Source organism: Catharus ustulatus, chromosome 4 (genome assembly GCF_009819885.2).
Source record: "Catharus ustulatus isolate bCatUst1 chromosome 4, bCatUst1.pri.v2, whole genome shotgun sequence".
NCBI lineage: Eukaryota > Metazoa > Chordata > Aves > Passeriformes > Turdidae > Catharus > Catharus ustulatus.
In genome coordinates, this window is record NC_046224.1 from 69,746,962 (window position 1) to 69,807,511 (window position 60,550).

The following is a 60,550-nucleotide window of genomic DNA, read 5'->3' on the forward strand; positions in this document are numbered from 1 at the left end:
ATCAGCATTAGACCCTGACCCCATGTAAGGATCGGTCCGAAGATTGCCTGGTTCTGCCTCACAATAATCGTCACAGACTGAGAACTCGAGCCTTTGAGACCCCTGGACCCCACCTCTCACTCTGGGCAGGAGTTCTGCTCTGGCCAAGGTGGATGCTTGCCAAGGGACTGTGTAGAGGTGTGTGTGCTGTACTGTCTGGTACAATGGAATCGGGCAGGTACGGGGCTAGAACAGCCGAACTTTCTGCACCTGATTCTTGAATCCATGGTCCTCTGAACACAACAGTCCATAAATCTCCCCACCTTTTGGCCAGCAGCCCCTCGCCTTGAAATGGACTATAAAATTATTACTCTACGAAGAGATCATTGAGACTTCTTTCTCCTCACGGATGGAAGAAATCGCTGGATGATCCGAGGACATCACATCTGTTGGTAGCTATTGTTCTCTATTCTGTCTCTCTGTCTTTCTGTCCCTCTGTCTCTCTCTCTCCCTCCCTCTCTTCATCGCCTTTTTATCTCTCTCCCTCTCCCCGTTACCCCAAAACTGAATTGCTGGCCCTCAATAAATTGCTTTGCTGCTTGTTGCTGAACAAAACCTTAGTCTCTTGCTGCTGTCCTTTGCACCCCGCGGTTGAATGAACCATCACGACCCCCACTCAGGTTGTGCGGACCGTGACATTAATTGGCGTAGTCAGACAGGATTTCTGACAGACAGAAGGGCTGCTGGCTGTGTGCAGTCTGTAACAGGGGAAGGACGTCTTGCTCCAGCCACACCTAGCTGGCCACCTCGAAAGGGGTGAGCCAAACTAGAAAGCAAGGGGGGCATTTCAGATTTCCCACAGACTGCACACACCTAGGTGAACAAAGCATCCCTACACTCGTTTGAGGGCTCTGTCTGCAGAAATTCACAAAAGACCTCTTGGTGCAAACGGCATGACTGTGTCATTCTCCCTCTCTGTTCTTGTTTGAATGTAATATTACCCCTCTTGCTAAATGTTAGTGGGGGAGTACTACGCAGGTTGTGTATGGATGTTTGTGTTTGTGTTGTCCATTGACCTTCCTTGAAGTCAGGAAGGTGCTGCACTAAACATTACACTCAGGGTGTTTGGTGGTGCCAGTTTTTCAGATTTTGACCGTCCTTGAAGTCAGGAAGGGTGCTGTGCAGGCTATTCGACTCAGAGTGAGCATTTAGCTGTGTAAGACTTGTTTGTGTTGTCTTTTGACTGTTCCTGAAGTCAGGAAGGGTGCTGCACTAACTGTTCCACTCATGGTGAAGGTTTAAGTTGTGCAAATTTTTCCTGTTGTTATATGTGTTGTATTGACTTTGCTTGAAGAAAGTGTGCTTCCTGAGTAGCTTGTATGAGTGTGTAATTTCTGCTTCTTTTCTTTTTCTCTGGGAAATAAGGGGCTTAACACAGTGAAGGCTGTGTGTGTGATTTAAGTTACTAGTTTCTCTATAATAGTTCTACTTCTCGAACTCATAAAATGAGTGAAAATCATAGTACAGAAGATAAAGCTGCATTTTATGCTTTGCTAGCTAAATACAATTCCAAACCTTCTAAAGGCGGGGAAGAATGGGCACACGACAACTGGTTCAATTTCGAAAATGTGATGGATAGAATAAACTCTTTACAACATGATACAAAACTTAAACTGGGCAGGAATAAAACCATCCTTTGCTCAGTTTTGGGGGCTTGTCTTACAGCTGCTGTTGAAACCCGCCTTAAGCAAAAAAGTCAGGAACAAACAGCTATTGACTCCTTACAAAATCTAGTGGAAATATTACAAAAACAATTAAATGAGGAGAGGAGCGAGAATCACATACTGAAGGATGAGATCCGTTCTCTAAAATCTGCTCTAAATAGGGAACACATCTGCACTATGAAACACAATGATTCACCTCAAGAAACAGAGGAGAAGGAAATCGTCCATATCAATCAAATCTATCCTCAAAAGGAACTAACTTTTATGAAAAACTGTGGGGAATATTGCTGTCCTAGACTGAGACCTGTAATTAAAACACCCTACAATAATCTCAGCCATGACGACACTGACCCACCTATGCCCTCCAAATTAACCCTGTACACTGCCACTGAACTAGCTAAATTAAAAAAGGAGTACAGGCGACTCCCTCATGAGTCTGAGACTGAATACGTATTCCGAGTGTCTCTCTCAGGGGGAGATTATATTCAGCTATCAGAACAAGAAACCTGTGGGTACTGGGGTCATGGAGTTTTCTTGACAACAGGAGATAAACGCTACCCATGGTCTTTAACTCAGCGTGCAGCCTATTGGGCAGGGGGACTTAGCCCCTTAGAAAGAGGAGACCCTATAGCCTTAACTGGCACCTCTGACCAACTTCTAGAAAATATCCAAAAAGCTGCCTGCTTGCAAATGATTCATGAAAGAAAATTAATGATTGGTTCTGAATCTCCTATGCAATTACCGGTAACATCTGGATTCATGACCCCCTTAATCCGTGGTCTCCCCGAATCACTTAAACCCACAGCAATTCTTCTTCAAAAAATCATTGCAGCCATCTCCCGTGTTGAAAGACTTGAAATGTTTTTGAGTAATACAAGCGAACCACTCAGTTCTGTCGACTCTTCCCCATACAATATTTCTCCACAGCAGCTTCCTGGTTCACAATTGAATTCTCCTAATAGTGAACGTAGAGTGTGGACATGGAGTGAAGTTGCAGATGAACTACGGAATTATAGTAGAAAATATGGACCTGTAAAATTTCCTGAAGAGAAATTAGAAAAAATAAAGGGAGTCAGACTCTTTTCTCCTTCACACACTACATCAGAAAAAGTGAAACAACTCTCTTCCAGACAATATTGGTGAGGTGTGGAGATAAAGAAAGGGGTTCCCAAAGAAATCATGGATGGTTTAACTCTAGATAAACTTACGAAAATAGTTTCAAATTGGCCTTGCCCTAAGACTACTGTATCTGATCCAACTGTCCAGCCCAGTGCTCTCCCAGTTCTACAAAATTTTGCGGTGGAGCCTAAAAATTCTTTTCCACAGGTTCCAGGCGCTGAGCTAAAGCATTGTTCCCACAGATTGTGGGCAGGGAACCAAAGCATTCTTCACTTCAACCTGTGGGACTAGAGCCAAAACAACTCCCCAACCAGGGAAACTAAAATCTCCGTCTCTCTTAGGCGAGCAGAGGGGCGGGGGTAATTGGTTGTTTCTAAGATCGCTCACCCAAAATCCTGAAAATGCAGATTTATTAATAACATCAAGAGTCGATCCTACGTGGGCACTTATTACTTTTGTAGTTGACACTGGAGCCCAAATTTCAGCATTAACAAATACCAATTCTTCTTTTGACCCTCCTATATGGTCAGTACAAAACCCCAAACCTGACAACGTGGCTGTTTATCAATTTATTAATGGTTTTCCTGTGGGAGGAGGCAAAATAGAAGTAGTGGGGGATACTGAACAAAAAATAATCTCCCATTTGGAAAGCCTTAATTTGTGAATTTCCCCAGAGAAAACTCAAAAACCTTCTCAGAAACTGAAGGCATTGAAGGCAACCACCACTGGGACCCTCTCCCCTGACAGGGTGGCCCAGAGCTCCTCAGTTAGGAAGTGGTATGACCTGATAGAGCATTGCTGTAACACCTTCTCAGGGACAGAAGGAGCTGTAAAAAATCTGACAATTCCAGAAACTGAGAGCTTGGCTAGCAGCCCAAACACACCTGCCTCAGTAATCACAATACCCTCTCCTTTTTCCCCCAAACAAACACCAAATTCGTGGTTTAAGAAAATAATGATAAGAGATGGGGAGCTAATAGTAGTTTGGAGTGTGCTGATTGCTGTTTGGGGTGTTTTCCAACCTCTCTTGTTTGCATCTACACTGACTCTTGTGCTGTGTTTAAAGGGGGTACAGAGTGGCCTCCAGAGAACAGAATTCCAGTCCACGTTACATTCTGAATAGTTCCATCATTTTAACCCCCTGCCTCTTTGTGGGATTTAACCCCCTCCTCTTTCACAGAACATGAAGATTAATTGCTGAATCCCTCATCGAACCTGTATACAGTTATGGCACAGGATCTCACAGCCACATTTTATATTGTGAAATCCAAAATCAGAGTTGTTAGTTAAACTTAAATGTTGTACAATTTTTCCCATAAACTCATGTGCAGTAAAAATAATACAAAATACTGGGGATACCTTGATGTTAATGTTGTAACACCTAACACCCAACCACCGGTTATGCTGAGCCTGAAATTTTTTTGATATTGGACCATATGTAATTAAAATTGTTTAATTTGGCATAGTTTTTCAAACAAGACAAATTGTGAATAATTCTTTCAAGAAATGAATAATAAGAGACATAACTGGTGTTGTGGGGACAGGATTGGGAATTTTGAATAGTGTTGATTCAGAAATACTGATGGATGAATTTGCTCTAACATTTCTTTAACTCTTAGTTGTGTCCAGGCTCAATTGTGGATGCAATCAGTTGCTGCCTCTATTATAAGAGAAGGCAAGGAAAGCCCTTTTCCTACTGAAATTTGGAGAATAATCTGGGATAGTGCCACTAACTTTGAAAGAGAATTCCAATCCTGGTGGAACCTGCTAAATTTTACCTATGACCCCAGCACAAACACAGCCACAGCCTTTGTACTGATGATACACAATACTTCAGTGCATTCAATATTCCCTGTCATTGCTTTAGGGCTGAATCACCACGGAGCTGTTCTCTATCCTTTGAGCATAGAGAATGGGCCCGTCAAATTGGTGTGAAGTGGCAAACTGTTAATTTGGAAACTTGTATTGTCTGGGAACAATGAGAGTTTATCTGTGAAAGTAATGCAATCAGAGCTCAAGATATTTGCTCAGACACAGAACAGAATGATTGTAACTTTGAAAATCATCCAAATGAAATCCCTTGAAACAGTACTGGTATATGTATTTAGGCAATAGGTGTGCATGCTTAAAAACTGCTTGTAATAGGTTTTTGTTCTTTGTTTTTCTTGTTTTAGTAGTGAGTACAGAAAATTATTCAAATCTTTGTGTCTGTAATTTTACTAAAATTGCAAGGTGTGGTTTTGCATTTATAGAACCTGTTATTGATTAAAATTGCTTATTTTTTGGTTTTGTTGCATTTTTGAATATTAATTAAAATTGATTATTGTTGATTTTCTTATATTTTTAATATTATTTTAAAATTGCTTTGTTTCGTTGTATTATATTCTGAATATTGATTAAAATTGATTATTTTAGTTGCATTGTATTTTTTAATGAAATTGATTATTTTCTTTGTAATCTGAAATTAATTGTTTCAATGTAATGAAAAACAATTGAATAATTGAAAATTGATTATTTGTTTGGTTTTGTTTTCACTTTTTTCTTTCCCTTACCTTTTTCCTACTTTTCTATTCTGTCCATTTTTCTGTCTCTGTTTTTCCAGGATATGCTGCCAACTCGGACAAGTCCTGAAGACTTCGGACCAACACCCCGAAGGAGCGCTGCTGACAGTGATCGTGAGTCACGGGGTGGTGTAAGGGTCGGTCTGAAGATTGCCTGATCTGCCTCACAATCATTGTCAGAGACTGAGACCCTGAGACCCTTGAGACCCCTGGAGCCACCTCTCACTCTGGACAGGAGCTGCTGGGCCTGGCCAAGGTGGATGCTTGCCAAGGGACTGTGTTGGGTGTGTGCTGTGCTGTCAGGCTGCACTGCATTGGGGCAGGGACGGGCTGAAGGAACCGAAACTTCTGCACCTGAGCGATGGGCCTCACTCACAATGGTCCGTAAACCTCCCCACCTTTTGGCCACTGGCCCCTCACCTTGAAACAGACTGTAAAATTACTGTGTTCTGAAGAGACCTTTGAGACTTCTTTATCCCCACGGATGGAAGACATCGCCAGATGATCTGAGGACGTCCCATCTGTTGGTAGCTATTCCCCCATTTTCTTTCTGTCTCCCTGCCTCTCTGTCTTTCTGTCTCTCTGTTTCTGTCTTCCTCTCTCTCTCTCCCTCTCTTCACCACCTTTTTCTCTCTCTCCTTCTCACCATTTCCCCAAAACTGAATTGTTGGCGCTCAATAAATTGCTTTGCTCCTTGTTGCTGAACAAAACCTTAGTCTCTTGCTGCTGTCCTTTGCACCCCGTGGTTGAACGAACCATCACGACCCCTGCTAAGGTTACGCAGACCATGACACCCCACCACAGTGAAGAGGAAATGTTTCACCCTTCCCTGGCAGCAGGGATGCCAGAGGTAATCCAAGAATCACAAGCTCTAAAGGATAAGTTTATTGTAAAATGCAGATCACAAGATCAGAGAAGCGTGAACAAGACCAGCACAGAGGCAGAGGAAACAAAGCACTTCCAATCAAACTTCTGCCCTTGCTAGGGATTTCCTTGCAAGCCAGAGCTGCTCCTAAGTCCTGAGACTTCCTGTGGCTTTCTGGGTTTGGTGGGGTTTGTGTAGTTCCACAGAGGCCCCAGGGTGGCTTCCCCTTCCCACCCCTCTGGTGCACAGCTGCTGCCTCTGCTGCCTGCTGAAGGCTCCCAGTGAGGGCCAGTGGCTCCCAGGGAAGAGGCTTTTCCCTGGCCCTGCCTTCAGGAGAGCCCACTTGAGCCCAGGGGGCACATTCCAGCAGCTGGAATATGAAAACAGAAGGGCAGAAATCTATAACACAACACAGAATGCTCTCCCAGCCTCTCCAGTAAAGTGATTGCAAGCAAAGAGCCCCTCCAGCTCAGCTTCCTTCTGGAATAACTCTGCACATCCTGGGCTCTGACACTGACATTGTTCTGCTACAGCTCCATGTTTTTCCTCTGTTCTTTGCAGATTGAAAGTCAGGGAAAGAAGTGCAAATCCATTTCCAAAGCATCTTGATGAGAGCAGTCAGTGAGGAGGAAGGCTGCTGTGAGGAACATCAAAAGGTGCTTTCAAGTCAGACAGAGACAGCTTTTCCTGTAGGATTCCATTTTCCCTTCCAATGGCCACAACATGCTGGGTAGAGATTGTTTGACAGAGCAAATGTTTTCCCAGTGGTAAACCAGGCCAGCAGTGTCACTTCCTCAAGGACTTCACAGAGCTTTCTCCATCCTGCAGCTGATGGAGAGAGCCATGAAAGGCACCAGTAAAGGAGGAATGATTCTGCCTCCAAGGACACACTAAGAAGGAAAATTCTTGGAGTCACAAAAAGCCCAGGGTCCCAAGAGCCACTGAAGCACATGGGGAGAGCATTGGTGACATTCCCTGTCTCCTGATCACAGCTCACTTTTCCTGGTGCTCCCTATTTCTGCTGTTGGCTTGAATTTTCCTGAGCAGGAGAAGCTCTCAGGAAACATTTCCTCCTGTGCTCAATCTCCAAGGAAAAGAGGGCAGAGCACGGTGTGGCCATTCCCTGGGGGTCACTCTCACACTTCTCACCAGCTCCTTCACAGCTCACTGTGCCTTTCATTGTTCTGTTTTCTGTCCAGCTCAGCTTCTCTTGGCACTCTGCTCTTCAGGCCTTCGTGGTCTCTGCTGCTCTCCATCCTGTGCCCTTTCCCAGCAGATCCCAAATCTGACACTCCTTCCCTTCCCCACACAGGACTGGGGCTGATTTTATGCCCAGAGCTGTGCTGCTGTAGGATCCTTTCCCTTCTGCTGATTCCCATTTCCCCCACAGGCTCTGGGATCCCATGTGCTCATGGAACAGTCTGGGACAGCAGAAGGTTTATCCACACCCACCCCTGACTTTGTCCTGTCCATCCTGGCAAGGACTGGCCTTGCCCTTCCCCACCAGATCCCAACCACAAATCTGTGCTGCCCTTCCCTTGTGGCTGCAGGCAAGGCCAGGCTGTGACCAGCTGGGGAAGGGTCTCCTTGGGCACAGGCAGGGCTGGGAACACTGGGCTGTGCATGGATGGGACTTGCAGAGCCAGGATCTGGTTGGGATCAGCCCTGGCCCCAGCCTGGACTCCTCTCCCCTGGCACTGCCTGCCTGCAGGTGCCACCTGTGGCATGAGACAGTCCCAGACTGCTCCTGTGTGCCAGAGCCAGCTCTTCCAGAGGGGATCCAGCCAGGCTCACACAGCATCAGGGAAAGGCTGGGCTGAGCTTGGCCATGAGTCTGGAGGGGGCTGCAGGAGTCCCTGGGAGCAGAGATTGGGCAGGTGAAGAGAAATGAGACACATCCCATCCACGTTTCCTACGGCAAGCTGGGATAACATATCAGCCTGGAGTTCTTGTTTTTAGTTCTCCTTCTGATGCCTTTTTCAAATTGTTACAGTTTTTTCACACATGTTTTTTGTTGTTTCGGTTCCATGACAAGGTGAAGTTGATACATTACCATATCCAATGACCGTGCAGTGATACCCGCTTATAACAGGTCCGTGTATACTGAATCTGGTCGGGAAAAAAAAGTCAAATATGATTCCATTCCTGACATGCAGTGAAAGGCAGAGTGGCACCTGCTCAGCTCAGGTACTCTCACTGGCATCAGGAACTGCCTTGCTGCAATCTCCCTCCTATTCCTCACTATTGTTCCCCACATCTCCACAAAAGTTTCTGGGCAATGCTTTCCCATGCAGAAACATTTCCCTGCTTTGCTCCCCTGCAGCCAATGGTGCTGCCATCACCCTCTCTCTTGTCCCTGCCTCCTGTCTCCTTCCTTTCCCCAGGGAACTGCATCCACTCCCATCCTTCCTTACCCAGCACAACTACAGCTGTGTCCTCTCCTGCCATCCTGACAGGACAGCCCTGTGCTCCCTGGCACTGAAAGGCTCCCTGGCCTTGGCACAGCCATGTGCTCAAGCACCTGCATCTCCAGGAATCAGCTTCCCCCAAAGCACAGGCCCTGATCTCCCTTGGGCTCTCTGCTCTTTGCTCTGCCTTTGGCATTTTCCCTTCCCAGACACTGCATGGCAGGGACTTGCTGGAATGAGCTCACATGGCTGGGTCATGCTCCACCTTGTTGATCCACTTCCACTTCAGCTCCTTTGGAGAGTATCTGAGACCAAGTAAGTAGTACTCATATCGTGATTGTGTGAGAAGGTAACTCTGGAAAGGAAGCCAACAATGGGAATATAATGAAACAATGAAAATGACATTTTCTTCAGCAGAGGCACAGAAGTCTCAATGCTAAACAGCCAGCACAGAGAGTGCAGTGTGCACCCAGCTACAGCCACTCTGCCCAAGGCTCCAGAGGATGCATTTCTCCATTTTAGCAGCTCCTTATGAGTATAAAAAATGTAAAAATACACCTGTGCTGCATTTATAGCTGTATGGTTTTTTTCAAGAGCTGTGACTCGATACCGGGGTACACTTTTCCCTTCTGATGAGGGTGGCAAAGCCTTCTCAGGGTTTGTCACAGCCATGGCTCTCCCAAGGGAGTGTCTGTCCAACCTCCATGGCCTGTGAGTAAATCCCTGTAGAACCCCAGCCAGCTGGGCAGGGAGTTTGCTCCTTCCCATGGCATCAGGCCTGGCCACAGAAGCTCCCAGGGCCAGCACTCCAAGGCCCAGGAGGCCTCTCCCTGGGCAGGGCTTGGCTCCCACTGCCAGCACTGGGGTGTCCAAGGCTGGCAGCACGGCCCAGAGCCCAAGGACATGTGGCAGGAGCTGGCACAAGTGTCACTGCTCAGCCCTTGGCCAGGCAGCTCCAGCCCCTGAGCAGCTGCCCCAGCACTTGGATCTCACCAGCTCTTCCCTGCTCTCAATGATCACCAGGTCTGAGCCCATGGCAGCACATTCTGCACGGGAGGAAGTCCAGTCCATCTTTCTCTTCTCTGGAGAAAAGAAGTAGCATTTTCTCCCATGTTTTTTCCATGCTGGGGGACAGCCTGCAGAAGGGAAGAAGAGGTGTGGAAAATCCATGTTCACACTGACCAAAGGATGCCATGACAAAAGAGAGGTCAGAGAGGCAATTGCAGGCACACAAATGCCTGTGTGCTCCTGCTCAGAATTGGCACCAGAGCACCAGGGATCCCCCACAGGCTCTGCAGCTGATCCCAGCCCAAAATCACCAGGCAGGAGCCAGACAGGGAGCAGCACAGCAATCATGATCCAGCCTTTGCCATCCTTGCTCAGGCCAGACAGAGAAATGCTCAGGGCACAAAAGCAGCTCTCCCATTGCCAGAGTCTGCTTTGCCTGATGCACAATTGGGCAGCAGAGGTGCTGCTGAAAGCACCAACATTTGTGTGCATTGCCAGGCAGGGCAGCAGCAGGAGCAGAGAGGGGGAGCAGGAAAGGGGGATGGCATTCAGGGAGAAAGGGCCTGCAGGAGACACTTGGGTTGGGCATCCAGCAGCTCCTAAAAACCACATGGAATTGCACTGAGATCAAAGGCTGGCAATGGAGGGGCCTTGGCAAAGCAGCACAGGCACATTGTCCATCCTGCTCCCTGCAGGGCTGGCTACCAGAGGCATTGTTCCTCCTGTCCCTGCCCTGCCTCACACTGCTCTGCTCTGGCAGCACAGAGGCATCACTTCTGCCCTGTGCAGCAGGAACGCAGAGCTGAGCCAGCCCTGCTTCCAAAGGAGGTGCAAATGCAAACCCTCCATGGGCTCCAGAGCTCTGACATGGCAGAGGGGTTGTTTGTTTTCCTTCTGAACAAAATCCTCACACAGTTCCTTTTCTGTTCCCCTTAACAGTCAATCCCACAGGCTCCTGGCAACTCCCTTTGGAATGACAGACGATTGCCTACCTGGGGCCTCTCCATGGCTGGGGTGTGACTTTGTTGAGCCCTCTTGGCTCGTGGGGGTCATTGGTGTTGTGTCCTGTTGACTGGTGGGGTACCACGGTGTTGAGACATTTTGGCTGCTGGAGGGCCGTGTTTTTGAGCCATTTTGGCTGCCTGCAGTTGGAACATCTGGAAATAAGAACACAATTTGTACTCGCAAGCAATGACCACTATAGCATGAACTGTCAGAGCTTGCTGGACCTCTCTGACCCCCCATTACCCTACACAGAATGCAACTCTGCCTCTTTGCTCATGATGCTGCTATAAAAATTATAAAATAGTCAGGTCAGGTTCCACTGAGAAAAGGTTCATTTACACAGGTTGTATCTTAATAATGATTTAGTTTCTCGAGTTCCATCTGCATGGAAGGTTCTTTGTCTATTTATATTTCTGGTCACCAAGGCCATACTGAACCCACAAAGGAACTGTAACTAAAGCCAGACCTGGATTCAAGTCTAAGAACTCCTCTTTCATGGTAAAATTAAAGCTGCATTAAATGCTAATTAAACGTGGTTACTTTGTGCTGGTTTAGAAGTTGATTTTAATTTCTCCCATCCTTTGGTGTTTGACACTTTATAAATGTCAGGGCAATGTCACGTATCAACCCTGAACTCTTTGCCTTGAACAAGAACAATGAATTGCCTCCCCCAGCCCTATTTCTTAAGTTCCAAGGGCCAAGGCTTTGCCATGTCTTCCCCATGTGCTTCTCTGAGCAGGTGGCAAACTCTGGCACTTGAGAGTGATTGGTTGTGGAAGCTTCTTAAGTGTTCTCTGCTATCAAAGGATGGAAAGAAGAAATGGCATCTGAAATTTAAAACTGATGCCTTGAAGATATTCAGAGGAATTATCAATTGGATTTTTTTTCTGGTGGTGATAAGAATATTTTTTCATGAAAATATTATTTATCTGTTTATGTCAATTTAAAATTGTTATGAATTCAGTGCAGACTGAGGAGAAGGTTTTTGTTAAAATAAATTGCAAATAAATTCCTTTAAGTTCTGATTTCAATTCTTCTTTCAAGTGAGCATTAATTCATAACTTCTGTAAGATTTTTTGTGTCACGTCATGGCATCATGAGATAACATCATCACCTTGAAATACTCTCAAGGATGGCAATCACAAGACCAACAGGCATTATTTGATCTTGACTGGTTTCCTCAAACATTGGTATCATAAATTCCTCGGTGTCTGAACATTGTCGTTTTCTCTTTTGACACACCATTTATTCTTTTGGACTTTTGAACATTCAAACCCATTGACTTTTCTGCAGATTTCCCCCTACATCCATGGGTAGCCAAAAGCTGCTGTCCTTGACCTTCCCACCAGACTTCTGCTCCTCCTGGCTTGGGATGTCATGGCCTGGCCACCAGGCAGTGGCAGAGAGACACAAATGAATGTCCAGGCTTCCATTTTCAGCAGGACTTACCTGGGACTGTCCAAGACAGAGTGAGGGCCAGCACAGCCAGAACCAGGACAACAACCAGCACAGCAATGTGTGCTCTGGAACAAGGCCTTCTACCTGCAGAGGGACAGAAAAAGAAAGGTGTGGGCAACAGCTGGACAGAAGAACCTTCCCTCTGCATTCCAAGCTGCCCTTTTCAGGCTCACAGTGGGACTCTGGAGATTTCCAGATTTCCATGCTGGAGCCAGGCTCAATGTCCTGGTGCTTCCACACTGGCTCTGGAGCCCTGTGCTCAGGGAGCTGAACAGATCCCAACCTAACAATGGATTCAGGAGAGGTGAAAAGCTGGAGAGTCATCATTCAGGAAGGGGGATTGGTCCAGCCTGTTTCAGGAAGTACAGAAGGTGCTCCAGATGCAAAGATTTCAGCAGGAATAGTTCAGGCTAAATAAGCCCTTGGCTTTGCAGGTTTGTCATTCCTGCAGCATTAAATCTTTCCTAGAGCAGGAGGTGGCAGCTGTGAGGACATTGTGCTGGCAGTAACTGGGGAAGGACACATCCTATGTGTCAGCAGCAATTCCCAGCTGAAGATGGCAGATTCCTTTGGCTTTGGTGCCCAGGGCAGATGGAATGTGGCAGGAGCAGTGCCATGCCCAGCCTGCTGTGCTGGTGGGCCCCAGACTCAGGGGGAGCCAGCAGTGCCCTGGCAGCCCAGAGGGCAAAGCCTGTCCTGGCCATCAAACACAGCCTCAGCAGCCCCTGGGAGAGGGGATCATCCTGCTGTGCTCAGGATCCCCTCGATGGGATCTCCTGGAGCCCCAGGGGCACCTCTGGGCCTCTTGGCATTGGACACCAGCTGGAAACAATCCCCATAAAGCCACTGGCTCCTGCCCCTGCATGGCAGAGAGCAGAAGGGAGATGGGCAAGGGGAAAAGTGGGAAAACTCCTGGGCTGGGATAAAGACAGTTTACTAGAAAAAGAGAAACCATGCATGCAAGCAAAGCAAAGCAAAGCAAAGCAGGGAATTCATTCCCCACTTCCCATGGGCAGGCAGGGTTCCAGGCAGGCCCAGGAGAGCAGGGCTCCAGCACAAGTGACAGTGACTTGGGAAGGCTGAATTGACTGGAAAACTGCCAGGCTGTGTCACTGAGGTGACTCTGGCACTCAGTATTTTGTCTGGATGGGAGTAAGATGCACCATCCATCACAGCTGGGTGCTATTTAAAGAGCACTGGCTTGTGACCTGGAAGGCTCCTCTGGGATCCCTGATGCCAACACATTGCATTTTCATCCTATCTGGTGAAATTAAAGGGCATTAATTAGACTGAGTTTAACAGTAGGGAAACATTTAGGACTCATGAAAATTAATTCAAATTTAATTATCAGTGATTATTCATGCTCCAAACCTGTCTCCCAGATCCAAGGGAATTGGTTGCTATTCTCTCCCAGTGAAGCTGCACTGAGAACATTTTCCTGGTCACCCAAGATTTTTGGTGACATTTGGTATCAGAAGTGTTTTCTGCAGAGTTTTTTGTGTAAGGCCATTTGTGTCATTGAGTTTCTAAACTTAATTTGCATTATTTACTCAAAATCTGGGATTGATCATGGAAGGGTCTCAAGTTTGGTCAACTATCAAAGGATGGAAAGTAACAAACATAATCATCTGAAATTTCAAAATGATTCCTTGAAAATTTTCAAAAGAAGTACCACACTGCTCTGATTTTGATTTCTTTTTTTTTTAAATTGTTTTTAATACAGATGGTGATGTTTACTTTCTCTAAAATATCATGTGTTGTTATAAAGTGAGTATGCATATAGAAATTGAGCACAAGGCTTTGATTTGAAAAAGGTGACAACAACTCCATTTAAAATGTCACTTTGAAATTTGCTGTCTTTATCAAGTTAGCTTTTATACTTAATGATTTTAGGATTGAAATATTCACCCATATCCCAATTAAAACTGCAATAGTCATTATCTGATTTTGTTTCTTTAAAACATTTCTATAATAAATTCTTCACTGTTTGAACACTGTCAGTTTTCTATTGGGTTTTGGCTTTTTAAAAATTTTTATTTTTTAATATAACACTTCAAACACTTGATTCTCTGACACATTTCCTCTTACAGCCATGGTTGGCTGAAAACTGCCATCCTTTACCTTCAAACCAAACCTCTGTTCCTCCTGGCCTTGGATGCCATGGCCTGCACCTCAGTCAGTGGGACAGAGACACAAATTAATTGTTGTTATTACATTTAGAGCACTTACATGGGAGCATCTGAAACACAGCAGTGAGGAGGAGCAGGATTATCTCAGTAACCAGGACAGCAACCCGTGTTGTGGAACAGCAGCTTTTGCCTAGAGAGAGACAGAAAAAAGGAAAGATTAGGGGAGCAGCTGCAATAAAGCCCCTTCCCTCTGCATCCCAAGGTGCCTTTTCAGGCTCCCACTGGCAATCTGGAGCCTTCCAGCTTTCCCTGCTGGAGCCAGGCTCAATATCCTGCTGCTTCCCCACTGGCCCTGGAGCCCTGTGCTCAGGGAACTGAACAGATCCCAGCCCAGCAATGGTTTGAGGAGAGGTGAAAAGCAGGAGAGTCCTCCCAGCCTGGATTGCACAAGGACACACAGAGGGTGGGTGGGTGAGAGAGGGGCTGCCTGAAGGGGAGGGGGCTCAGTAAAGGGCAGCTAAAAAGGGCTGCTCTGAGAGATCGGCATCCAGGCAGGATGGGTGGCTCTGCAGGAAACATTCAGCAGAGAAGGGCATGGTAGGGAAGATGAATTAATCCCTTGTGTCAGGATTGACTGAGTAAGAACTGGGCAGATCTGTCAGTTCAAGGCAGCTCCTTGTGAGAGCCTCAAGAACTGTAAGATGTATGGCCTAGATACAACATGGATATACTGACAAATCCCAAGGGATATCTGCGGGGAGATAATGCTAATGCTGTTTTTTCACCCCACTCTGAGAGCTCTCTTTCCATCCAGGCACTAGCAGGTAACAGATCTGATGTGAATTCACAATAAGAAAATAAAAAGAAAGTTCTAGAGGATCTCTGGGAACATCAACTCTGCTGTCCTGAGCACACATCAGCAGAGTGGTTCAGGTTTGAATTGACCTTCACATCCCCAAGTCCAACTCCCAGCTCAGGAGTTGGCCAGAGCAGGATGTGCAGGACCACAAAATAAGACACAGAATGTTCCATATTTATGTAACGCACAAAACCGTCCAGGTATCAAGCACTGAGCCCCCTTGGTTCAATCTCCACACAGAGTAAAGTTTTCTGTCAGTTTAAATGAATTCTGCTGGCTTGTGGAATTAACATCAGTGATGTTCAATTTGTGAACACTGCATTGGATTTACTGTCAAAGCAAAAAGAGCCAATTAGAACAAGAATAGAGATGGTAAAAGGATGGCATGACAAAAGAGAGGTCAGAGAGGCAATTGCAGCCACACAAATGCCTGTGTGCTCCTGCTCAGAATTGGCAACAGAGCACCAGGGATCCCCCACAGGCTCTGCAGCTGATCCCAGCCCAAAATCACCAGGCAGGAGCCAGACAGGGAGCAGCACAGCAAACATGACCCAGCCTTTGCCATCCTTGCTCAGGGCACACAGAGAAATGCTCAGGGCACAAAAGCAGCTCTCCCATTGCCAGAGTCTGCTTTGCCTGATGCACAATTGGGCAGCAGAGGTGCTGCTGAAAGCACCAACATTTGTGTGCATTGCCAGGCAGGGCAGCAGCAGGAGCAGAGAGGGGGAGCAGGAAAGGGGGATGGCATTCAGGGAGACAGGGCCTGCAGGAGACACTTGGGTTGGGCATCCAGCAGCTCCTAAAAACCACATGGAATTGCACTGAGATCAAAGGCTGGCAATGGAGGGGCCTTGGCAAAGCAGCACAGGCACATTGGATTGCCTACCTGGGGCCTCTCCATGGCTGGGGGGTGACTTTGTTGAGTCCTCTTGGCTGGTGGGGGACAGTGGTGCTGAGACATTTTGCCTGGGGGAGCTCAATGCTGTGGAGTCCTGTTGGCTGCCTGCTGTTGGACCACCCAGAAATCAGAATACAGTTTGTACTTGCAAGGAATGACCCCTGTGGCACACAGTGTCAGAGCTCTGCTGCACCTCTTGGGCTCCCCCATCACCCAACACAAAATGCCAACTCCCCTCTTTGCTCATTCCCTGCAAACAGCCCCCAGAGCTGCAGCACACACCAAGGTGTGGCCTTGGTTCCAAAGGGCCAAACTCTGGCACTGAGCCAGAACTGCTCCAGCCCTTCTCAGAGCAAAGTGGATGTGAGCACAGCACACACAGATCCACAGCAATGAGAGACAAATGACATCACTGCACATTTTGTGCTCTATTCAATGCAGCTAATTTCACCTCCTTAGGTTGTCCTATTTGTTTATTATTTGTTTTTAATTTGCCCTGTCTCTGGTATTGCCCATTTGACACACATCAGAGCACTATCAGATATGTTCCCTGTACTCTTTGCCTTGAAATACAAAAAGCAATTACCCCACCTAAGCCTGTGTTTTACACCAAACACATTAAAAGTTTTCACAATTGTTCGCTACTTCTGAGAAGCTGGGACACTCTGGGATGTGAGTGGGGTTGGTTGTGGAAACCTTTCAGACTGACTCAATTATCAAAATTTGGAATGAGACAACAAGCAATATCTGACATTTAAAACTTATCAATTGACAACTTTCAAAGAATATACCACATGGCTCTAATATTTCTTATGTTTTTCAGGGAGATATAAATATTTTTTTTCTGTGGAACGAATGTATCTTTCTAGGTAGCTCAGATACTGTCATGAGATCAGTGATATCCATTCAGACACTGAGCACAAGGTTTTTCTTTCAGAAAGGTGACAAAAATTCCTTTAAGGTGTAACTTTGCCATCTCTCTCAAATAAGCTTTTATTCAGAATTATTTTTAGAGATTTGGTATCACACCTGGGTGCCATGATACAATATCAACATCTCAAAATATTCTCAAGGATTACAATCACATTAAGGATAAGCATTATCTGATCTTGACTTGTTTCTTTAAAACATTTGCATCGTCAGTTCTGCAGTGTTTGAATATTGTCAGTTTTCAAGTGGGTTTTGGATTTTTATCTGATGGATTTTAAAACTTTCAAACCACTTCCCTTTTTTTTGTTTGTTTTTTACACATTTCCTCTTCCAGCAATGGTTGGCTAAAAACTGCTGTCCTTTGCCTTCACACCACACTTCCACTGCCCTGGCTTTGGATGTCCTGGCCTGCACCTCAGTCAGTGGCACAGACACAAATTCCTGGCCAGGGTTACATTTTTAGCAGGACTTACCCCTGAGTGTCACATACAGGGCTATGACCACTACGAGGATCATCACAGCCAGGACAGCAGCCAGTGCAGCAACTCTGGAACTCAGAGCTCTGGAGCAATGGCTTTTACCTGGAGAGGAGCAGAAACACAGATCTGGGGAGCAGCTGCAATAAAGCCCCTTCCCTCTGCATCCCAAGGTGCCTTTTCAGGCTCCCACTGGCAATCTGGAGCCTTCCAGCTTTCCCTGCTGGAGCCAGGCTCAATGTCCTGCTGCTTCCCCACTGGCCCTGGAGCCCTGTGCTCAGGGAACTGAACAGATCCCAGCCCAGCAATGGTTTGAGGAGAGGTGAAAAGCAGGAGAGTCCTCCCAGCCTGGATTGCACAAGGACACACAGAGGGTGGGTGGGTGAGAGAGGGGCTGCCTGAAGGGGAGGGGGCTCAGTAAAGGGCAGCTGAAAAGGGCTGCTCTGAGAGATTGGCATCCAGGAAGGAAACCAGCTCTTTTCTGGAAGGTAGGGATAAGTATTGGATAAGATTTGTGCACAAAATAAGAAAGCAGCTGGCAGCCATTTCCTAGAAAGGCACAAGAGGAGATACATAAAAATGTTATTGAAACTGTATAAAAACTTGAAATTATAAGGAAAGTGAACAATTCAATCAGGTGACACCTACTGTGGTTCTCTGTCAAGTTGACTGTGAATTCACTTGTTGAAAGGGGTGATAAAACCCTGTTTCCTGGGGTGTTCATAACTCCACACGTCTGAAAAGCCATGCAGAGGGTTCACAATATGAACTGAAGACAATCACTGGGTGGCAAGAAGTAATTTCTGTCTGAGTGAAAGGTGGAAAAGAAAGACAGAAAAATGAAAAAGAAATATAGGAACCCATTGTATGAAACCTGAATTTTTTGAGAAGCATTTTATGAAGACATTGCAAAACAAGTGCAAACACGCAATAATTTTAAACTCAGTAAAAAAAATAAGTCCTCGGTTAGAGTTTCGCAAAGTGTTTGACCCTAAATCAGACTAAACCTGTCCATGAACCATTTCACACCTGTGCATTACACCAGCAGTTGGTACAGCCAGAGCAGCAGGAGGAGCCCTCAGGCAATGCCTGCTGTGCTCAGGGAGCAGGAACAGCTGTGCACCAGGTGCTGCAAACTCCAGCAACAGCAGCCACTCCATCCTCAGCACTTTGCTGCAGGAATCTCGGTCTGCTGGGGGACACCAGGCCTGGGGTAGGAGCAATGGATGCTCAGCTCTGGAATAGTCTCCAAAATGGATAAAAACTGCTCCTCATATCACACCAGAGACACTGCCTCACACTGGCACCTTAGCAAGAGAAAAGTAGATGTGATAACCACTTGTCTTTGTAAATATAAACAACCTTATCTGGACACTGCACCTGCAGTTTTCCAGCACTGGCCCTCATGCTTCCCTTGTGCTCCAAGGAACTCTCTCAAGAGATGTGGGAGAGAGACTGGAGAATGCAAAGAAAGCTCAGTGCTCAGCACTGGACCTACCTTGGACATCAGGGACCGTCTGGATTCTGGGTCTGGTTGGTTCAGGCAAGTTCAAGTCAGAGTTCATGACATTTTCTGCCATTCTTGTTCCCCTCTGTTCTCTCCTCCTTCAGCTGTTCTGAGAGTGGTGCTCTGGGCTGGGTACAACTCAGAGCTCTCTCCTATTTCTAAAATTAAGCAGGAACTTCCTCACTCTTCCAGTAACGCATAAACTTCTAATGAAAAGAGAAGTCTATTTCTGCTTCATCTTTTGATGGCACAGCATTTTCTGCCAGTGACATGAGGAAATAAAAGCTCATGATCTCCCTGAAGTCACTTCTGTTGGGAAGTGCTTCTGGCAGTGGACGTGTCTTGAGTTCCCAAAGCTTCACACACCCCCACACAAGCACTGCTTTGTGTTTTGGAAAGAAAAGCTTTATTCCATGCAATGGAAAGGAGATGAACTGTACAGGGGCCCAGCACTCAGCCCAGGCAGTTGAGTGGAGCTCTCTGGGGCACCCAGAGCACATCAATAGATCTGCCCTGTCCTGTGCTCAATCTCCAAGGAATAGAGGGCAGAGCACGGTGTGGCCATTCCCTGGGGGTCACTCTCACACTTCTCACCAGCTCCTTCACAGCTCACTGTGCCTTTCATTGTTCTGTTTGCTGTCCAGCTCAGCTTCTCTTGGGATTCAGTTCTTCAGGCCTTGCTGGCTCCTTTTTTGGACATAAACCTCTGCTGGTTGGGGATTAATTCACCTGACAATACCATCCATTGCATCTGGTGGTTTGCACAGTAACTGCTGTACTTACAACAGATCCGGGCTGTGCTGTGTGTTCAAACAGCCTGAGGAGCACAGCCCTCTCCAAGTCATCATCTGGGCTCTGTGTGAGGCTGCTGAGGAATTCTGCAGTGCTTTATCCACAATGAGCATCCTTCTGGACCTGGGCAGGAAACCTCAAACACAAAACCATGGGAATGGGGGGTCACACTTTAAGCTTTCACTGCAGTCTCCAGTTGCCTTCATTGTCAAGGATTGTGAGCACTGGTGAGGTGCTGAAAATCATCTCCAGGTGTTTATGGTTACAGTTTGTAAAGAACCATGTAAACTTTATACTTCCATGAGTATAATTTGAATTGCAGTTGATTTTAGCCTTTGTCTGCTGCAGGAGTTCATGTAAGCACTGAACTGGGAGAGATGGACTGGTTAAAATTGCCAGGAAGGCACTGGGGAAGAAAATGAAAGATAATGGGATGAAGAAGAATCCCAAAGATATTTGTGACAAGGCTTAAGGCATGGTGGCTTCAGGGAGCTTAGGGAACTGAGGATCCCCAGGAGAGGGAAGAGGTGATGGCTCCAGAGAGCACAAGCTGGAGACTTTTCCAGAGGTTTGGCAAGCCATGAATCCAGAGGGGCAGAGGATGAGAGTGGGGTGTGGAATTAGGGCAGCAGGGAGGTTCAGTACCTGCTGCATATCGAGCATGTTGTACCTCCAAGGAGACAATGGAACACGGGGCTGTGCACAGCTGGCATTCTAGGAACAGCTCTTTCAGCATTTATTCACTCTGAAGGAGTGGCTTGGGCTCCTGCCATTCAGTCCTGTCTGTCACTGAGCTCAAAAATAGCACTGTGGCTTTTAACCACAGAGCATTCAGAAGGGAGGGCTCTCTTCATGCTCACCCACAAGTTCAAAAGGTAATTCTGAGAGCTGCAGGAGATTGTCCAGGCTGGCAAAAAGCCCTGAGAAATGCTGTCAACAATGCTGTGATCATCTGATCCTCCAGAACTACTGTTATTAACCCCAGGTGCTTGGAACTGAGACACTCACCAGCACCTTCACATTCCCTGATCAATTTGGCCAAGATGATGCCAGAAAACTTCTAAATTGAAAGTTGATAAACAAGATAGGAATATCTTCGATGCTAAAGGCACAAATACAATCCAGACTTTATCATTGGAAAATGAATTTAAAATATTGCCATGATGGAGGGAGAAAAATGTAAACATTTTAAGAAAAAAGCCTGGCATTTCACAAGAGGGCTCTCATGGGACTGATTTGAAGAGGCAGAGTTGGATGCTGTCTGCTGCCTCCTGGCTGCAGCTACACCAAATGATCTTTGATTACCTTTTGTCACTCACTGATCATAGAATCATGGAATGGTTTGGATTGGAATGGACTTTATGTAATTCCAACCCCTCTGCCATGGTCAGGGACACCTTCCACTATCCCAGGTTACTCAGAGCCCCATCCAGCCTTGGACACTTGCAGGGATGGGGCAGCCCCAGCTTCTGTGGGAAACCTGTGCCAGGGTCTCACCAACCCCTGAGTACAGAACTTTTTCCTAATATCTGCTCTAAATCTTTTCTGCTTCAAAACTGTTCACTCTTTTCCTGTCACTATCTGCTCATGTAAAAAGTCACTCTCCCTCTTTTTTTACAAGCTCCCTCCAGGCACTGGAAGGCCACAATGAGGGCACCCCAAAGCCTTCTCCTCTCCAGGCTGAACAATCCCAATTCCCTCAGCCTTTCCTCCCAGCAGAGCTGCTCCATCCCTCTGATCCCTTGGTGTCCCTGCTCTGGCTCCAGCAGCTCCCTGTCCTTGCTGTGCTGGCCCAGGGCTGGGTGCAGCCCTGCAGGGGGATCTCAGCAGAGCGGGGCAGAGGGGCAGAATCCCCCCTCCCCTGCTGCCCTGGGGCTCTGGGTGCAGCCCAGCACAGGGGGGCTCTGGCTTGGGGCAGGGCCAGCTCTCACCCACAGCACCCCCAAGTCCTTCTGCCAGGGCTGCTCCCTCTGCTCATCCCCAGCCTGGATTGATGCCAGGGCTTGTCCTGACCCAGGGGCAGCACCAGCACCTGGTCCTGTTAAACCCCTGAGATTCCCATGGGCCACTTCCAAGAAAGAACAGAATTTCTTTACAGATAATTTGTGACTCACCCCAGAGCAAACATCACACTCAGCACCTTGCAAAGTCACTCACCATTTGAAGCCTTTGCAGCAGCAAACCCAAACCAGCTCCGGAAAGTGCAGCCTGTGCTCAAAAGGAAACCAATCTGCCAGTGATGCTGTGAGCTCTGTAGCACTGTCAGTGCCACCTTTAAGGTGTTCTCTGTGTGTCCTGAGCCCTGCCTGCTGTTCTGACACCAAATCTGCAGTGGCAGTGCATCCTCCATGAAGTGCCCATTTGGCACTGAGGTGCTTCTCTTGCATTGGTACAATTCTCATTTAGAGTCAGATAAAATTGTTTCCATGTGCAGTACAGCAGGAATATCTTTAGTTTACATAAAATATCCCTTGTGTCTGCAATGTCTATTCATGTCAGCCTCTGCTTGGTTACTTCTAGGCAACATCTTCTGGCATTTTTAATGGTTTGGGGTGGTTTCTTTTAAGAACCTTACCTTCATTCATTGTTTTCTCCTGAAATAAAATCAAAATCCCTTGGTTGTGAATTTTGCCAAGATACTCAGAGCATTTGTTCCACCAAGTGTATCCTGAATTCCACAGGTGGCTTGAGACACACTTGGGATACAGGTCCATAGAAACAGGACAAGCCCTGAGCATCAGCTCTTGGAGCTGTCCCTGTCACAGGTTCTCCTTGCTAAAGGTCACTGATGGAGCCAGTCCTGTGTCCAGGATGTGCCCTCTGGGGCTGCTGCTGCCAGCCTGGCCTGTCCCAGGCAGTGTCACTCATTGCCCAGCTGCAGCAAGAATTAAACCAGCCTGGCATTCTCTGAGGCACTGAGCACAGAAGCAGCGAGAGCTCAGGTTGGGATTGCTTAGGGATTGCCTGGCCTCGGCATCAGCATTAGACCCTGAGCCCACCAGAGTGAGGAGGAAATGTTTCACCCTTCCCTGGCAGTAGGGATGCCAGAGGTAATCCAAGAATCACAAGCTCTAAAGGGTAAGTTTATTGTAAAATGCAGATCACAAGATCAGAGAAGCGTGAACAAGAGCAGCACAGAGGCAGAGGAAACAAAGCACTTCCAATCAAACTTCTGCCCTTGCTAGGGATTTCCTTGCAAGCCAGAGCTGCTCCTAAGTCCTGAGACTTCCTGTGGCTTTCTGGGTTTGATGGGGTTTGTGTAGTTCCACAGAGGCCCCAGGGTGGCTTCCCCTTCCCACCCCTCTGGTGCACAGCTGCTGCCTCTGCTGCCTGCTGAAGGCTCCCAGTGAGGGCCAGTGGCTCCCAGGGAAGAGGCTTTTCCCTGGCCCTGCCTTCAGGAGAGCCCACTTGAGCCCAGGGGGCACATTCCAGCAGCTGCAATATGAAAACAGAAGGGCAGAAATCTATAACACAACACAGAATGCTCTCCCAGCCTCTCCAGTAAAGTGATTGCAAGCAAAGAGCCCCTCCAGCTCAGCTTCCTTCTGGAATAACTCTGCACATCCTGGGCTCTGACACTGACATTGTTCTGCTACAGCTCCATGTTCTCCCTCTGTTCCTTGCAGATTGAAAGTCAGGCAAAGAAGTGCAAATCCATTTCCAAAGTATCTTGATGAGAGCAGTTAGTGAGGAGGAAGGCTGCTGTGAGGAACATCAAAAGGTGCTTTCAAGTCAGACAGAGACAGCTTTTCCTGTAGGATTCCATTTTCCCTTCCAATGGCCACAACATGCTGGGTAGAGATTGTTTGACAGAGCAAATGTTTTCCCAGTGGTAAACCAGGCCAGCAGTGTCACTTCCTCAAGGACTTCACAGAGCTTTCTCCATCCTGCAGCTGATGGAGAGAGCCATGAAAGGCACCAGTAAAGGAGGAATGATTCTGCCTCCAAGGACACACTAAGAAGGAAAATTCTTGGAGTCACAAAAGGCCCAGGGTCCCAAGAGCCACTGAAGCACATGGGGAGAGCATTGGTGACATTCCCTGTCTGCTGATCACAGCTCAGTTTTCCTGGTGCTCCCTATTTCTGCTGTTGGCTTGAATTTTTCTGAGCAGGAAAAGCTCTCAGGAATCATTTCCTCCTGTGCTCAATCTCCAAGGAAAAGAGGGCAGAGCACGGTGTGGCCATTCCCTGGGGGTCACTCTCACACTTCTCACCAGCTCCTTCACAGCTCACTGTGCCTTTCATTGTTCTGTTTTCTGTCCAGCTCAGCTTCTCTTGGCACTCTGCTCTTCAGGCCTTGCTGGTCTCTGCTGCTCTCCATCCTGTGCCCTTTCCAAGCAGATCCCAAATCTGACACTCCTTCCCTTCCTCACACAGGACTGGGGCTGATTTTATGCCCAGAGCTGTGCTGCTGTAGGATCCTTTCCCTTCTGCTGATTCCCATTTCCACCACAGGCTCTGGGATCCCATGTGCTCATGGAACACTCTGGGACAGCAGAAGGTTTATCCACACCCACCCCTGACTTTGTCCTGTCCATCCTGGCAAGGACTGGCCTTGCCCTTCCCCACCAGATCCCAACCACAAATCTGTGCTGCCCTTCCCTTGTGGCTGCAGGCAAGGCCAGGCTGTGACCAGCTGGGGAAGGGTCTCCTTGGGCACAGGCAGGGCTGGGAACACTGGGCTGTGCATGGATGGGACTTGCAGAGCCAGGATCTGGTTGGGATCAGCCCTGGCCCCAGCCTGGACTCCTCTCCCCTGGCACTGCCTGCCTGCAGGTGCCACCTGTGGCATGAGACAGTCCCAGACTGCTCCTGTGTGCCAGAGCCAGCTCTTCCAGAGGGGATCCAGCCAGGCTCACACAGCATCAGGGAAAGGCTGGGCTGAGCTTGGCCATGAGTCTGGAGGGGGCTGCAGGAGTCCCTGGGAGCAGAGATTGGGCAGGTGAAGAGAAATGAGACACATCCCATCCACGTTTCCTACAGCAAGCTGGGATATCATATCAGCCTGGAGCTCTTGTTTTTAGCTCTCCTTCTTATGCCTTTTTCAAATTGTTACAGTTTTCTCACACATGTTTTGTGTTGTTTGGGTTCCACTACAAGGTGCAGCTCCTATTTCACCACGTCCAATCACCGTGCAGTCATAGTCGCTGTAACGTTTCTCTATTCGGAACCTGATCAGGAGAGAAAAGTCAAACGTGATTCCATTCCTGACATGCACTGAAAGGCAAAGTGGCACCTGCTGAGCTCAGTTACTCTCACGGCCATTAGGAACTGCCTTGATGCAATCTCCCTCCCATTCCACTCTTTTGCCCCCCACATCTCCACAAAAGTTTCTGGGCAATGCTTTCCCATGCAGAAACATTCCCCTGCTTTGCTCCCCTGCAGCCAATGGTGCTGCCATCACCCTCTCTCTTGTCCCTGCCTCCTGTCTCCTTCCTTCCCCAGGGAACTGCATCCACTCCCATCCTTCCTTGCCCAGCACAACTACAGCTGTGTCCTCTCCTGCCATCCTGACAGGACAGCCCTGTGCTCCCTGGCACTGAAAGGCTCCCTGGCCTTGGCACAGCCATGTGCTCAAGCACCTGCATCTCCAGGAATCAGCTTCCCCCAAAGCACAGGCCCTGATCTCCCTTGGGCTCTCTGCTCTTTGCTCTGCCTTTGGCATTTTCCCTTCCCAGACACTGCATGGCAGGGACTTGCTGGAATGAGCTCACATGGCTGGGTCATGCTCCACGTTGTTGATCCACTTCCACTTCTGCTCCTCTGGAGAGTATCTGAGACCAAGGAAGTAGAACCCATCTTGTGATTCTGAGAGAAGGTAACTCTGGAAAGGAAGCCAACAATGGGAATACAATGAAACAATGGAAATGACATTTTCTTCTTCAGCAGAGGCACAGAAGTCTCAGTGCTAAAGTCACAGAACAGAGAGTGCAGTGTGCACCCAGCTACAGCCACTCTGCCCAAGGCTCCAGAGCATGCATTTCTCCATTTTAGCAGCCCCTTATGAGTATAAAAAATGTAAAAATACACCTGTGCTGCCATTAAAGCTGTATTTTTTTTTCAAGAGGTGTGACTCAATACCGGGGTACACTTTTCCCTTCTGGTGAGGGTGGCAAAGCCTTCTCAGGGTTTGTCACAGCCATGGCTCTCACAAAGGAGTGTCTGTTCAACCTCCTTGGCCTGTGAGTAAATCCCTGTAGAACCCCAGCCAGCTGGGCAGGGAGTTTGCTTCTTCCCATGGCATCAGGCCTGGCCACAGAAGCTCCCAGGGCCAGCACTCCAAGGCCCAGGAGGCCTCTCCCTGGGCAGGGCTTGGCTCCCACTGCCAGCACTGGGGTGTCCATGGCTGGCAGCACGGCCCAGAGCCCAAGGACATGTGGCAGGAGCTGGCACAAGTGTCACTGCTCAGCCCTTTGCCAGGCAGCTCCAGCCCCTGAGCAGCTGCCCCAGCACTTGGATCTCACCAGCTCTTCCCTGCTCTCAATGATCACCAGGTCTGAGCCCATGGCAGCGCATTCTGCACGGGAGGAATTCCAGTCCTTCTTTCTCTGCTCTGGAGAAAAGAAGTAGCATTTTCTCCCATGTTTTTTCCATGCTGGGGGACAGCCTGCAGAAGGGAAGAAGAGGTGTGGAAAATCCATGTTCACACTGACCAAAGGATGCCATGACAAAAGAGAGGTCAGAGAGGCAATTGCAGCCACACAAATGCCTGTGTGCTCCTGCTCAGAATTGGCACCAGAGCACCAGGGATCCCCCACAGGCTCTGCAGCTGATCCCAGCCCAAAATCACCAGGCAGGAGCCAGACAGGGAGCAGCACAGCAAACATGATCCAGCCTTTGCCATCCTTGCTCAGGCCAGACAGAGAAATGCTCAGGGCACAAAAGCAGCTCTCCCATTGCCAGAGTCTGCTTTGCCTGATGCACAATTGGGCAGCAGAGGTGCTGCTGAAAGCACCAACATTTGTGTGCATTGCCAGGCAGGGCAGCAGCAGGAGCAGAGAGGGGGAGCAGGAAAGGGGGATGGCATTCAGGGAGACAGGGCCTGCAGGAGACACTTGGGTTGGACATCCAGCAGCTCCTAAAACCACATGGAATTGCACTGAGATCAAAGGCTGGCAATGGAGGGGCCTTGGCAAAGCAGCACAGGCACATTGTCCATCCTGCTCCCTGCAGGGCTGGCTACCAGAGGCATTGTTCCTCCTGTCCCTGCCCTGCCTCACACTGCTCTGCTCTGGCAGCACAGAGGCATCACTTCTGCCCTGTGCAGCAGGAATGCAGAGCTGAGCCAGCCCTGCTTCCAAAGGAGGTGCAAATGCAAACCCTCCATGGGCTCCAGAGTTCTGACATGGCAGAGGGGTTGTTTGTTTTCCTTCTGAACAAATCCTCACACAGTTCCTTTGCTGTCCCCCTTAACAGTCAGTCCCACAGGCTCCTGGCAACTCCCTTTGGAATGACAGAGGATTGCCTACCTGGTGCCTCTCCACGCCTGGAGGGTGACTTTGTTGAGTCCTGTTGGTTGGTGGAACTCAGTATTGTTGAGTCTGTTTGTCTGGTAGGGTACCACGGTGTTGAGACATTTTGGCTGCTGGAGGGCCATGTTTTTGAGCCTTTTTGGCTGCCTGCAGTTGGAACATCTGGAAATAAGAACAGAATTTCTGCTTGTAAGCAATGACCACTATACCATGAACTGTCAGAGCTGTGTTGAACCTCACTCACCCCCCATCCCCTAACACAGAATGCCAACTCTGCCTCGTTGCTCATGATGCTGCTATAAAAGTTATAAAATCATCAGGTCACGTTCCACTGCGAAAAAGTTAATTTATACAAGTTGTATCTTAATAATGATTTTGTTTCTCGAGTTCCATCTGGATGTCAAGCTTCTTTGTGTATTTTCTTTTCTGGTCACCAAGGCCATACTGAACCCACAAAGGAACTGTAACTAAAGCCACACCTGGATTCAAGTCTAAGGTCTCGTCTCTCATGGTAAAGTTAAAGCTGCATTAAATGCTAATTAAACGTGGTTACTTTGTGCTGGTTTAGAAGTTGATTTTAATTTCTCCCATCCCCTGGTGTTTGACACTTTATAAATGTCAGGGTAATGTCACATGTCAACCCTGAACTCTTTGCCTTGAACAAGAACAATGAATTTCCTCCCCAGCTCTATTTTTTAAGTTCCAAGGGGCCAAGGCTTTGCCAGGTCTTCCCCATGTGCTTCTCTGAGCAGGTGGCAAACTCTGGCATTTGAGAGTGATTGGTTGTGGAAGCTTCTTAAGTGTTCTCTGCTATCAAAGGATGGAAAGAAGAAATGGCATCTGAAATTTAAAATTGATGTATTGAAAACATTCAGAGAAATTTTCAAATGGATTTTTTTTTCTGGTGGCGATAACAATAATTTTTCGTCAAAATGTTATTTAATGATTCATGTAACTTAACAAGAGTAATGAACTCAATGCAGAGACTGAGGAGAAGGTTTTTACTAAAATAAGAAGCAAATAAATTCCTTTAAATTCTGACTGTGATGCTTCCTTCAAGTGAGTTGTAATTCATAAGTTTTGTAAGATTTTTGCTGTCATGTCTTGGCACTATGAGGCAAAATCATCACCTTGAAAGATTCTCAAAGATTGCAATCACAAGACCAACAGGCATTATTTGATCTTGACTGGTTTCCTCAAAACATTTGTACCATAAATTCCTCAGTGTCTGCACATTGTCGTTTTCTCTTTTGACACACCATTTATTCTTTTGGACTTTTGAACATTCAAACCCATTGACTTTTCTGCAGATTTCCCCCTACATCCATGGGTAGCCAAAAGCTGCTGTCCTTGACCTTCCCACCAGACTTCTGCTCCTCCTGGCTTGGGATGTCATGGCCTGGCCACCAGGCAGTGGCAGAGAGACACAAATTAATTGCCAGGCTTCCATTTTCAGCAAGGCTTACCTGGGACTGTCCAAGACAGAGTGAGGGCCAGCACAGCCAGAACCAGGACAACAACCAGCACAGCAATGTGTGCTCTGGAACAAGGCCTTCTACCTGCAAGGGACAGAAAAAGAAAGGTGTGGGCAACAGCTGGACAGAAGAACCTTCCCTCTGCATTCCAAGCTGCCCTTTTCAGGCTCACAGTGGGACTCTGGAGATTTCCAGATTTCCATGCTGGAGCCAGGCTCAATGTCCTGGTGCTTCCCCACTGGCTCTGGAGCCCTGTGCTCAGGGAGCTGAACAGATCCCAACCTAACAATGGATTCAGGAGAGGTGAAAAGCTGGAGAGTCATCAATCAGGAAGGGGGATTGGTCCAGCCTGTTTCAGGAAGTACAGAAGGTTCTCCATACGCAAAGATTTCAGTGGGAATAGTTCAGCCTAAATAAGCCCTTGGCTTTGCAGGTTTGTCATTCCTGCAGCATTAAAGCTTTCCTAGAGCAGGAGGTGGCAGCTGTGAGGACATTGTGCTGGCAGTAACTGGGGGAGGACACATCCTATGTGTCAGCAGCAATTCCCAGCTGAAGATGGCAGATTCCTTTGGCTTTGGTGCCCAGGGCAGATGGAATGTGGCAGGAGCAGTGCCATGCCCAGCCTGATGTGCTGGTGAGCCCCAGACTGAGGGGGAGCCAGCAGTGCCCTGGCAGCCCAGAGGGTAAAGCCTGTCCTGGCCATCAAACACAGCCTCAGCAGCCCCTGGGAGAGGGGATCATCCTGCTGTGCTCAGGATCCCCTCGATGGGATCTCCTGGAGCCCCAGGGGCACCTCTGGGCCTCTTGGCATTGGACACCAGCTGGAAACAATCCCCATAAAGCCACTGGCTCCTGCCCCTGCATGGCAGAGAGCAGAAGGGAGACGGGCAAGGGGAAAAGTGGGAAAACTCCTGGGCTGGGATAAAGACAGTTTACTAGAAAAAGAGAAACCTGCATGCAAGCAAAGCAAAGCAGGGAATTCATGCCCTCTTCCCATGGGCAGGCAGGGTTCCAGGCAGGCCCAGGAGAGCAAGGCTCCAGCACAAGTGACAGTGACTTGGGAAGACTGAATTGACTGGAAAACTGCCAGGCTGTGTCACTGAGGTGACTCTGGCACTCAGTATTTTGTCTGGATGGGAGTAAGATGCACCATCCATCACAGCTGGGTGCTATTTAAAGAGCACTGGCTTGTGACCTGGAAGGCTCCTCTGGGATTCCTGATGCCAACACATTGCATTTTCATCCTATCTGGTGAAATAAAGGGCACTAATTAGACTGAGTTTAACAGTAATGAAACATTTAGGACTCATGAAAATTAATTCAAATTTAATTATCAATTATTATTCATGCTCCAAACCTGTCTCCCAGATCCAAGGGAATTTGTTGCTATTCTCTCCCAGTGAAGCTGCACTGAGAACATGTTCCTGGTCTCCCAAGATTCTTGGTGTCATTTGGTATCAGAAGTGTTTTCTGCAGAGTTTTTTGTGTAAGGCCATTTGTGTCATTGAGTTTCTAAACTTAATTTGCATTATTTAGTCAGAATCTGGGATTGATCATGGAAGGGTCTCAAGTTTGGTCAACTATCAAAGGATGGAAAGTAACAAAGATAATCATCTGAAATTTCAAAATGATTCCTTGAAATTTTTCAAAGGAAGTGCCACATTGCTCTGATTTTGATTTCTTTTTTTTTAAATTGTTTTTAATACAGATGGTGATGTTTACTTTCTCTAAAATATCATGTGTTGTTATAAAGTGAGTATGCATATAGAAATTGAGCACAAGGCTTTGATTTGAAGAAGGTGACAACAACTCCATTTAAAATGTCACCTTGAAATTTGCTGTCTTTATCAAGTTAACTTTTATACTTAATTATTTTAGGATTGAAATATTCACCCATATCCCAATTAAAAGTGCAATAGGCATTATCTGATTTTGTTTCTTTCAAACATTTCCATAATAAATTCTTCAGTGTTTGAACACTGTCAGTTTTCTATCAGGTTTTGGCTTCTCAAAAATTTTTATTTTTTAATATGACCCTTCAAACACTTCATTCTCAGATAAATTTCCTCTTACAGCCATGGTTGGCTGAAAACTGCCATCCTTTACCTTCAAACCAAACCTCTGTTCCTCCTGGCCTTGGATGCCATGGCCTGCACCTCAGTCAGTGGGACAGAGACACAAATTAATTGTTGTTATTACATTTGGAGCACTTACATGGGAGCATCTGAAACACAGCAGTGAGGAGGAGCAGGATTATCTCAGTAACCAGGACAGCAACTCGTGTTGTGGAACAGCAGCTTTTTCCTAGAGAGAGACAGAAAAAAGGAAAGATTAGGGCAGCAGCTGCAATAAAGCCCCTTCCCTCTGCATCCCAAGGTGCCTTTTCAGGCTCCCACTGGCAATCTGGAGCCTTCCAGCTTTCCCTGCTGGAGCCAGGCTCAATGTCCTGCTGCTTCCCCACTGGCCCTGGAGCCCTGTGCTCAGGGAACTGAACAGATCCCAGCCCAGCAATGGTTTGAGGAGAGGTGAAAAGCAGGAGAGTCCTCCCAGCCTGGATTGCACAAGGACACACAGAGGGTGGGTGGGTGAGAGAGGGGCTGCCTGAAGGGGAGGGGGCTCAGTAAAGGGGAGCTAAAAAGGGCTGCTCTGAGAGATTGGCATCCAGGCAGGATGGGTGGCTCTGCAGGAAGCATTCAGCAGAGAAGGGCATGGTAGGGAAGATGAATTAATCCCTTGTGTCAGGATTGACTGAGTAAGAACTGGGCAGATCTGTCAGTTCAAGGCAGCTCCTTGTGAGAGCCTCAAGAACTGTAAGATGTATGGCCTAAATACAGCATGGATATACTGACAAATCCCAAGGGATATCTGCTGGGAGATAATGCTAATGCTGTTTGTTCATCCCACTCTTAGAGCTCTCTTTCCATGCAGGCAGTAGCAGGTAACAGATCTGATGTGAATTCACAATAAGAAAATAAAAAGAAAGTTCTAGAGGATCTCTGGGAACATCAGCTCTGCTGTCCTGAGCACACATCAGCAGAGTGGTTCAGGTTTGAATTGACCTTCACATCCCCAAGTCCAACTCCCAGCTCAGGAGTTGGCCAGAGCAGGATGTGCAGGACCACAAAATAAGACACAGAATGTTCCATATTTATGTAACGCTCAAAACCATCCAGGTATCAAGCACTGGGCCCCCTGGCTTCAATCTCCACACAGCTAAAGTTTTCTGTCAGTTTAAATGAATTCTGCTGGCTTCTGGAATTAACATCAGTGATGTTCAATTTGTGAACACTGCATTGGATTTACTGTCAAAGCAAAAAGAGCCAATTAGAACAAGAATAGAGATGGTTAAAGGATGCCATGACAAAAGAGAGGTCAGAGAGGCAATTGCAGCCACACAAATGCCTGTGTGCTCCTGCTCAGAATTGGCACCAGAACACCAGGGATCCCCCACAGGCTCTGCAGCTGATCCCAGCCCAAAATCACCAGGCAGGAGCCAGACAGGGAGCAGCACTGCAAACATGACCCAGCCTTTGCCATCCTTGCTCAGGCCAGACAGAGAAATGCTCAGGGCACAAAAGCAGCTCTCCCATTGCCAGAGTCTGCTTTGCCTGATGCACAATTGGGCAGCAGAGGTGCTGCTGAAAGCACCAACATTTGTGTGCATTGCCAGGCAGGGCAGCAGCAGGAGCAGAGAGGGGGAGCTGGAAAGGGGGATGGCATTCAGGGAGACAGGGCCTGCAGGAGACACTTGGGTTGGGCATCCAGCAGCTCCTAAAAACCACATGGAATTGCACTGAGATCAAAGGCTGGCAATGGAGGGGCCTTGGGAAAGCAGCACAGGCACATTGGATTGCCTACCTGGAGCCTCTCCATGGCTGGGGGGTGACTTTGTTGAGTCCTCTTGGCTGGTGGGGGACAGTGGTGTTGAGACATTTTGGCTGGGGGAGGTCAATGCTGTGGAGTCCTGTTGGCTGCCTGCTGTTGGACCACCCAGAAATCAGAATACAGATTGTACTTGCAAGGAATGACCCCTGTGGCACACAGTGTCAGAGCTCTGCTGCACCTCTTGGGCTCCCCCATCACCCAACACAAAATGCCAGCTCCCCTCTTTGCTCATTCCCTGCAAACAGCCCCCAGAGCTGCAGCACACACCAAGGTGTGGCCTTGGTTCCAAAGGGCCAAACTCTGGAACTGAGCCAGAACTGCTCCAGCCCTTCTCAGAGCAAAGTGGATGTGAGCACAGCACACACAGATCCACAGCAATGAGAGACAAATGACATCACTGCACATTTTGTGCTCTATTCAATGCAGCAAATTCCACCTCCTTAGGTTGTCCTATTTGTTTATTATTTGTTTTTAATTTGCCCTGTCTCAGGTATTGCCCATTTGACACACATCAGAGCACTATCAGATATGTTCCCTGTACTCTTTGCCTTGAAATACAAAAAGCAATTACCCCACCTAAGCCTGTGTTTTACACCAAACACATTAAAGGTTTTGACAATTGTTCACCACTTCTGAGAAGTTGGGAGACCCCGGGATGTGAGTGGGGTTGGTTGTGGAAACCTTTCAGACTGACTCAATAATCAAAATTTGGAATGAGACAACAAGCAATATCTGACATTTAAAACTTCTCAATTGACAACTTTCAAAGAATATACCACATGGCTCTAATATTTATTATGTTTTTCAGGGAGATATAATTATTTTTTTTCTGTGGAACGAATGTATCTTTCTAGGTAGCTCAGATACTGTTGTGAGATCAGTGATATCCATTCAGACACTGAGCACGAGGTTTTTCTTTCAGAAAGGTGACAAAAATTCCTTTAAGGTGTAACTTTGCCATCTCTCTCAAATGAGCTTTTATTCAGAATTATTTTCAGACTTTTGGTATCATACCTGGGTGCCATGATACAATATCAACATCTCAAAATATTCTCAAGGATTACAATCACATTAAGGATAAGCATTATCCGATCTAGACTTGTTTCTTTAAAACATTTGCATCGCCAGTTCTGCAGTGTTTGAACATTGTCAGTTTTCAAGTGGGTTTTGGATTTTTATCTGATGGATTTTAAAACTTTCAAACCACTTCCCTTTTTTTTGTTTGTTTTTTACACATTTCCTCTTCCAGCAATGCTTGGCTAAAAACTGCTGTCCTTTGCCTTCACACCACACTTCCACTGCCCTGGCTTTGGATGTCCTGGCCTGCACCTCAGTCAGTGGCACAGAGACACAAATTCCTGGCCAGGGTTACATTTTTAGCAGGACTTACCCCTGAGTGTCACATACAGGGCTATGACCACTACGAGGATCATTACAGCCAGGACAGCAGCCAGTGCAGCAACTCTGGAACTCAGAGCTCTGGAGCAATGGCTTTTACCTGGAGAGGAGCAGAAACACAGATCTGGGCAGCAGCTGCAATAAAGCCCCTTCCCTCTGCATCCCAAGGTGCCTTTTCAGGCTCCCACTGGCAATCTGGAGCCTTCCAGCTTTCCCTGCTGGAGCCAGGCTCAATGTCCTGCTGCTTCCCCACTGGCCCTGGAGCCCTGTGCTCAGGGAACTGAACAGATCCCAGCCCAGCAATGGTTTGAGGAGAGGTGAAAAGCAGGAGAGTCCTCCCAGCCTGGATTGCACAAGGACACACAGAGGGTGGGTGGGTGAGAGAGGGGCTGCCTGAAGGGGAGGGGGCTCAGTAAGGGACAGCTGAAAAGGGCTGCTCTGAGAGATTGGCATCCAGGAAGGGAACCAGCTCTTTTCTGGAAGGTAGGGATAAGTATTGGATAAGATTTGTGCAAAAATAAGAAAGCAGCTGGCAGGCATTTCCTAGAAAGGCACAAGAGTAGATACATAAAAATGTTATTGAAACTGTATAAAAACTTGAAATTATAAGGAAAGTGAACAATTCAATCAGGTGACATCTACTGTGGTTCTCTGTCAAGTTAACTGTGAATTCACTTGTTGAAAGGGGTGATAAAACCCTGTTTCCTGAGGTGTTCCTAACTCCACACGTCTGAAAGGCCATGCAGAGGGTTCACAATTTCATCAGAGAGAATTACAGGACATCAAGGAGTAATTTCGGTCAGAGTGAAAGGAGGAATAGAAAGAAAGAAAAATGAAAATCAAATACAGGAACCCATTGTATGAAACCTGATTTTTGAAAGATATTTTTATGAAGACATTGCAAAACCAGTGCAAACATTTATGCAATAACTTTAAAGTAATTACAGAAGGATAAATCCTCAGTTAGAGTTCTGCAAAGTGTTTGACCCTAAATCAGACTAAACCTGTCCATGAACCATTTCACACCTGTGCATTACACCAGCAGTTGGTACAGCCAGAGCAGCAGGAGGAGCCCTCAGGCAATGCCTGCTGTGCTCAGGGAGCAGGAACAGCTGTGCACCAGATGCTGCAAACTCCAGCAACAGCAGCCACTCCATCCTCAGCACTCTGCTGCAGGAATCTCAGTCTGCTGGGGGACACCAGGCCTGGGGCACGAGCAATGGATGCTCAGCTCTGGAATAGTCTCCAAAATGGATAAAAACTGCTCCTCATATCACACCAGAGACACTGCCTCACACTTGCACCTTAGCAAGAGAAAAGTAGATCTGATAACAACTTGTCTTTGTAAATATAAACAACCCTATCTGGACACTGCACCTGCAGTTTTCCAGCACTGGCCCTCATGCTTCCCTTGTGCTCCAAGGAACTCTCTCAACAGATGTGGGAGAGAGAGGCTGGAGAATGCAAAGAAAGCTCAGTGCTCAGCACTGGACCTACCTTGGACATCAGGGACCGTCTGGATTCTGGGTCTGGTTGGTTCAGGGAAGTTCGAGTGAGCATAATGAACATTTTCTGCCATTCTTGTTCCACTCCCTTCTTTCTTCTCTCAGCTGTTCTGAGAGTGATGCTCTGGGCTGGGTACAACTCAGAGCTCCCTCCTCTTTCTAGCCCTCAGCAGGAAGTTCTTGACCTTTCCGGTTATGCATGAAATTCTAATGAAAAGAGAAGTTAAATTCTTCATCATAATTGGATGGCACAGCGTTTTCTGCCAGTGACATGAGGAAATATAAGCTCATGATCTCCCTGAAGTCACTTGTGTTGGGAAGTGCTTCTGCCATTGGAAGTGTCTTGAGTTCCCAAAGCTTCACACACCCCCACACAAGCAGTGCTTTGTGTTTTGGAAAGAAAAGCTTTATTCCATGCAATGGAAAGGAGATGAACTGTACAGGGGCCCAGCACTCAGCCCAGGCAGTTGAGTGGAGCTCTCTGGGGCACCCAGAGCACATCAATAGATCTGCCCTTTCCTGTGCTCAATCTCCAAGGAAAAGAGGGCAGAGCACGGTGTGGCCATTCCCTGGGGGTCACTCTCACACTTCTCACCAGCTCCTTCACAGCTCACTGTGCCTTTCATTGTTCTGTTTTCTGTCCAGCTCAGCTTCTCTTGGGATTCAGTTCTTCAGGCCTTGCTGGCTCCTTTTTTGGACATAAACCTCTGCTGGTTGGGGATTAATTCACCTGACAATATCATCCATTTCATCTGGTGGTTTGCACAATAACTGCTGTACTTACAACAGATCCGGGCTGTGCTGTGTGTTCAAACAGCCTGAGGAGCACAGCCCTCTCCAAGTCATCATCTGGGCTCTGTGTGAGGCTGCTGAGGAATTCTGCAGTGCTTTATCCACAATAAGCATCCTTCTGGACCTGGGCAGGAAACCTCAAACACAAAACCATGGGAATGGGGGTCACACTTTAAGCTTTCACTGCAGTCTCCAGTTGCCTTCATTGTCAAGGATTGCGAGCACTGGTGAGGTGCTGAAAATCATCTCCAGGTGTTTATGGTTACAGTTTATAAAGAACCATGTGAACTTTATACTTCCATGAGTATAATTTGAATTGCAGTTGATTTTAGCCTTTGTCTGCTGCAGGAGTTCATGTAAGCACTGAACTGGGAGAGATGGACTGGTTAAAATTGCCAGGAAGGCACTGGGGAAGAAAATGAAAGATAATAGGATGAAGAAGAATCCCAAAGATATTTGTGACAAGGCTTAAGGCATGGTGGCTTCAGGGAGCTTAGGGAACTGAGGATCCCCAGGAGAGGGAAGAGGTGATGGCTCCAGAGAGCACAAGCTGGAGACTTTTCCAGAGGTTTGGCAAGCCATGAATGCAGAGGGGCAGAGGATGAGAGTGGGGTGTGGAATTAGGGCAGCAGGGAGGTTCAGTACCTGCTGCATATCGAGCATGTTGTACCTCCAAGGAGACAATGGAACACGGGGGTGTGCACAGCTGGCATTCTAGGAACAGCTCTTTCAGCATTTATTCACTCTGAAGGAGTGGCTTGGGCTCCTGCCATTCAGTCCTGCCTGTCACTGAGCTCAAAAATAGCACTGTGGCTTTTAACCACAGAGCATTCAGAAGGGAGGGCTCTCTTCATGCTCACCCACAAGTTCAGAAGGTAATTCTGAGAGCTGCAGGAGATTGTCCAGGCTGGCAAAAACCCTGAGAAATGCTGTCAACAATGCTGTGAATCATCTGATCCTCCAAAACTACTGTTATTAACCCCAGGTGCTTGGAACTGAGACACTCACCAGCACCTTCACATTCCCTGATCAATTTGGCCAAGAAGACTCCAGAAAACTTCTAAATTGAAAGTTGATAAACAAGACAGGAATTTCTTCGAGGCTAAAGGCAAAAATACCTTCCAAACTTTAACACTGGAAAATGACTTTAAAATATTACCATGCTACCCTGATGAAAAATGCAAACATTGTAAGAAAAAAGCCTGGCATTTCACAAGAGGGCTCTCATGGGACTGATTTGAAGAGGCAGAGTTGGATGCTGTCTGCTGCCTCCTGGCTGCGGATACTCCAAATTATCTTTGATTACAGTAATTTCCAGACCATAAGGCACACCAGACTATATGCCGCACCCCCCGCCCCGGGAGTCGGCAAATTTTACGACTTTGTAGATAATATAAGGTGCACCAGACTATAAGGCGCACTTTTTTTTTTGCAGAGAGGAGCCGTGAGGCGTGCAATAAAGTAATGAACTACTGGCAGGTGCTCAATTTGCAAACATTTTTCAAAGATTGGTGTAGGTTTAAACACAGCTCCAGGCGCCCTCCCCGGACAGCGGGCCCTGGCACTCCCGAGCGCATCCAGCACCTGCTGGCACAGCTCACGGCTCCAGGTTCCCACCGCTCAGGCACACTGCGTCCCGGCTTCCCCCCGGTCGGTGGCGGTGGCGCTTCTCGCCCATTCCCCGCGGCCACAGGGGCTGCACCGCTGCTTTTCTGTGGCTGCTCAGGCCACGCCACTGCTGCCCTGATGCTGCCGCCGGGCAGGCTCTGCTCGGCTCGGGGCTGTTGCTGGTGCACAATTCTTGCTTCCCCGCACCTGGGACGGGGCCGGAAGCACACGGCTTCTCGTTCCCCCCAGCCCCGCGCCCAGGGTGGCGCTGCCCGGCTTCTAGTTTTGCCCGTGCCTGGGCCGGAGCCGGCAGCAGCTCCCTCCCTCACCACGCGGCTCCTGCCGGCCGTGGCCGCCCGCTCCCACCCCCCCTCGCAACTCGGCACTCCTGTGGTACCGCCCCCCTATTGCAGCTCACACTTCCAGTTTGGCAAATTTCACAACTTTGTCCATTATATAAGGTGCACTAGACTATAAGGCGCACTTCCGGGTTCGGGGGAAATTTCAGTCAAAAGGGTGAGCCTTATAGTCGTGAAATTACCGTACCTTTTGTCACTCACTGATCATAGAATCATGGAATGGTTTGCACTGGAATGGACTTTATGTAATTCCAACCTCTCTGCCATGGGCAGGGACACCTTCCACTATCCCAGGTTGCTCAGAGCCCCATCCAGCCTTGGACACTTGCAGGGATGGGGCAGCCCCAGCTTCTGTGGGAAACCTGTGCCAGGGTCTCACCAACCCCTGAGTACAGAACTTTAAATCTTTTCTGCTTCAAAACTGTTCACTCTTGTCCTGTCACTATCTGCTCATGTAAAAAATCACTCTCCCTCTTTTTTTACAAGCTCCCTGCAGGCCACTGGAAGGCCACAATGAGGGCACCCCAAAGCCTTCTCCTCTCCAGGCTGAACAATCCCAGTTCCCTCAGCCTTTGCTCCAGCAGAGCTGCTCCATCCCTCTGATCCCTTGCGTCCCTGCTCTGGCTCCAGCAGCTCCCTGTCCTTGCTGTGCTGGCCCAGGGCTGGTGCAGCCCTGCAGGGGGGTCTCAGCAGAGCGGGGCAGAGGGGCAGAATCCCCCCTCCCCTGCTGCCCTGGGGCTCTGGGTTGCAGCCAGCACAGGGGGGCTCTGGCTTGGGGCAGGGCCAGCTCTCACCCACAGCACCCCCAAGTCCTTCTGCCAGGGCTGCTCCCTCTGCTCATCCCCAGCCTGGATTGATGCCAGGCTTGTCCTGACCCAGGGGCAGCACCAGCACCTGGTCCTGTTAAACCCCCGAGATTCCCATGGGCCACTTCCAAGAAAGAACAGAATTTCTTGACAGATAATTTGTGACTCACCCCAGAGCAAACATCACACTCAGCACCTTGCAAAGTCACTCACCATTTGAAGCCTTTGCAGCAGCAAACCCAAACCAGCTCCAGAAAGTGCAGCCTGTGCTCAAAAGGAAACCAATCTGCCAGTGATGCTGTGAGCTCTGTAGCACTGTCAGTGCCACCTTTAAGGTGTTCTCTGTGTGTCCTGAGCCCTGCCTGCTCTTCTGACACCAAATCTGCAGTGGCAGTGCATCCTCCATGAAGTGCCCATTTGGCACTGAGGTCCTTTCCTTGCACTGGTACAACTCTCATTTAGAGTCAGATAAAATTATTTCCATGTGCAGTACAGGAGGTACTTCTTTCCTTTAAATAAAATATCACTTGTGTCTGAAATGTCTATTCATGTCTGCCTCTGCTTGGTTACTTCTAGGCAAAAGCTTCTGGCTTTTTAATGGTTTGGGCTGGTTTCTTTTAAGAACCTTGCCTTCATTCATTGTTTTCTCCCAAAATAAAATCAAAATCCCTTGGTTGTGATTTTTGCCAAGATGCTCAGAGCATTTGTTCCACCAAGTGTATCCTGAATTCCACAGGTGGCTTGAGACACACTTGGGATACAGGTCCATAGAAACAGCACAAGCCCTGAGCATCAGCTCTTGGAGCTGTCCCTGTCACAGGTTCTCCTTGCTAAAGGTCACTGATGGAGCCAGTCCTGTGTCCAGGATGTGCCCTCTGGGGCTGCTGCTGCCAGCCTGGCCTGTCCCAGGCAGTGTCACTCATTGCCCAGCTGCAGCAAGAATTAAACCAGCCTGGCATTCTCTGAGGCACTGAGCACAGAAGCAGCGAGGGCTCAGGTTGGGATTGCTTAGGGATTGCCTGGCCTTGGCATCAGCATTAGACCCTGAGCCCACCAGAGTGAGGAGGAAATGTTTCACCCTTCCCTGGCTGTAGGGATGCCAGAGGTAATCCAAGAATCACAAGTTCTAAAGGACAAGTTTATTGTAAAATGCAGATCACAAGATCAGAGAAGCGTGATCAAGAGCAGCACAGAGGCAGAGGAAACAAAGCACTTCCAATCAAACTTCTGCCCTTGCTAGGGATTTCCTTGCAAGCCAGAGCTGCTCCTAAGTCCTGAGACTTCCTGTGGCTTTCTGGGTTTAGTGGGATTTGTGTAGTTCCACAGAGGCCCCAGGGTGGCTTCCCCTTCCCACCCCTCTGGTGCACAGCTGCTGCCTCTGCTGCCTGCTGAAGGCTCCCAGTGAGGGCCAGTGGCTCCCAGGGAAGAGGCTTTTCCCTGGCCCTGCCTTCAGGAGAGCCCACTTGGGCCCAGGGGGCACATTCCAGCAGCTGCAATATGAAAACAGAAGGGCAGAAATCTATAACACAACACAGAATGCTCTCCCAGCCTCTGCAGTAAAGTGATTGCAAGCCAAGAGCCCCTCCAGCTCAGCTTCCTTCTGGAATAACTCTGCACATCCTGGGCTCTGACACTGACATTGTTCTGCTACAGCTCCATATTCTTCCTCTGCTCTTTGCAGATTGAAAGTCAGGGAAAGAAGTGCAAATCCATTTCCAAAGCATCTTGATGAGAGCAGTCAGTGAGGGGGAAGGCTGCTGTGAGGAACATCAAAAGGTGCTTTCAGGTCAGAAAGAGACAGCTTTTCCTGCAGGATTCCATTTTCCCTTCCAATGGCCACAGCATGCTGGGTAGAGATTGTTTGACAGAGCAAATGTTTTCCCAGTGGTAAACCAGGCCAGCAGTGTCACTTCCTCAAGGACTTCACAGAGCTTTCTCCATCCTGCAGCTGATGGAGAGAGCCATGAAAGGCACCAGTAAAGGAGGAATGATTCTGCCTCCAAGGACACACTAAGAAGGAAAATTCTTGGAGTCACAAAAGGCCCAGGGTCCCAAGAGCCACTAAAGCACATGGGGAGAGCATTGGTGACATTCCCTGTCACCTGATCACAGCTCACTTTTCCTGGTGCTCCCTATTTCTGCTGTTGGCTTGAATTTTCCTGAGCAGGAAAAGCACTCAGGAATCATATTCCTCCTGTGCCAATCTCCAAGGAAAAGAGGGCAGAGCACGGTGTGGCCATTCCCTGGGGGTCACTCTCAACACTTCTCAGCAGCTCCTTCACAGCTCACTGTGCCTTTCATTGTTCTGTTTTCTGTCCAGCTCAGTTTCTCTTGGCACTCTGCTCTTCAGGCCTTCGTGGTCTCTTGCTGCTCTCCATCCTGTGCCCTTTCCCAGCAGATCCCAAATCTGACACTCCTTCCCTTCCCCACACAGGACTGGGGCTGATTTCATGCCCAGAGCTGTGCTGCTGTAGGATCGTTTCCCTTCTGCTGATTCCCATTTCCCCACAGGCTCTGGGATCCCATGTGCTCATGGAACAGTCTGGGACAGCAGAAGGTTTATCCACACCCACCCCCTGACTTTGTCCTGTCCATCCTGGCAAGGACTGGCCTTGCCCTTCCCCACCAGATCCCAACCACAAATCTGTGCTGCCCTTCCCTTGTGGCTGCAGGCAAGGCCAGGCTGTGACCAGCTGGGGAAGGGTCTCCTTGGGCACAGGCAGGGCTGGGAACACTGGGCTGTGCATGGATGGGACTTGCAGAGCCAGGATCTGGTTGGGATCAGCCCTGGCCCCAGCCTGGACTCCTCTCCCCTGGCACTGCCTGCCTGCAGGTGCCACCTGTGGCATGAGACAGTCCCAGAGTGCTCCTGTGTGCCAGAGCCAGCTCTTCCAGAGGGGATCCAGCCAGGCTCACACAGCATCAGGGAAAGGCTGGGCTGAGCTTGGCCATGAGTCTGGAGGGGGCTGCAGGAGTCCCTGGGAGCAGAGATTGGGCAGGTGAAGAGAAATGAGACACATCCCATCCACGTTTCCTACAGCAAGCTGGGAGAACATATCAGCCTGGAGCTCTTGTTTTTTAGCTCTCCTTCTGATGCCTTTTTCAAATTGTTACAGTTTTTTTCACACATGTTTTGTGTTGATCGGGTTCCATGACAAGGGGCAGTTGATACATTACCAAATCCAATGACCGTGCAGTGATACCTGCTAACAGGTCCGTGTACACTGAATCTGATCGGGGAAAAAAACCAAATGTGATTCCATTCCTGACATACAGTGAAAGGCAAAGTGGCACCTCCTCAGCTCAGTTACTCTCACTGCCATCAGGAACTGCCTTGCTGCAATCTCCCTCCCAGTCCTCTCTTTTGCCCCCCACATCTCCACAAAAGTTTCTGGGCAATGCTTTCCCATGCAGAAACATTCCCCTGCTTTGCTCTCCTGCAGCCAATGGTGCTGCCATCACCCTCTCTCTTGTCCCTGCCTCCTGTCTCCTTCCTTTCCCCAGGGAACTGCATCCACTCCCATCCTTCCTTGCCCAGCACAACTACAGCTGTGTCCTCTCCTGCCATCCTGACAGGACAGCCCTGTGCTCCCTGGCACTGAAAGGCTCCCTGGCCTTGGCACAGCCATGTGCTCAAGCACCTGCATCTCCAGGAATCAGCTTCCCCCAAAGCACAGGCCCTGATCTCCCTTGGGCTCTCTGCTCTTTGCTCTGCCTTTGGCATTTTCCCTTCCCAGACACTGCATGGCAGGGACTTGCTGGAATGAGCTCACATGGTTAGGTCATGCTCCACGTTGTTGATCCACTTCCAGTTCCGCTCCTCTGGAGAGTATCTGAGACCAAGGAAGTAGTACCTATATCGTGATTGTGAGAGAAGGTAACTCTGGAAAGGAAGCCAACAATGGGAATATAATGAAACAATGAAAATGACATTTTCTTCAGCAGAGGCACAGAAGTCTCAGTGCTAAACAGCCAGCACAGAGAGTGCAGTGTGCACCCAGCTACAGCCACTCTGCCCAAGGCTCCAGAGCATGCATTTCTCCATTTTAGCAGCCCCTTATGAGTATAATAAATGTAAAAATACACCTGTGCTGCCATTATAGCTGTATGGTTTTTTTCAAGAGGTGTGACTCAATACGGGGGTACACTTTTCCCTTCTGATGAGGGTGGCAAAGCCTTCTCAGGTTTTGTCACAGCCATGGCTCTCACAAGGGAGTGTCTGTTCAACCTCCTTGGCCTGTGAGTAAATCCCTGTAGAACCCCAGCCGGCTGGGCAGGGAGTTTGCTCCTTCCCATGGCATCAGGCCTGGCCACAGAAGCTCCCAGGGCCAGCACTCCAAGGCCCAGGAGGCCTCTCCCTGGGCAGGGCTTGGCTCCCACTGCCAGCACTGGGGTGTCCATGGCTGGCAGCACGGCCCAGAGCCCAAGGACATGTGGCAGGAGCTGGCACAAGTGTCACTGCTCAGCCCTTGGCCAGGCAGCTCCAGCCCCTGAGCAGCTGCCCCAGCACTTGGATCTCACCAGCTCTTCCCTGCTCTCAATGATCACCAGGTCTGAGCCCATGGCAGCGCATTCTGCACGAGAGGAAGTCCAGTCCTTTTCTTTCTGCTCTGTAGAAAAGAAGTAGCACTTTCTCCCATGTTTTTTCCATGCTGGGGGACAGCCTGCAGAAGGGAAGAAGAGGTGTGGAAAATCCATGTTCACACTGACCAAAGGATGCCATGACAAAAGAGAGGTCAGAGAGGCAATTGCAGCCACACAAATGCCTGTGTGCTCTGCTCAGAATTGGCACCAGAGCACCAGGGATCCCCCACAGGCTCTGCAGCTGATCCCAGCCCAAAATCACCAGGCAGGAGCCAGACAGGGAGCAGCACAGCAAACATGATCCAGCCTTTGCCATCCTTGCTCAGGCCAGACAGAGAAATGCTCAGGGCACAAAAGCAGCTCTCCCATTGCCAGAGTCTGCTTTGCCTGATGCACAATTGGGCAGCAGAGGTGCTGCTGAAAGCACCAACATTTGTGTGCATTGCCAGGCAGGGCAGCAGCAGGAGCAGAGAGGGGGAGCTGGAAAGGGGGATGGCATTCAGGGAGACAGGGCCTGCAGGAGACACTTGGATTGGGCATCCAGCAGCTCCTAAAAACCACATGGAATTGCACTGGGATCAAAGGCTGGCAATGGAGGGGCCTTGGCAAAGCAGCACAGGCACATTGTCCATCCTGCTCCCTGCAGGGCTGGCTACCAGAGGCATTGTTCCTCCTGTCCCTGCCCTGCCTCACACTGCTCTGCTCTGGCAGCACAGAGGCATCACTTCTGCCCTGTGCAGCAGGAATGCAGAGCTGAGCCAGCCCTGCTTCCAAAGGAGGTGCAAATGCAAACCCTCCATGGGCTCCAGAGTTCTGACATGGCAGAGGGGTTGTTTGTTTTCCTTCTGAACAAATCCTCACACAGTTCCTTTTGTGTTCCCCTTAACAAGTCAATCCCACAGGCTCCTGGCTACTCCCTTTGGAATGACAGAGGATTGGCCTACCTGGTGCCTCTCCATGGCTGGGGTGTGACTTTGTTGAGCCCTCTTGGCTCGTGGGGGTCATTGGTGTTGTGTCCTGTTGACTGGTGGGGTACCACGGTGTTGAGACATTTTGGCTGGTGGAGGGCCATGTTTTTTGAGCCATTTTGGCTGCCTGCAGTTGGAACATCTGGAAATAAGAACACAATTTGTACTTGCAAGCAAAGACCACTATAGCATGAACTGTCAGAGCTTGCTGGACCTCTCTGACCCCCCATTACCCTACACAGAATGCAAACTCCTGCCTCTTTGCTCATGATGCTGCTATAAAAATTATAAAATGGTCAGGTCAGGTTCCACTGAGAAAAGGTTCATTTACACAAGTTGTATCTTAATAATGATTTAGTTTCTCGAGTTCCATCTGCATGGAAGGTTCTTTGTCTATTTATATTTCAGGTCACCAAGGCCATACTGAACCCACAAAGGAACTGTAACTAAAGCCACACCTGGATTCAAGTCTAAGGACTCCTCTCTCATGGTAAAGTTAAAGCTGCATAAATGCTAATTAAACGTGGTTACTTTGTGCTGGTTTAGAAGTTGATTTTAATTTCTCCCATCCCCTGGTGTTTGACACTTTATAAATGTCAGGGCAATGTCACATATCAACCCTGAACTCTTTGCCTTGAACAAGAACAATGAATTGCCTCCCCAGCCCTATTTCATAAGTTCCAAGGGCCAAGGCTTTGCCATGTCTTCTCCATGTGCTTCTCTGAGCAGGTGGCAAACTCTGGCACTTGAGAGTGATTGGTTGTGGAAGCTTCTTAAGTGTTCTCTGCTATCAAAGGATGGAAAGAAGAAATGGCATCTGAAATTTAAAATTGATGTCTTGAAAACATTCAGAGAAATTTTCAAATGGATTTTATTTTCTGGTGGCGATAACAATAATTTTTCGTCAAAATATATTTAACTATTTATGTAACTTAACAAGAGTAATGAACTCAATGCAGAGACTGAGGAGAAGGTTTTTACTAAAATAAGAAGCAAATAATTCCTTTAAGTTCTGACTTTGATGCTTCCTTCAAGTGAGTTGTAATTCATAAGCTTGGTAAGATTTTTGCTGTCACATCTTGGCATCATAAAACAACATCATCACCTTGAAATACCCTCAAGGATGGCAATCACAAGACCAACAGGCATTATTTGATCTTGACTTGTTTCCTCAAAACATTTGTACCATAAATCCTCAGTGTCTGAACATTGTCATTTTCTCTTTTGACACACCATTTATTCTTTTGGAATTTTGAACATTCAAACCCATCAACTTTTCTGCAGATTTCCCCCTACAGCCATGAGTAGCTAAAAGCTGCTGTCCTTGACCTTCCCACCAGACTTCTGCCCCTCCTGGCTTGGGATGTCATGGCCTGGCCATCAGGCAGTGGCAGAGAGACACAAATGAATGTCCAGGCTTCCATTTTCAGCAGGGCTTACCTGGGACTGTCCAAGACAGAGTGAGGGCCAGCACAGCCAGAACCAGGACAACAACCAGCACAGCAATGTGTGCTCTGGAACAAGGCCTTCTACCTGCAAGGGACAGAAAAAGAAAGGTGTGGGCAACAGCTGGACAGAAGAACCTTCCCTCTGCATTCCCAAGCTGCCCTTTTCAGGCTCACACTGGGACTCTGGAGATTTCCAGATTTCCATGCTGGAGCCAGGCTCAATGTCCTGGTGCTTCCACACTGGCTCTGGAGCCCTGTGCTCAGGGAGCTGAACAGATCCCAACCTAACAATGGATTCAGGAGAGGTGAAAAGCTGGAGAGTCATCATTCAGGAAGCGGGATTGGTCCAGCCTGTTTCAGGAAGTACAGAAGGTGCTCCAGATGCAAAGATTTCAGTGGGAATATTCAGCCTAAAGAAGCCCTTGGCTTTGCAGGTTTGTCATTTCTGCAGGATTAAATCTTTCCTAGAGCAGGAGGTGGCAGCTGTGAGGACATTGTGCTGGCAATAACTGGGGGAGGACACATCCTATGTGTCAGCAGCAATTCCCAGCTGAAGATGGCAGATTCCTTTGGCTTTGGTGCCCAGGGCAGATGGAATGTGGCAGGAGCAGTGCCATGCCCAGCCTGATGTGCTGGTGAGCCCCAGACTCAGGGGGAGCCAGCAGTGCCCTGGCAGCCCAGAGGGCAAAGCCTGTCCTGGCCATCAAACACAGCCTCAGCAGCCCCTGGGAGAGGGGATCATCCTGCTGTGCTCAGGATCCCCTCGATGGGATCTCCTGGAGCCCCAGGGGCACCTCTGGGCCTCTTGGCATTGGACACCAGCTGGAAACAATCCCCATAAAGCCACTGGCTTCTGCCCCTGCATGGCAGAGAGCAGAAGGGAGATGGGCAAGGGGAAAAGTGGGACAACTCCTGGGCTGGGATAAGACAGTTTAGTAGAAAAAGAGAAACCTGCATGCAAGCAAAGCAAAGCAAAGCAGGGAATTCATTCCCTCTTCCCATGGGCAGGCAGGGTTCCAGGCAGGCCCAGGAGAGCAGGGCTCCAGCACAAGTGACAGTGACTTGGGAAGACTGAATTGACTGGAAAACTGCCAGGCTGTGTCACTGAGGTGACTCTGGCACTCAGTATTTTGTCTGGATGGGAGTAAGATGCACCATCCATCACAGCTGGGTGCTATTTAAGGAGCACTGGCTTGTGACCTGGAAGGCTCCTCTGGGATCCCTGATGCCAACACATTGCATTTTCATCCTATCTGGTGAAATTAAAGGGCATTAATTAGACTGAGTTTAACAGTAAGGAAACATTTAGGACTCAAGAAAATTAATTCAAATTTAATTATCAGTGATTATTCATGCTCCAAACCTGTCTCCCAGATCCAAGGGAATTGGTTGCTATTCTCTCCCAGTGAAGCTGCACTGAGAACATTTCTTGGTCTCCCAAGATTCTTGGTGTCATTCGGTATCAGCAATGCTTTCTGCAGAGTTTTCTTCTGTAAGGCCATTTGTGTCATTGAGTTTCTAAACTTAATTTGCATGATTTACTCAGAATCTGGGTTTGATCATGGAAGGGTGTCAAGTTTCCTCAATTATGAAATGATGGAGAGTAAATTACAAAACCATCCAAAATTTCAAAATGATTCCTTGAAAATTTTCAAAAGAAGTGCCACATTGCTCTGATTTTGATTTCTTTTATTTTTAATTGTTTTTAATGCAGATGGTGATGTTTACTTTCTCTAAAATATCATGTGTTGTTATAAAGTGAGTATGCATATAGAAATTGAGCACAAGGCTTTGATTTGAAGACAGTGAAAAGAGCTCCATTTAAAATTTCACCTTGAAATTCGCTGACTTTATGAAGTTAGCTTTTATTCTTAATTATTTTAAGATTCAAATATTCACCCATATCCCAATTAAAAGTGCAATAGTCATTATCTGATTTTGTTTCTTTAAAACATTTCCATAATAAATTCTTAAATGTTTGAACACTGTCAGTTTCCTATCAGGTTTTGTCTTTTTTTTTGTTTTTCTTTTTTTTATTTTTAAATATAACCCTTCAAACCACTTGATTCTCTGACACATTTCCTCTTACAGCCATGGTTGGCTGAAAACTGCCATCCTTTACCTCCCAACCAAACCTCTGTTCCTCCTGGCCTTGGATGTTGTTGTGAGTTGGCCAGGTTTAGAAATTTTTCCCATTATTATGTTAAGCTAGCCGGGATGGCTCTCCCATTAGCCGTTAAGAGCTGGAGACAAAGGACTAGCTGAAGCAACCTGATAGCTCCATTAGGGAAAGGTGGAGTCCTGCTTTTGTTTTCGGCAAGTAAGAGGACACTGGGGGTAGGAGAACTTTTACAGCTCGCAGGCCGAACTCGAGGAGAGAGGTTCCTTTTCTCCTGTTGGGATCAGGCTTCTTGGATTTAGACTGCTAAAGCTTCCTGCTTCCTCTGAACAACTGGGAACTGGGACGCCCACGGTGAGCAGAATTTCCTTCCTCACCTTTTTCTTCCACCTGGGGCGGTGAGCCCACCTCGCCCCCTCCCCTGCCCCTGCAGCAGCCGCGACTGAGAGGCCGCCCGCCCTGGTCCATCGGAGAGCCATCGGTGACTGAAAAAGGGACTGGGACTGAATTCCATTCTGTTCTGTCACTGTTTTTTTTTCTTTCGTATAGCTGATGCTGTTTTTGTTTGTCTTATAAATATATCAGTAAAGAACTGTTATTCCCAACCTATACCTTTTTTGCCTGAGAGTTCCTGAATTTCCTTTTCCTGGCAATACTGTCCCTTTAAACCAGGACAGATCTTGGTACCCAACGTGGGGATTGAACCCACGACCCTGAGATTAAGAGTCTCATGCTCTACCGACTGAGCTAGCCGGGCCGGACATGCTGGAGCTCCAGTACGAGCTGGAGTCCAAGGCAGCAAGGTGGTATGCCACCATTGACATTGCCAACGCATTTTTCTCCATTCCCCTGGCAGCAGAGTGCAGGCCTCAGTTTGCCTTTACATGGAGGGGCGTGCAGTACACGTGGAATCGTCTGCCCCAGGGGTGGAAACACAGCCCCACCATCTGTCATGGATTGATCCAGGCTGCACTGGAAAAGGGTGAGGCTCCAGAACACCTGCAATACATCGATGACATCATTGTGTGGGGGAACACGGCAGTGGAGGTATTTGAGAAAGGAGAAAAGATCATACAGATTCTGCTGAGAAGCCAGCTTTGCCATTAAAAAGAGCAAAGTCAAAGGACCTGCCCGAGAGATCCAGTTCCTAGGAGTAAAGTGGAGTAAAGTGGCAAGATGGACGGCGCCAGATCCCCACTGAGGTCATCAATAAGATCACCGCAATGTCTCCACCAACCAGCAAGAAGGAAACACAAGCTTTCCTAGGTGCCATAGGCTTTTGGAGAATGCACATTCCTGAGTACAAGCCAGATTGTGAGCCCTCTCTACCTGGTCACCCGTAAGAAGAACGATTTCCACTGGGGTGCTGAGCAGCAGCAAGCCTTTGCCCAGATCAAGCAGGAGATCGCTCATGCAGTGGCCCTTGGCCCAGTCAGGACGGGACCAGAGGTAAAGAATGTGCTTTATTCTGCATCCGGGAACCATGGTTTGTCCTGGAGCCTTTGGCAGAAGGTGGCTGGGGAGACTCGAGGCCGAACCTCTGGGATTCTGGAGCCGGAGCTACAGAGGGTCTGAAGCCAACTACACTCCCACAGAGAAGGAGATCTTGGCTGCCTATGAAGGAGTCCAAGCTGCCTCAGAGGTGATTGGGACGGAAGCACAACTCCTCCTGGCACCCCGACTACCAGTGCTGGGGTGGATGTTCAAAGGAAAGGTTCCCTCTACCCACCACGCCATCGACAGCCACATGGAGCAAGTGGATTGCCCTCATCACGCAACACGCCCGCATCGGAAACCCAAATCGCCCTGGGATTTTGGAGATAATTACGAACTGGCCAGAAGGTGAAAACTTTGGTCTCGCCGATGACGAGGAGCAAGAACAAGTGAGCCGCGCTGAGGAAGCCCCACCGTATAACCAACTGCCAGCAGATGAAACATGCTATGCTCTTTTCACCGACGGCTCCTGCCGCGTCGTGGGGATGAACCGGAAGTGGAAAGCAGCCGTATGGAGCCCCACACGACAGGTTGCACAAGCTACTGAAGGAGAAGGTGGATCAAGTCAATTTGCTGAACTCAAAGCTGTTCAGCTGGCCCTGGACATTGCTGAAAGAGAGAAGTGGCCAAAGCTCTACCTTTATACTGACTCGTGGATGGTAGCCAATGCTCTGTGGGGTTGGCTGGAAAGGTGGAAAAAAGGCAAACTGGCAACGTAGGGGAAAACCAATCTGGCTGCCGACGAGTGGAAAGACATTGCCACCCAGGGTAGAGAAGCTACCTGTGAAAGTTCGTCACGTGGATGCCCATGTCCCAAAGAGTCGGGCTAATGAGGAACACCAACACAACGAGCAGGTTGATCAGGCCTCAAAGATAGAGGTGTCACAAATAGACCTGGATTGGCAACACAAGGGAGAATTGTTCCTGGCTCGATGGGCCCATGACGCCTCAGGTCATCAGGGCAGAGATGCCACGTATAAGTGGGCACGAGACCGAGGGGTGGATCTAACCATGGACAGTATCTCTCAAGTCATCCATGACTGTGAGACGTGCGCTGCCATCAAACAGGCCAAGCGAGTGAAGCCCCTCTGGTATGGTGGGCGTTGGTCCAAATATAAGTACAGGGGAGGCCTGGCAGATTGACTACATCACACTGCCTCAGACCCGCCAAGGCAAGCGCTACGTGCTGACCATGGTGGAAGCCACCACCGGATGGTTGGAGACCTACCCTGTGCCTCACGCCACTGCTCGGAACACCATCCTGGGCCTTGAGAAACAGGTCCTTTGGAGGCATGGCACCCCTGAGAGAATTGAGTCAGACAACGGGACTCATTTCAAGAACAGCCTCATAAACAGCTGGGCTAGGGAACACAGCATTGAGTGGGTGTACCACATCCCCTACCATGCACCTGCAGCTGGGAAGGTCGAACGGTGCAATGGCCTGCTTAAAACCACCTTGAAGGCACTTGGTGGGGGGACTTTCAAGAACTGGGAAAGTAATCTACCAAAGGCCACATGGTTAGTGAATACCCGAGGTTCCACTAACCGAGCAGGCCCTGCCCAATCTGAGCTCTTGGGAACACCAGATGGGGATAAGGTTCCAGTGGTACACATGAGAGGTATGCTAGGGAAAACTGTTTGGGTGAACTCTGCCTCCAGCAAAGACAATCCTGTCCGTGGGGTGGTTTTGCTCAAGGACCAGGTTGTACCTGGTGGGTGATGCAAAAGGATGGAGAAACCCGATGCATACCCCAAGGAGACCTTGTTCTAGGGGTGAACTACCTATGATACTGTGTCTGTAACTGCATGTATGTATGTAATTTAAAGGTTCTAATTTAATGTAGTATGTTAGCATGGAAAAAATTTGGGGTGGATAATGTTGTGGGTTGGCGAGGTTTAGAAATTTTTCCCATTATTATGTTAAGCTAGCCGGGATGGCTCTCCTATTAGCCGTTAAAGAGCTGGAGATAAAGGACTGCTGAAGCAACCTGATAGCTCCATTAGGGAAAGGTGGAGTCCTGCTTTTGTTTTCGGCAAGTAAGAGGACACTGGGGGTAGGAGAACTTTTACAGCTCGCAGGCCGAACTCGAGGAGAGAGGTTCCTTTTCTCCTGTTGGATCAGGCTTCTTGGATTTGGACTGCTAAAGCTTCCTGCTTCCTCTGAACAACTGGAACTGGGACGCCCACGGTGAGCAGAATTCCTTCCTCACCTTTTCTTCCACCTGGGGCGGTGAGCCCACCTCGCCCCCCTGCCCCTGCAGCAGCCGCGACTGAGAGGCTGCCCTGCCCTGCTCCATCGGAGAGCCATCGTGACTGAAAAAGGGACTGGGACTGAATTCCATTCTGTTCTGTCACTGTTTTTTTTTCTTTCGTATAGCTGATGCTGTTTTTATTTGTCTTATAAATATATCAGTAAAGAACTGTTATTCCCAACCTATACCTTTATTTGTGCCTGCGAGTTCCTGAATTTCCTTTTCCTGGTAATACTGTCCCTTTAAACTGGGACAGATCTCATGGCCTGCACCTCAGTCAGTGGCACAGAGACACAAATTAATTGTTGTTATTACATTTAGAGCACTTACATGGGAGCATCTGAAACACAGCAGTGAGGAGGAGCAGGATTATCTCAGTAACCAGGACAGCAACTCGTGTTGTGGAACAGCAGCTTTTGCCTAGAGAGAGACAGAAAAAAGGAAAGATTAGGGGAGCAGCTGCAATAAAGCCCCTTCCCTCTGCATCCCAAGGTGCCTTTTCAGGCTCCCACTGGCAATCTGGAACCTTCCAGCTTTCCCTGCTGGAGCCAGGCTCAATGTCCTGCTGCTTCCCCACTGGCCCTGGAGCCCTGTGCTCAGGGAACTGAACAGATCCCAGCCCAGCAATGGATTGAGGAGAGGTGAAAAGCAGGAGAGTCCTCCCAGCCTGGATTGCACAAGGACACACAGAGGGTGGGTGGGTGAGAGAGGGGATGCCTGAAGGGGAGGGGGCTCAGTAAAGGGGAGCTGAAAAGGGCTGCTCTGAGAGATTGGCATCCAGGCAGGATGGGTGGCTCTGCAGGAAACATTCAGCAGAGAAGGGCATGGTATGGAAGATGAATGAATCCCTTGTGCCAGGATTGACTGAGTAAGAACTGGGCAGATCTGTCAGTTCAAGGCAGCTCCTTGTGAGAGCCTCAAGAACTGTAAGATGTATGGCCTAGATACAACAGGGATATACTGACAAATCCCAAGGGATATCTGCTGGGAGATAATGCTAATGCTGTTTTTCACCCCATTCTGAGAGCTCTCTTTCCATCCAGGCACTAGCAGGTAACAGATCTGATGTGAATTCACAATAAGTAAATAAAAAGAAAGTTCTAGAGGATCTCTGGGAACATCAGCTCTGCTGTGCTGAGCACACATCAGCAGAGTGGTTCAGGTTTGAATTGACATTTTCACATCCCCAGGTCCATCTCCCTGCTCAGGTGTTGGTCAGAGCAGGATGTCCAGGACCACAAAATAAGACACAGAATGTTCCATATTTATGTAACGCTCAAAACCATCCAGGTATCAAGCACTGAGCCCCCTTGGTTCAATCTCCACACAGAGAAAAGATTTTCTGTCAGTTTAAATGAATTCTGCTGGCTTGTGGAATTAACATCAGTGATGTTCAATTTGTGAACACTGCATTGGATTCACTGTCAAAGTAAAGAGAGCCAATTAGAACAAGAATAGAGATGGTAAAAGGATGCCATGACAAAAGAGAGGTCAGAGAGACAATTGCAGCCACACAAATGCCTGTGTGCTCCTGCTCAGAATTGGCAACAGAGCACCAGGGATCCCCCACAGGCTCTGCAGCTGATCCCAGCCCAAAATCACCAGGCAGGAGCCAGACAGGGAGCAGCACTGCAAACATGATCCAGCCTTTGCCATCCTTGCTCAGGGCACACAGAGAAATGCTCAGGGCACAAAAGCAGCTCTCCCATTGCCAGAGTCTGCTTTGCCTGATGCACAATTGGGGCAGCAGAGGTGCTGCTGAAAGCACCAACATTTGTGTGCATTGCCAGGCAGGGCAGCAGCAGGAGCAGAGAGGGGGAGCAGGAAAGGGGGATGGCATTCAGGGAGACAGGGCCTGCAGGAGACACTTGGGTTGGAGATCCAGCAGCTCCTAAAAACCACATGGAATTGCACTGAGATCAAAGGCTGGCAATGGAGGGGCCTTGGCAAAGCAGCACAGGCACATTGGATTGCCTACCTGGAGCCTCTCCATGGCTGGGGGGTGACTTTGTTGAGTCCTCTTGGCTGGTGGGGGACAGTGGTGTTGAGACATTTTGGCTGGGGGAGGTCAATGCTGTGGAGTCCTGTTGGCTGCCTGCTGTTGGACCATCCAGAAATCAGAATACAGTTTGTACTTGCAAGGAATGACCCCTGTGGCACACAGTGTCAGAGCTCTGCTGCACCTCTTGGGCTCCCCCATCACCCAACACAAAATGCCAACTCCCCTCTTTGCTCATTCCCTGCAAACAGCCCCCAGAGCTGCAGCACACCAAGGTGTGGCCTTGGTTCCAAAGGGCCAAACTCTGGAACTGAGCCAGAACTGCTCCAGCCCTTCTCAGAGCAAAGTGGATGTGAGCACAGCACACACAGATCCACAGCAATGAGAGACAAATGACATCACTGCACATTTTGTGCTCTATTCAATGCAGCTAATTCCACCTCCTTAGGTTGTCCTATCTGTTTATTATTTGTGTTTAATTTGCCCTGTCTCTGGTATTGCCCATTTGATACACATCAGAGCACTATCAGATATGTTCCCTGTACTCTTTGCCTTGAAATACAAAAAGCAATTACCCCACCTAAGCCTGTGTTTTACACCAAACACATTAAAGGTGTTGACAATTGTTCACCACTGCTGAGAAGTTGGGAGACTCTGGGATGTGAGTGGGGTTGGTTGTGGAAACGTTTCAGACTTACTGAATTATCAAAATATGGAAAGAGACAACAAGTAATATCTGACATTTAAAACTTATCCCTTGAAAATTTTCAAAGAATATACCACATGGCTCTAATACTAATTATGTTTTTCATGGAGATATAAATATTTTCTTTCTGTGGAATGAATGCATCTTTCTAGGTGGCTCAGATGTTTTTATGAGATCAGTGATACCCATTCAGACACTGAGCACAAGGCTTTTCTTTCAGAAAGGTGACAAAAATTCCTTTAAGGTGTAACTTTGCCATCTCTCTCAAACGAGCTTTTATTCAGAATTATTTTCAGAGTTTTGGTATCACACCTGGGTGCCGTGATAGAATATCATCAACTCAAAATATTCTCAAGGATTGCAGTCACATTAAGGATAAGCATTATCTGATCTTTACTTGTTTCTTTAAAACATTTGTATCGTCAATTCTACAGCATTTGAAACTTGTCAGTTTTCTATTGTGTTTTGGATTTTTATCTGATGGATTTTAAAACTTTCAAACCACTTCCCTTTGTTTTTTTGTTTTTTACACATTTCCTCTTACAGCAATAGTTGGCTAAAAACTGCTGTCCTTTGCCTTCACACCACACTTCCACTGCCCTGGCTTTGGATGTCCTGGCCTGCACCTCAGTCAGTGGCACAGAGACACAAATTCCTGGCCAGGGTTACACTTTTAGCAGGACTTACCCCTGAGTGTCACATACAGGGCTATGACCACTACGAGGATCATCACAGCCAGGACAGCAGCCAGTGCAGCAACTCTGGAACTCAGAGCTCTGGAGCAATGGCTTTTACCTGGAGAGGAGCAGAAACACAGATCTGGGCAGCAGCTGCAATAAAGCCCCTTCCCTCTGCATCCCAAGGTGCCTTTTCAGGCTCCCACTGGCAATCTGGAGCCTTCCAGCTTTCCCTGCTGGAGCCAGGCTCAATGTCCTGCTGCTTCCCCACTGGCCCTGGAGCCCTGTGCTCAGGGAACTGAACAGATCCCAGCCCAGCAATGGATTGAGGAGAGGTGAAAAGCAGGAGAGTCCTCCCAGCCTGGATTGCACAAGGACACACAGAGGGTGGGTGGGTGAGAGAGGGGATGCCTGAAGGGGAGGGGGCTCAGTAAAGGGGAGCTGAAAAGGGCTGCTCTGAGAGATTGGCATCCAGGAAGGAAACCAGCTCTTTTCTGGAAGGTAGGGATAAGTATTGGATAAGATTTGTGCACAAAATAAGAAAGCAGCTGGCAGGCATTTCCTAGAAAGGCACAAGAGGAGATACATAAAAATGTTATTGAAACTATATTTAAAACTTGAAATTATAAGGAAAGTGAACAATTCAATCAGGTGACATCTACTGTGGTTCTCTGTCAAGTTAACTGTGAATTCACTTGTTGAAAGGGGTGATAAACCCCTGTTTCCTGGGGTGTTCATAACTCCACACGTCTGAAAAGCCATGCAGAGGGTTCACAATATGAACTGAAGACAATCACTGGGTGGCAAGAAGTAATTTCTGTCTGAGTGAAAGGTGGAAAAGAAAGACAGAAAAATGAAAATGAAATATAGGAACCCATTGTATGAAACCTGAATTTTTTGAGAAGCATTTTTATGAAGACATTGCAAAACAAGTGCAAACACGCAATAATTTTAAACTCAGTAAAAAAATAAGTCCTCGGTTAGAGTTTCGCAAAGTGTTTGACCCTAAATCAGACTAAACCTGTCCATGAACCATTTCACACCTGTGCATTACACCAGCAGTTGGTACAGCCAGAGCAGCAGGAGGAGCCCTCAGGCAATGCCTGCTGTGCTCAGGGAGCAGGAACAGCTGTGCACCAGATGCTGCAAACTCCAGCAACAGCAGCCACTCCATCCTCAGCACTTTGCTGCAGGAATCTCGGTCTGCTGGGGGACACCAGGCCTGGGGCACGAGCAATGGATGCTCAGCTCTGGAATAGTCTCCAAAATGGATAAAAACTGCTCCTCATATCACACCAGAGACACTGCCTCACACTTGCACCTTAGCAAGAGAAAAGTAGATCTGATAACAACTTGTCTTTGTAAATATAAACAACCCTATCTGGACACTGCACCTGCAGTTTTCCAGCACTGGCCCTCATGCTTCCCTTGTGCTCCAAGGAACTCTCTCAACAGATATGGGAGAGAGAAACTGGAGAATGCAAAGAAAGCTCAGTGCTCAGCACTGGACCTACCTTGGACATCAGGGACCGTCTGGATTCTGGGTCTGGTTAATTCAGGCAAGTTCAAGTAAGAGTTCATGACATTTTCTGCCATTCTTGTTCCCCTCTGTTCTCTCCTCCTTCAGCTGTTCTGAGAGTGATGCTCTGGGCTGGGTACAACTCAGAGCTCCCTCCTATTTCTAAACTTAAGCAGGAACTTCCTCACTCTTCCAGTAACGCATAAACTTCTAATGAAAAGAGAAGTCTATTTCTGCTTCATCTTTTGATGGCACAGCATTTTCTGCCAGTGACATGAGGAAATATAAGCTCATGATCTCCCTGAAGTCACTTCTGTTGGGAAGTGCTTCTGGCAGTGGACGTGTCTTGAGTTCCCAAAGCTTCACACACCCCCACACAAGCACTGCTTTGTGTTTTGGAAAGAAAAGCTTTATTCCATGCAATGGAAAGGAGATGAACTGTACAGGGGCCCAGCACTCAGCCCAGGCAGTTGAGTGGAGCTCTCTGGGGCACCCAGAGCACATCAATAGATCTGCCCTGTCCTGTGCTCAATCTCCAAGGAAAAGAGGGCAGAGCACGGTGTGGCCATTCCCTGGGGGTCACTCTCACACTTCTCACCAGCTCCTTCACAGCTCACTGTGCCTTTCATTGTTCTGTTTTCTGTCCAGCTCAGCTTCTCTTGGGATTCAGTTCTTCAGGCCTTGCTGGCTCCTTTTTTGGGCATAAACCTCTGGTGTTTGGGGATTAATTCACCTGACAATACCATCCATTTCATCTGGTGGTTTGCACAATAACTGCTGTACTTACAACAGATCCGGGCTGTGCTGTGTGTTCAAACAGCCTGAGGAGCACAGCCCTCTCCAAGTCATCATCTGGGCTCTGTGTGAGGCTGCTGAGGAATTCTGCAGTGCTTTATCCACAATGAGCATCCTTCTGGACCTGGGCAGGAAACCTCAAACACAAAACCATGGGAATGGGGGGTCAGACTTTAAGCTTTCACTGCAGTCTCCAGTTGCCTTCATTGTCAAGGATTGTGAGCACTGCTGAGGTGCTGAAAATCATCTCCAGGTGTTTATGGTTACAGCTTATAAAGAACCATGTGAACTTTATACTTCCATGAGTATAATTTGAATTGCAGTTGATTTTAGCCTTTGTCTGCTGCAGGAGTTCATGTAAGCACTGAACTGGGAGAGATGGACTGGTTAAAATTGCCAGGAATGCACTGGGGGAGAAAATGAAAGATAATAGAATGAAGAGGAATCCCAAAGATATTTGTGACAAGGCTTAAGGCATGGTGGCTTCAGGGAGCTTAGGGAACTGAGGATCCCCAGGAGAGGGAAGAGGTGATGGCTCCAGAGAGCACAAGCTGGAGACTTTTCCAGAGGTTTGGCAAGCCATGAATCCAGAGGGGCAGAGGATGAGAGTGGGGTGTGGAATTAGGGCAGCAGGGAGGTTCAGTACCTGCTGCATATCGAGCATGTTGTACCTCCAAGGAGACAATGGAACATGGGGTGTGCACAGCTGGCATTCTAGGAACAGCTCTTTCAGCATTTATTCACTCTGAAGGAGTGGCTTGGGCTCCTGCCATTCAGTCCTGCCTGTCACTGAGCTCAAAAATAGCACTGTGGCTTTTAACCACAGAGCATTCAGAAGGGAGGGCTCTCTTCATGCTCACCCACAAGTTCAGAAGGTAATTCTGAGAGCTGCAGGAGATTGTCCAGGCTGGCAAAAAGCCCTGAGAAATGCTGTCAACAATGCTGTGAATCATCTGATCCTCCAGAACTACTGTTATTAACCCCAGGTGCTCCGAACTGAGACACTCACCAGCGCCTTCACATTCCCTGATCAATTTGGCCAAGAAGACTCCGGAAAACTTCTACAATGAAAGTTGATACGTAAGACAGGAATTTCTTCAAGGCTAAAGGCACAAATACCTTCCAAACTTTAACACTGGAAAAGGACTTAAAAATATTACCATGCTACCATGATGAAAAATGAAACATTGTAAGAAAAAAGTCTGGAATTCCACAAGAGGGCTCTCATGGGACTGATTTGAAGAGGCAGGGTTGGATGCTGTCTGCTGCCTCCTGGCTGCAGCTACTCCAAATGATCTTTGATTATAGTAATTTCCAGACCATAAGGCACTCCAGATTATATGGCGCACCCCCCGGGAGTCGGCAAATTTTGCAACTTTGTAGATCATATAAGGCGCACCGGACTATAAGGCGCACTTTTTTTTTACATCAAAGAGCTGTGCGGCGTGCAACAAAGTAACGAATTACTGGCAGGTACTCAATTTGCAAACATTTTGCAAAGATTGGTTCAGCTTTAAACGCAGCCCCAGGCGCCCTCCCCGGGCAGCGGGCCCCGGCACTCCATCCCGCAACCATCGCCAGCTCACGGCTCCAGGCCTTCACCGCGCAGCCACACTGCATCCTGGCTTACCCTCGGCTGGCGGCGGCGGCGCTTCTCGCCCCTTACCTGTGGCCACAGGGGCTGTGCCGCTGCCGCCACTTTCCTGCAGTCGCCCGGGACACTCCGCTGCTGCCCCGATGCTGCTGCTGGGTGGGCTCTGCTCGGTTCGAGGTTGTTGCGGTCTCACACTTCTCGTTCCCCCCGCGCCAAGGCCGGGGCCGCCCAGCTTCTCGTTTCCTCCGCGCCCGGGCCCGGGCCGGCACTGCGCGGCTTCTCGTTCCCCATGCCCCCGAGTCCTGGGTGGCGACGTCCGACTTCTAGTTTCGCCCGTGCCCGGGCCAGGGCCGGCGGCAGCTCCCTCCATCACTGTGCGGCTCCTGCCAGCCGTGACTGCCCGCTCCCGCCCCCCCTCGTGACTCAGCGCTCCTGTGGCACTGCCCCCCTATTGCAGCTCACACTTCCAGTTTGGCAAATTTCGCAACTTTGTCCATTATATAAGGCCCACCGGACTATAAGGAGCACTTCCCGGTTCGGGGGAAATTTCAGTCAAAAGGGTCTGCCTTATAATCGTTAAATTACCGTACCTTTTGTCACTCACTGATCATAGAATCATGGAATGGTTTGGATTGGAATGGACTTTATGTAATTCCAACCCCTCTGCCATGGTCAGGGACACCTTCCACTATCCCAGGTTGCTCAGAGCCCCATCCAGCCTTGGACACTTGCAGGGATGGGGCAGCCCCAGCTTCTGTGGGAAACCTGTGCCAGGGTCTCACCAAACCCTGAGTACAGAACTTTTTCCTAATATCTGATCTGAATCTTTTCTGCTTCAAAACTGTTCACTCTTGTCCTGTCACTATCTGCTCATGTAAAAAGTCACTCTCCCTCTTTTTTTACAAGCTCCCTCCAGGCACTGGAAGGCCACAACAAGGTCACCCCAAAGCCTTCTCCTCTCCAGGCTGAACAATCCCAATTCCCTCAGCCTTTGCTCCCAGCAGAGCTGCTCCATCCCTCTGATCCCTTGGTGTCCCTGCTCTGGCTCCAGCAGCTCCCTGTCCTTGCTGTGCTGGCCCAGGGCTGGGTGCAGCCCTGCAGGGGGGTCTCAGCAGAGCGGGGCAGAGGGGCAGAATCCCCCCTCCCTTGCTGCCCTGGGGCTCTGGCTTGGGGCAGGGCCAGCTCTCACCCACAGCACCCCCAAGTCCTTCTGCCAGGGCTGCTCCCTCTGCTCATCCCCAGCCTGGATTGATGCCAGGGCTTGTCCTAACCCAGGGGCAGCACCAGCACCTGGTCCTGTTAAACCCCTGAGATTCCCATGGGCCACTTCCAAGAAAGAACAGAATTTCTTTACAGATAATTTGTGACTCACCACAG

At 48.5% G+C, this 60,550-nt stretch overlaps 3 protein-coding genes and 1 non-coding gene across 4 annotated transcripts; all 4 read right to left on the bottom strand.

Moving 5' to 3' along the window:
• Nucleotides 1–8,227: 8,227 nt before the first annotated feature.
• LOC116995632 (C-type lectin domain family 7 member A-like) lies at nt 8,228–18,999 on the bottom strand. Its single transcript, XM_033058488.1, has 9 exons — nt 18,918–18,999; nt 17,417–17,524; nt 16,002–16,121; nt 14,353–14,446; nt 12,119–12,207; nt 10,657–10,821; nt 9,650–9,792; nt 8,902–9,011; nt 8,228–8,357 (listed from the first exon to the last, which is right to left on the bottom strand). The coding sequence occupies exons 1-9, from the start codon at nt 18,997–18,999 to the stop codon at nt 8,228–8,230; spliced, it is 1,041 nt and encodes a 346-aa protein (XP_032914379.1).
• Nucleotides 19,000–23,415: 4,416 nt separating this feature from the next.
• On the bottom strand, nt 23,416–35,637 carry LOC116995633 (C-type lectin domain family 5 member A-like). Its single transcript, XM_033058489.1, has 10 exons — nt 35,446–35,637; nt 33,941–34,048; nt 32,524–32,643; nt 30,876–30,969; nt 28,657–28,745; nt 27,280–27,352; nt 27,188–27,243; nt 26,183–26,325; nt 25,433–25,542; nt 23,416–24,889 (listed from the first exon to the last, which is right to left on the bottom strand). Exons 1-10 carry the CDS (start codon nt 35,525–35,527, stop codon nt 24,763–24,765), a joined length of 1,002 nt encoding a protein of 333 aa, XP_032914380.1. The 5' UTR covers nt 35,528–35,637; the 3' UTR covers nt 23,416–24,762.
• A 2,205-nt stretch (nt 35,638–37,842) lies between these two features.
• Nucleotides 37,843–56,861, bottom strand: LOC116995634. Its single transcript, XM_033058490.1, has 6 exons — nt 56,780–56,861; nt 55,276–55,383; nt 53,862–53,981; nt 52,210–52,303; nt 46,011–46,099; nt 37,843–38,060 (listed from the first exon to the last, which is right to left on the bottom strand). The coding sequence occupies exons 1-6, from the start codon at nt 56,859–56,861 to the stop codon at nt 37,843–37,845; spliced, it is 711 nt and encodes a 236-aa protein (XP_032914381.1).
• On the bottom strand, nt 48,822–48,894 carry TRNAK-CUU. Its single transcript has one exon. It is a non-coding gene; the product is annotated as a tRNA-Lys (tRNA).
• Nucleotides 56,862–60,550: the final 3,689 nt, after the last annotated feature.

Excerpts from the sequence above, each read along its gene's own strand:
- LOC116995632 (XM_033058488.1), bottom strand. The coding sequence starts at position 18,999 with ATGGCAGAAAATGTCATGAACTCTGACTTGAACTTGCCTGAACCAACC. Across the intron at positions 16,122-17,416 it reads CCTGTATGTGACACTCAGGG|CAGGCAGCCAACAGGACTCC; the intron begins GTAAGTCCTGCT and ends GTGGTCCAACAG. Across the intron at positions 9,012-9,649 it reads TTGAGAGCAGGGAAGAGCTG|AGTTACCTTCTCACACAATC; the intron begins GTGAGATCCAAG and ends CTTCCTTTCCAG.
- LOC116995633 (XM_033058489.1), bottom strand. The coding sequence starts at position 35,527 with ATGGCAGAAAATGTTCATTATGCTCACTCGAACTTCCCTGAACCAACC. Across the intron at positions 34,049-35,445 it reads GACGGTCCCTGATGTCCAAG|GTAAAAGCCATTGCTCCAGA; the intron begins GTAGGTCCAGTG and ends GCTCCTCTCCAG. Across the intron at positions 32,644-33,940 it reads CCTGTATGTGACACTCAGGG|CAGGCAGCCAACAGGACTCC; the intron begins GTAAGTCCTGCT and ends GTGGTCCAACAG.
- LOC116995634 (XM_033058490.1), bottom strand. The coding sequence starts at position 56,861 with ATGGCAGAAAATGTCATGAACTCTTACTTGAACTTGCCTGAATTAACC. Across the intron at positions 53,982-55,275 it reads CCTGTATGTGACACTCAGGG|CAGGCAGCCAACAGGACTCC; the intron begins GTAAGTCCTGCT and ends ATGGTCCAACAG. Across the intron at positions 38,061-46,010 it reads TCTGTCTTGGACAGTCCCAG|GTGCGGGGAAGCAAGAATTG; the intron begins GTAAGCCCTGCT and ends GCCCCGTCCCAG.